This window comes from Mus caroli, unplaced genomic scaffold (assembly GCF_978045245.1).
Source record: "Mus caroli unplaced genomic scaffold, Mus_caroli_1 scaffold_20, whole genome shotgun sequence".
Taxonomy (NCBI): domain Eukaryota; kingdom Metazoa; phylum Chordata; class Mammalia; order Rodentia; family Muridae; genus Mus; species Mus caroli.
Window position 1 is genome coordinate 41,757,321 of NW_028227275.1, and position 72,089 is coordinate 41,829,409.

The window sequence follows — 72,089 nt, forward strand, 5'->3', positions numbered from 1 at the left end:
TTCTTGTACCCACAAATGTGCATATCTTTCTTCCTTCATCATTGGTGTCACACAAATTTGAAGAGCTGGTTACACTGTATGACAAACACAGCATATTAGCAAGAGCATGCTGAATGTGGAGGCTATTGCTATCACTTGTCAATATTCTTTCTTTTGATTTATTTATTTATTTATTATATGCAAGTATAGTGTAACTGTCCTTAGAAGCACCAGAAGAGGGCATCAGATCTCATTACAGATGGTTGTGAGCCACCATGTAGTTGCTGGGATTTGAAATCAGGACCTCTGGAAGAGCAGTCAGTGCTCTTAACCGCTGATCCATCTCTCCAGACCTGTCTATATTCTTTCATTGTTAAAAATGGATTTTAGACATTTGCTATTCTCTTCCTGCCATGTGACTTCTGTACTCACTTAAGGATTCCCTTAGCTTCATGAATGTAAGCAACTGGTATACATGTATCTATGGCCACAATCCATTATTAACTGTCCTTAAGTATGCATGTGCTCTGCTTCCAGAACTTTCCACATTTCCAGACATTCATTCGTTCATCCCCTTTGTTTCCCCAAATTTGGTCACTTTATTCTTGCAAGTATTTCTATAATCAGAAGAAAATCTTCTAGATCATTACCACCATCCTATAAACCCATCGTGAGCTGGCTTTAATTCACCAATAGTTCCTGCTAACTTCTCTAAAGAAAATCATCATCTTTAGTTTATCATGTGTAATGTAGAAACTTTCCTAAAGAAATTACCTAAACACTGGAAACTAGCATTCACAATATAGTCACTGAAACACGCCTTAGTCAGACTGTTTATATTGTGGCCACAGACGCACACTGTTAGAAACACAGTACATTTACCTCACTAAAAACAATACAACCTTTAACACGCTTAATTGTGAATCAGTATAGCAACATATTTTTTAAAAATACAACTTATACTGACTTTTAATAAGGAAGACTAAATTTATGAGTGCATTGTTATTTCAATAGTGAAATACATCATTCAGTAAAAGGCAAAGCGAAAAGAGATTATAAAGAATTTACTTGGTTTAATTCTTGCCTGTTGGATTATTGTTGATATCTTCCCCTGTTTGCCAAACTCTCTGTAATGTTATGATGTCATATTTACATTAAAAACCCTTCTTTTAATAAAGCAGATACTAGTTTTATAAGCTGTAGTATCTCAGTGAGTCTGCCAATGTCTTACAGCATTTCTCACATTTAAAAGAGATGCTGACAGACTCGGTTTCTTTAGTCTCAAGATGGCCAGGGGGTAAATAAGCTCTTTATATTCCAGTTTTTACTTGATAGAGCATATGATTATTGTGTTTGCAGAACTCATTATTAGTCTTTGGAGTATTCCACAAGTGAATTAAACTGACTATATACATACATATATATATATATATATATATATATATATATATATTCATACATACATATATATATATATATATATATTCATTCTTAGTTATGTATTCAGAAAGCAATTATGTAGCCAAATTCCATTATTAACATATCCAACAAGGTTAATATGATATCCAAGTTCAAAGTCTTGTATCTTGAGTTAAAAAACAAAGAAACTTTCTGAGAGATCAGGACTTATTTATTCTGCTCTCATTGTCACAAAGAGGTTATAACATGTTTATTCATTAATTAGTGTCAGAGAAAAATTTAAATAAAAGTAAATTGAATTTATCATTGCAATTAGGTCTTTTTAAATGTTTATATGTAAAGTTAGAGTTGCAATCTTCTGTTCAATCAAGGACTTAAGAAAGGTCATAACGATAGACTATGTAGTGCATTGTGCTCATTAAAATTAGTACACACACACACAAGGCAGCCTCTTGTGACATATACCATTGCTTTGCACTACATAAGTTTTCTATATGCTTACTTTTTTATACTTTGCATTTTTTCCTCTTGACATTTAATAAAATTAATTTTCTTCCTGCCCTTTCTTCACTCCAAACCCTCCCATATACCTCTCCATGTTCTCTCTCAAATCCATGGCCTATTTTATTCAGTAATTGTTATATAACTGTTTATATATTCCTAAGTATAAGCTGCTCAGTCTACAAAATGTGATTTGGGTATATGTTTTTAGGAATGACCATCTTGTATGAAGAAACAATGGAAGTATTCTGCCCTGGTGAGGAATCCCGCTCTCAGCATTCATTATTTGCTTGTTCCTCCATGTGCAGCATTGAGGTGTACTTTTCCACTTTACATTGCCATGTCTATTGATGTTGTCCTTGATCAGATCATGTTTAGTCAGTCATGCTGTTGAGACTTTATGGCTGTAGCTTCTGACATTACCCTGAGACATACTCTCACAGCAAACTCTTTGATAATCTACTCTTACAATCTTCCTATCACTTCTTCTGAAATGTTTCCTGACCCTTAAGTGTGAGAGTACTTTGTAGTTGTATTCATTGGGACTGGAATCCATAGCTGTGTATTTTGATTGGTTGTTGTTCTTTGTGGGATATAAAATCATGCCAGGAAGTTTGGGAAGCTAGAGCAGTTTGAGACCTGGAGACTTGGTGGGCATATACATGAGGCTTAGGTGACGCCCAGCTCTCTGCCAGACTCCTGATTTAGAACAGGTGCCAGGCTTCTCACATAAAAGATATATGACATGTGGTCACATAGGCTCAAAACAGAATTCTCCATGAGGTACATAGAAGCCTTGGGGGTGTAGCCAATAAGCTATCCTTCCCAGACATTCCTCCCTGCTAAAGGTTTTTAATCTCAGGCCTATCCTGAGAAGTGGGATATGGTTTTATGCATCTATTTTCCACCATGACAACAAACTGTTTAGAACCATGGACTGCCTCTTTTCATTGAGATCTGCTGTAGGAAGCAATGGTGAAGGCCTTCGCCTACAGAGTCACAGTCTAGTGTTCCATAGAAGGCCTCTCTATACTCCCAGCCACAACTGCCACTAAGCTTGTCCACATCCAGCCAAGGAGTATCACACCTGCTTAGAGAAGCCATAAATCCCCTTTTTCCCTGTCCCTAGCCCATGGATCCCTGACTCCATTCTCTGTTCTCCTGTGACTGCCAACAGCGTCTGGATGTCCAAAAGCCTGAGAAATCACCAGCCCTATCCTTGTCTCAGGCCTGGGGACCCCTTAACCAGCTCTGGCTTTCCCATGTCTCAGACTGCACTTTCCCACCCCAGTAGCTGTGCCTCAGTGCTTTTGTAAAGCCCAGCACCCATCTGGAGCAGTGTAAGATAAGCACAGTCAAACTCCCTCAAGCAGCTGTGCCCAGTGGCAGAGCAGAAATGGACCCACAACTCAACAGTTCTCTGCACTGTTTTACATCTGTTGCAAAGAGAGGTTTACTTGACAAGATATAAGACAACACTTATCTGCAGGTATAAGGACAACTGTTTAGATTGGTATTAGGGATTACGTTAGTTTAGTAAAATAATAGTTGTCAGTTCTCCAATATCCATCCTTAGCACTCAGTAGTTAGCTAGGTTTTCTGTACCACGCACACATGGTTTACTTCTTATTGAATAGATCTTAAATCCAACTTGAGAACCATTGGCTACCACCAAGGTATGTGTGCTCACTATAGCACCATTGGGTTATCATGCCATTCTGATCATTGATGTGGCCCATAAGCATCATAACATTGACTTATTTTTTTCCCCTCCGAGTTTCATTTTATCTATTTTCTAAGAATGATTAGAGTATTGGACAAGTTTCCTTTTAGAGGTTCATATTCCATATAAATATTATTTACTTTTCTATATTTAAATATAAGAAGGAGGGAAGAAGCAAAAAGTGCTTACTATGATCAAAAATCCTGGTACAAATGTAGAATGACTTCTATGGGGGTGGGGCTAACCAACCACTCTCTGATTGCATTTGGGACTCATTCCACAGGCAGAAACCCATGGTAAAGCAAGCTCAGCCAAGAGCCTGTGTGTGTGTGTGTGAGGGGGATGTTGTGAGAAAGAGACAGAGACACAGAGAGATGGAGACACAGAGACAGAGACACAGAAAGAGAGAGTTTAGAAAAAACATCTACTGTGGATTGTCTCTAACAGGAAAGTAATAGACTGGGTGAAAAGAAAATTAAAATCTGTTGTAAGGGTGTAAGAGACTTACAAGGTAGAACCTGCTGGCTGTCAGGAAGCTTGTCTTGTCTCTTGAGTTGTATATCTCTATCACAGCAGACTAGATGAAAAAGTTCGCGTATCCCAAAGGAGACAATTATGCTCTGATCAGCAGCACTCAGATCACTTTTGTACAAGGATTTGAAGGTTCTGAGGAAACTTCCTGGTTCTGCTAAAACTTCAACCTAGAAACAGATTCTACTACACCCCTCCCAAGCCAACCCTTATATAAAGGCATCTGATATGCATAGGCAGAATAATGTGCCACACTCTGTATTCTTTTCCAAGTCTTCAGGAATACAAGTAGAGAAACTACACCAATCACAAAAATGCTTAAACAATGCAAAATGCATATGAAATATCCCTGTGACATTTTACCTTCATTTCATTGTTTTTGTAAATTGCTAAATGACAGACCTGTTTATTGAAAAAGATAAAGGTCATAAGGAAAAAAATGTTACAGCCCTCTAAACACATTTGCTTATAAAAATATATTTGTCCTACATTGTATGGAAAGTATATGGAATGCTTTATCCTGGTTGTCTGTGAGCCTACTGTAAGATGTGGGCATAGATATTCTTCCCCTTACTGTCATCATATCAGTTGTTTACATATAAGGATCAGAAAAATTGGTCACTTCCCTAATGTCACACACAAGGGCAGAAAATTTGATCCAAGGTGTGGCCAGGTAGATACTTGATATTTCATCAGAACTAGTGCTCTCCCAAAGATTTCTGGGTTATCATAACCATGTGTAGAAGAACTTCCAGCCGCAAGTTCCATACTGCAGCCACACTGAGAACTTGTTTGAAAAGAATGAAGTTAATCGAAAGACAAAAAATCAGAAGAAAGGCAGACAGAAAGGATATCTCAGAGAAGCTGGAAACAGAATATACTGAGGTATTTTCTTTAATGTTATTGAGACAGACAGACAGAGAAATATGGTCATATTTATCTCCCTTCCCCAACTCTTCCCAGATCTACCATCAGTTTCTCTAATCTAATGCTAAATCAAAATGTTATTCCAAATTTCCTCACAGATCAATGATATTGCTGGATGACTCTTTTCAATCACTAGTGTCCCGGGTCTTCTACAAAAACATGCAGCATTCAATGGCATCTTTCAACAAAAGGGAGTGATCCTGATACAAAAACAATACTGAAATATTTACTATAGTTTGAGACTCTGTGTACCAAGGGGAGCATTAGCACGGGGTGCCTTCACAGCACAGCTGCTGGGTCATTTCAGAAAATATGGGTCTGACAGATGGAGAGAAACTAGAATGAAACCTGCAGGTATTTCTTGTTCTTTCTCAAGTCATGTTTATTTTAATTAAATTAGGGAAAAAGAGAGTCTCATTTCTTAGAGGGGGACAATCTTAAAGGACTTTCATCTCCCTGCCATTCCCCCCTGGAGAATTCTGAATGGGAGCAGGGTGGGGAGAATGCCTCTGGCATTTTGAGATTGGAATGAATAGCTTTCAAAGGGAGTGATATATTTCTCTTCATAGACATGTTTAATAGATGATGCTCCATAGGCTGTTAAGGTAAAGAGTCCTCAATTTCGATGTGAAACATATAACCAAATTGGATATCAGACTAATTACAGTCAGTCAGTTCTCACCAGGAAGGCTTGCATTTGTACCTGGCACATCATAACTGTTATTTTATAAAGGAATTTTTTTGTAGAAAGATATGCATTTGTAGGCACATTGACCCACTTGTGAAAATGAATATATAAGCACCCACTTCTTCCAATGTCAGGAAACTTAATTTCAAGAATCCAAAATTCATTTAGTGCCTTCTAGTTTTAGCTCCGATGAAGCTAAGTAAATATGCTAATAATTCAATGTCTCCTTCCATTCTATCCAGGAAGAGTCGCTGACAAAGAATTGCCTGCATTCCCACAGTCTCATGTTTCTTCAACAGTCCTAGCTAATAATCATTTATACAACTGGGTATCAGGAACTACTCAAACTGCTTTAAAACTTGTCCACTTTACAAGTTCTAAAAAACTACCAGAGCAGAGAGATTTAGGTAGTATTCCACACCTCACAACAAGGGACAACTTAAATCAGTGTAGGGAGAAAAGCCTTTAATTTTCACCATAGCATCCTGTAATTCTATTATTGCTGTGAGCATCTTCTCTGGGTCATTGGTGTCCAGACCTGGGACACTTGCACTGAAGCTTCAGCATCGCCCTCTGCTGGCTGGTTTAAATGTTATGGGTAGAGCATGTCAAGCTCCAATTTTCTTTTTATTTTTTAATTTTTAATATTTTTTATTACGTATTTTCCTCAATTACATTTCCAATGCTATCCCAAAAGTCCCCCATAACCCCCCCCACTTCCCTTCCCACCCATTCCCATTCTTTTGGCCCTGGCATTCCCCTGTATTGGGGCATATAAAGTTTGCAAGTCCAATGGGCCTCTCTTTCCAGTGATGGCCAACTAGGCCATCTTTCGATACATATGCAGCTAGAGACAAGAGCTCCGGGGTACTGGTTAGTTCATCATGTTGTTCCCCCTATAGGGTTGCATATCCCTTTAACTCCTTGGGTACTTTCTCTAGCTTCTCCATTGGGAGCCCTGTGATCCATCCAATAGCTGACTGTGAGCATCCACTTCTGTGTTTGCTAGGCCCCTGCATAGTCTCACAAGAGACAGCTATATCTGGGTCCTTTCAGCAAAATCTTGCTAGTGTATGCAATGGTGTCACGTTTGGAAGCTGATTATGGGATGGATCTCTGGATATGGCAGTCTCTAGATGGTTATTCCTTTCATCACAGCTCCAAACTTTGTCTCTGTAACTCCTTCCATGGGTTTTTTGTTCCCACTTCTAAGAAGGGGCACAGTGTCCACACTTTGGTCTTCATTCTTCTTGAGTTTCATGCGTTTAGCAAATTGTATCTTATATCTTGGGTATCCTAAGTTTTGGGCTAATATCCACTTATCAGTGAATACATATTGTGTGAGTTCTTTTGTGATTGTGTTACTTCACTCAAGATGATGCCCTCCAGGTCCATCCATTTGGCTAGGAATTTCATAAATTCATTCTTTTTAATAGCTGAGTAGTACTCCATTGTGTAAATGTACCATAATTTCTGTATCCATTCCTCTGTTGAGGGACATCTGGGTTCTTTCCAGCTTCTGGCTATTATAAATAGGGCTGCTATGAGCATAGTGGAGCATGTGTCCTTTTTACCGGTTGGGACATCTTCTGGATATATGCCCAGGAGAGGTATTGCTGGATCCTCTGGTAGTACTATGTCCAATTTTCTGAGGAACCGCCAGATTGATTTCCAGAGTGGTTGTACAAGCTTGCAATCCCACCAACAATGGAGGAGTGTTCCTCTTTCTCCACATCCTCGCCAGCATCTGCTGTCACCTGAATTTTTGATCTTAGCCATTCTGACTGGTGTGAGGTGGAATCTCAGGGTTGTTTTGATTTGCATTTCCCTGATGATTAAGGATGTTGAACATTTTTTCAGGTGCTTCTCTGCCATTCGGTATTCCTCAGGTGAGAATTCTTTGTTCAGTTCTGAGCCCCATTTTTTAATGGGGTTATTTGATTTTCTGGAGTCCACCTTCTTGTGTTCTTTATATATATTGGATATTAGTCCCTTATCTGATTCAGGATATGTAAAGATCCTTTCCCAATCTGTTGGTGGTTTTTTTTGTCTTATTGATGGTGTCTTTTGCCTTGCAGAAGCTTTGTAGTTTCATGAGGTCCCACTTGTCAATTCTCAATCTTACAGCACAAGCCATTGCTGTTCTATTCAAGAATTTTTCCCCTGTGCCCATATCTTCAAGGCTTTTCCCCACTTTCTCCTCTAACACCCTTCTCAATAGTCACAAATAATATAAAATATCTTGGCGTGACTCTAACTAAGGAAGTGAAAGATCTGTATAATAAAAACTTCAAGTCTCTGAAGAAAGAAATTATAGAAGATCTCAGAAGATGGAAAGATCTCCCATGCTCATGGATTGGCAGGATCAACATTGTAAAAATGGCTATCTTGCCAAAAGCAATCTACAGATTCAATGCAATCCCCATCAAAATTCCAACTCAATTCTTTAACGAATTAGAAAGTGCAATCTGCAAATTCATCTGGAATAACAAAAAACCTAGGATAGCAAAAACTCTTCTCAAGGATAAAAGAACCTCTGGTGGAATCACCATGCAGGACCTAAAGCTTTACTACAGAGCAATTGTGATAAAAACTGCATGGTACTGGTATAGTGACAGACAAATAGACCAATGGAATAGAATTGAAGACCCAGAAATGAACCCACACACCTATGGTCACTTGATCTTCGACAAGGGAGCTAAAAACATCCAGTGGAAGAAAGACAGCATTTTCAACAAATGGTGCTGGCACAACTGGTTGTCATCATGTAGAAGAATGCGAATCGATCCATTCCTATCTCCTTGTGCGAAGGTCAAGTCTAAGTGGATCAAGGAACTTCACATAAAACCAGAGACACTCAAGTTCCAATTTTCATTCCCTAGACTTCCCCTTCACTAAGCTTTCAAACCATAAGTGTGTCTATAAATTTATATCTGTTTGGGATCATCATTATTCATTAGCTAATGAATCTGATGTTGAGGAAAATATAGATTTCTGATTCTTGAGAAGTGGCAGGTAGAAGGATCACGTCTCACTGCATTTTCCTTAGAATATCTGTACCCGGAAGGAAATAGAAAGTCTTAGACATAGAGGCAGCCAGTGCTGAAACAGCTTTTTTCCTAAAGAGACTCCAAAAATAAAACTGTGTGCGACTATGGAAGTTGCAATTCATCCTAACTTCCATTATCTCCACTCTTGAATGTGAAAGCATGTTTATAAAAATTACACAATTTTAAAAGGGAATTTGTGGAGATATGTCACTTCTACAGGGTGGGAAATAATAAATAATATCACCCCTCCCCCGCCAAGTACTTCCAAGTACTAGCCAACTAGAAATGGATATTTAAGAAGTGCATTGACTTTTTATGTTATGTAGATACTGCTCATTAGTGAGAGTCATGGTTGGGCAAGCTCTGTCTGTGATATCTCCATTTTCCAGGTGAGAAATGCTTCACCAACCCGGAAGTGCTGTTTACACATTCCATCAACACTGGGAAGTTGTTTTGGATTTAGCAGAGTTGGTCTGTTTATCAACACATCTTTAGAGTGTGAATTGTCCCCAGTGTGGAAGAGAGTAAAAGAAAAGTCAACTGACAAAAGCAGTATTTGGCCTGAAAGCACAGATGCTAGAATTCTGCTCTCCTGGCAGAGACAGTCAGCTAGCTCCTGTAGGATGAGCCCTGTGTCTTTCTGTAGACAGGTGTCTCCTGAAAACTGACACGAAGAGTGTCAAAACAAAACTACAATAACAGGTTTAATCAGGCATACCAAAACACACAGAAAGCAGCTTCAGCTTTAAAAAAAGAATAGAGGCTTCAATGCAAACACAAAGTGATGACTTCAGCAAAATGTGTTCAATATTGTCCTTCACGCATCACAGAAATGACAAAATATTTCATAACTCCTAACAGGATGATGCTTTCAACATCTGGGAGCCAAGGAAACATCTTTTGGGGAACAAAATAAGGTATGTAGCATTATTGATGAGAGTGTTTCGGTTCTCAAGTATGGTACTGAGCCTGAAAGTCCAAAAGAGTATTTTGAATGTGGACAGTGGCTGAAGGCCAGCTGAAATTATCTTGAACACTTTGGATCTGAATAAGCAAATGATTTGTGTGGGGGAAAAAGAAATTCAATGTAGTTACAATAAAACACTTGGATGGTCTAGGTTTTGCTATGAATGCACAGGTTGATTCAAGCTTGGGAAGAAGGGACAGATTGACCTTCAGGCAGGCAGCCATGCCTGGCACTTCAAGGAAGATGAAAGGGACTGGAATTAGCACATTAAATGGGACAAGCTGGTGTGTAGAAGACATTAGAGCTAGAGCGGAAGCAATTGGAGGATGCTCCTTTGAACAACACCTCCAGAAAAACAAGGCCAAGCATATGTAGAAGTTAGGTAAAATGTGACCTCAAAGCAACCTTCAGCCAAACCTTAGGACGTTCTGTCAGAAGCAAGAGGACAGACCATTGTGAATCCCTCCTTCTTGCCCCTACCTACATCCACACCTGGCACTGGTCCTCAGCTTAACAGATAGGTCAGCTTTCTTCAGTGGGACATGGAACTCTCCCAATCCAGGACATTATAACGGATCTACCATAAACTGGGCATACAAGCATTCAAGTGTTCCTTGCTTGCTACTCAATAGCATAAATAATTGGGAGGTTGGTTTGTTTTTGTAACCAGACCATATTCTTGTTTATGAAACAATATAGGCAGAATCATTCTAAGAATATAAATGAAACATATTATATCTTTGGGTTCTGATTTTTATTTTTGTTAGTTTGCTTAAAAAACAATCTATGATTTTTTTTTCTTTATTACTTCCTTCCACAGATGAGAAAATACTAAACTATAGTTTGTGATCAAACTTTCAGGGTGATACATAAAGTAAAACAAGAAATGTTTTATTTTATTAACCTTGCAGCTTTTTGATGACAACTAATATAGGAACACTGGTCAGCTTTGACGTCTTGAGGGGGAATAAGATAAATCTGAATTTTCCCTGTCTACTTCCAAGACACATAAAATAAAAATCTATACATTAGCTAAATCTGAAAAATAAAAAATACAGTAGTTAAAACAGGACTATTTCCTTTCAGTTCACTGCAGGATCCTTCTGAAGTCCATTGTAAATATGTTAATCCATTTACACAACTGTTAGTAAAAAGAAAAAATAAATAAATAACATGATTTAACCCAATAATTTTCTTAACTAATTAATCCAGTACTGAACAGAGTATTTGGGGAAACTCTTTGAAATCATGCTGGTTTTAAATTTAAAAAACAATCTCAACTTTCCTTCCCTTCTTTGGTCTCCAAGCTCTAAATATTATGAGAAATTCGGCACATGTGGTGTGTACCAAGACGAAGGATTGCGCATTGATGCACCAGGCTGCAGCCAAAAAAGAACAGTGGGACGAGGCAGAGATGACATGTTTTGCTCCAATGGCTTCAATTAAAGTTAGACCATGTGCTCAGAGGCTCAGCGACTTTGCTCCTTGTTAAAATATGTCCTTCTTTTGACATCAGTATTTTATTTCTGTGCAGAAGTAGTATACTGAAATTTGATGCATCTCATTGGCAACATTCCGTTCCACAGTAAACGTGATGTTAGAAAAGGTTTGCTGTGTGTGGAAGCTGGAAGGCCGCCGCATAGGCCACTCCAGCAGCTTTGCAATTGTGCTGGCACCTCGCCAGTTTCCCTGCTAAATACATAATTAAATCTCACGGTCGACATGGTGTGATTCATTCCCATAAAGTGTGAAAACAAACAACTGTGCATGCGCTGTCCCCAATTTCAAATTCAAAACAAAAATATCCTGGAATCTTCTATTTCCCTGAAGTTCCAAATGTAATTAGATTGGTTTTAAAGACAAGTAGTCTTCCAGCTTCCATGTGTTAAATCCAATCTGTCAGTTAGGAATGGGGGAGGTGGGGCAAATGACTGTGAAATGTAACATCTTGATTTCCTCTCTTTATAATCAAGTGTTCAAATTGACTTTTTTTCCCCCTAGAATTATCAAAATGTCATTGCTCTCTCGTGCAGAGCCTTGTATATTTACCACTTTACAGCCAAGAGCAAATGTTCACAGGAAAGTAATCAGACACTCTGAGTGATGTTGACTAATGCAGAGCTACAGCCGGCAACCATGGGTGCAAGGGTGTAGCGGAACAGACTGGGCTCAACTCCATGGCCTGAAGTCATATGGTGCTTGAACAAGATGCCCAGTGCCTCTGCATAAGCCACTACAGACCTCTTCTGTACGGTAATTCTTCCATCCTTTCAATCTAAAGAGCTTGGCATACAACAATATTCTTCCACCTGCATCCTGGAGGAAAGTCAATATTGAGGGGAAAAGTAACATTTTTTCAATATGAAATGAATAAAATTATATTTGCCATGTATTTCAACTGGTAAAGTTCAGAATAAAGCAGAAAATGATTCTGGAAGAGAGTCACAGTTTTGCAAATTTCCTTTTATTAAATATCATATATCTTATAGTACAAGTCTAGTGCTAATACTCAGAGATACCAAAATATACAGTTTAGCTAATGTGTGAATGTAAACTTATGGAGGTTACATATATTATGTGCATGGATGTCATAAATATGACATATAAACAACTCTCTGTAGTGAGCAATTTTCCATTGCATTATCTACTAATGTTTACTTATAATTTTAGGCAACTATGTTTATTTTCTTGTACAAGTATACCTGTCTTACACACCCTCTGCCTTCTCTACACATTAGCCACACTAGAGGACAGATTTCTCAAACATAGCTTCTACATTCTGCCTCCATAATTCTAATTCTGCTTCTTCAACTGTGAATTCTTTTCCCCCAAACTGTCAAAACACCTCCCAGAAATTTCACAGCCCAACTCAAATACCACTGACACCTAAATATTTGTCTCCCCTTAACCTTGCATATTTTGTTTGTTCCACTCTAGTACCATTAATGTAAATTGTGATGTTCTAGAACACTTCCTTATATTTTTTCCTCTTTCAGCCTATGAATTGTAAAGTTGATTAAAAAGAATAATGCCTTACCTGTTTTTAATAAAATTCACAGCTAAGAACAGGAATTTTAAGACAATCCCTGATCTTACACAATATGTTGATTGGAAGAAGAAATAACTTTTTAAAAATTCAGAAGAGGTGCTAGACCTGGTGATGCACATGGGAGCACAAAGCAAGGCATTTGTGGGTTTGAGATGGACCTGGGCTCCATGAGGTTCTGTGTGTGAGTGTGTGTGTGTGTGTGTGTGTGTGTGTGTGTGTGTGTGTGAGAGAGAGAGAGAGAGAGAGAGAGAGAAGGAAACAAGAATGTTAAAAAATATCTATAATCCATGTATCTTCTTTACACCTTGTGTGACCAAATAATGTACAGATAATTTGACGTGGAGAAAGTATACTCTACTGTATGATACACTACATTGACACTTGTCTGCATACTGTATACATTACACGATATCTCATTATGTAAACCTGGATAATTCTTTACTGTTAAATACTGATTCTCATGAGTCCACCTTTTGGTCTATTCTCTGTTTTATTTATAATTAAATTTGCAGTTTGCTTAATAGATATAGTTATTTTCAACCTATTCTACCCTCACATTTATTAAGTTATTATATTGTCCTGCTCTTTCCATGTTCAGTCAATTCGTCTCAGGATTAATCCTTAAACTTGCTCCTCTTGCCTGTGGCATTGCAGCCACTAATACCGTAGCTAGTCCACTCATGACTATTGTTACCTAAATAATAATTGCCTCCCTTACCTTCTATTGTAATTCACCTGAGTTAAAGCATGTTCCCACCTTATTATCTTTCACATAGTCACTGAACAAATTTCTCAGTAAGGTCTGAAAATCACTTTTCCTATGTTTACCCCACTTTTCAATGGCTGTGTCACTATCTTGTTATTTAACTCTCCTTGTGTCTCTCTCCCTGAATTGCACATTATAAATCTCATAAAGGTAAAAATTTGTGTCTGTTTTCTTATGTTGTTGTTTAGTCGATACATAACTGGCATATAACTGGTACTTTGATATATTTGTGGCATACAATGGATGCTGTTATGAATGTACTTTAGCTAAATCTCCTACCTTCAAGGTTATTTAGAAAAAAATTGCCTTTATTCCACTTTGACTATATGTAATTATAAGTTACCATGACTGATCAGTTTAGGGTTAGCATTCTATCTCCAAAACATATGCATCCTTCGCTACCTGGGCTGCTTACTCAGCTCTTGCATCACTAACTTGACCACAAAGACCCTTCTGCTTCTTCTAGTCAGCCACATTTGCCCCAAACCTAAGTCTGTTGCACTTAAATAATTACCTACCTACACAGACACTAGTAAGTCAGTGCATCATGAATCTGAAAATAAGGTTTTTATCAATGAAAACACCATTGGACATTTTAATGAGACTCACTAAAGGCAAGTCAAGTAAAAGGACTTTAATTTTATAACAAGAAAATACTTAAAAATAAATATAACTTTATTCTCTATAAAATAAAATGTAATTATTAAGCATATAATACAGATATAATCTCTGTAAAAAAAATAAGAACTTTTATGGTAAGTATATACTAACTAAATTCCCTACTGAAGGATGTATATGTATATTTTAAATTTATAAGAAAATATTCAAGTTCCATATGTGCACATAACTTAAATTTAAATTAACTTTATCATTAAATAGATTCATCACCAGAGGTGATATGAGAGATATAAACTTTAAGCTTCTCAATTTTCATATCAATAAAATGAAGAAAATACTAGTTGTGTTACCTACAGAAAATATATTGTAAGAAGAAAATAAAGTTTCATATCAGGAAGTTCCCTGAAAAGCTATTACACATGTAAGCTGGTGTCATAATTAAATGGATCTAAGAAGAAGCTGAAAGTAATAAAAGACACCTTTACTCCTTCATTCCCCTTAGACATGTTCTTTTCTGGAATTATCAGGGCATTTTCACATAAGACTATTCTAAACTTGAAAATTCAAATGCATCAGGCATTCCAAGCAGAACTGGAGCAAATTCAAATGAATATCAGATTTCCATTTAAATCCAATTCTCTCCATATCTCCTTCCTCTCTTTCAAATCTCAGAACACTCATTCCTCTTATAGCTGAGCTCCTGTCTCAAGAGTCAAGGAGCTCACTCAGGTCAAGTCCTACCTGGGGCACAAGATATCACCAGGGAGCCCAGCTGTGCCTGCATACCAAGAAAATGCCACCCAGAGCCTGAGTGTCTCCTGAGCAGGATCTTCACGTGCTAGCAGAATGCCACAAAGCGACCTTCAATGACTATGAGAGTGCTGCTCTCAGGAGCCCCAGCGATCCAGCCTTTGCACTCCATCACCTCAGCCTGGGCAAATGGCACCCAGACCCTTGGTTGCTCTCCAGTGGTCAGGCTGTTGTTCTTTTATCCATTTTGTAAGAAGTGTGAAAAAGAACTGCAAGAGGTATCAGGTTTAGCTAGGTATGTACAACTTTGAGATCATACTGGAGGATTCAGTGGGCAGGGCATGAGGTGTGTGTTTAAACTTTACTAATGACCATCTTCTGATTGTGTTCACAATTAAGAAATTCTTAGGACTTCCATTCCCTCATTCCAAAAATAAAAGATAAAAAATAATATAAAATATAACTACTTCAGAGGGGAAAGTTCAAAGACGTTTTTTGATAATTAAAAGTAAATAACTTAAAGTACCAATTTGTCAGGACTTACAAAATTGAAAAATGATGTTGTCATTACTATAATTTACCTACATGTAAAAGAAGTCAACACATGCCCTCATTACTAACCCGGTAGCTATGCTCAATTAATGACCACTGGTAAAGGAAAATTTCGTTTTCTCTAGGGAAGTTGCACTTGTGTAAACAAACGAGTTTTAAGGGTAAACTACTTTTACTGCATGCTCAACAGTAAATGGCCAACAGAAAACAACAGGTAAAGGTGGATGAACTTGGCATTGCACATTTAGTATGACTACGTTCTGTTTCTTTGTCTTTCAAGTCAGAAGAGCAAGCTGTTCACATCATTTGAGGAACGCCTCTGTGTTTTCCTTAGCCACACTGTCCTATGTTGGAATCCATGGTCAGAGCCATTCTACACACCACAAAGTAAGCTCAGTGCAACTGCCATAAAGATGTGTCTATTTTTAATTATCTCCAAATGTCAATACCATGCTGGTAAAATACAGAAAAAAACATTATTAATGATACTTAGCAGTTATAATAATTATATATACTATCTTTATATATTTTCTGTTTTTATTATATTTTTGTTTCACTTTTTTAATTGTAATTATTTTAAAATTTATGATTATGGTTATGATTTCGCTTCCTTTACTCCTCCCAACTCAGCTCCACATCACCTCCTATCTGAATCTACGCCCCATTCTGTCTCTCATTAAAAAACAAACAGGAATCTAAGAGATAATAATGAAATAAAAACTAATAAGATTGGGAACAAATCTGAATAGGACAAAACAAACAGACAGAGGTTAAGAGCCCAGTAAGTGGCAAAAGAAACAGATATAGATGTAGAGATCCATTTGTGCACACACGAAAGAATCCCATTAAAACACAAAATCAAAAGCAGTAACAGAGATGCAAAGAACTCATAGGGTAAAGAAAAATTTTTAAAAAATCAAAAAAGGTGAGATTTTTAAAAAAAGACAGGAGAGAGGGAGGGAGGGAAGGAGAGGAGAGAGAGAGAAAGAAAGAGAGAGAGAGAGAGAGAGAGAGAGAGAGAGAGAGAGAGAGAGAGAGAGAGAGAGAGAGAGAGAGAGAGAGAGAGAAAGAGAGAGAAAGAGAGAGAGAGAGCAGTTTACCCTTAGGAGAAGCTTGTTTCCACGGTGCAAATTCCTTAGAGAAAACTAAATTTTCATTTAAAAATGAAAACAATGAAGAGCATGAGCAAGTGTCCATGGAGGGGTGAAAAGTCCTTTCAGTAGATGAGCAAGAGTGATGTAGCTGGATCTTGAGGTAGTTCAGTTCCCACTTCCCTGAAAAATCACCATAATTTCCACAGTGGCTACACAAGTTTACAGTTACCCCATCAATTAACGAGTGTTCTCCATATTTCACATCCTCAGCACCATGAACTGTCATTTGTTTTATTGATCTTAGCTATTCTGATGGTTAAAATATGGAATCTCAAAGTATTTGAATTTGCATTTCCATGGTGGCTAAGGATATAGGACATTTCAAGTATTTCTCAGACATTTGAGTTTCTTTGTATTTTGAGAATTTTGTATTTATATCTATATCCCACTTTTGATTGGATTATTTGTTTTCTTGATATCCCATTTTTGAGTTACTCATACATTTTGGATATTAGTTCTCTATCAGATGTGCTGCTGATAAAAATCTTTTTCCATTCTGTAGCCTGCCACTTTGTCTGAATTATGGTGTCCTTTGACCTACAGAAGATTTTGAGTTTCATGAGGTACCATTTATTAATTATTGATTGTAGTGCTTGCACTATTGGTGTTCTATTCAGAAAGTAGTCTCCTATATCAATGAGTTCAATGGTATAGGCCACCTTCTGTTCTATTTGATTCAGTATGTCTGGTTTTATGTTGGGATCTTTGATCCATTTGTAGTTGAGTTTTGTGGAAGATAAGAATGGATTCACTTGGATTCTTCCACATGCACACTGCTAGCTTGAGCAGAATCATATGTTGAAGATGATTTCTGTGGGTCTGTGCCTTTTAGTTAATTGATTATCTTAAATAAAAAAAAACTCTTTGTATCATTATTTCTTTGAATTTTTTTCTTTTTCATTACTATATAACTAACTTCAGGCCTGAGTTTAACTACTTCTTGTCAACTGCTCTTTTTTCGTTTGATTTCTTCCTTTTGTTCTAGTGCTCTAAAGGATACTGTTAAGTTACTAATAATCTTTTTTTCTTTTTTTTAAGGTGGTAGTACTATGAACTTACCTCTTAGAATTTCTTGTGTTCCACACACAATATGGGGGTCTGGTGTCTGCAGATGGGATGGATCCCTAGGTGGGGCTGTCTTTGGATGACCTTTTCTTCAGTCTCTTGTCCATTTTTTGTCCCTGTCTTCCCTTTGGATAGGAACATTTCTGGGCTAAAAATTTTGAGATGGGTGGGTGGCCTCATCCCTCAACTGGGGCCATGTCTATCTACTGGAAGTGGTCTATACAGGTTGTACCTCCACTTAGTTGGGTATTTCAGCTAAAGTCATCGACATTGGCTCCTGGGAGCCTCTTGCTTCCCTGGGTATGGCACTTTCTAGACACTACCCCCAGTTCCCCATACCCCAATGCTACATGTTTCTATTCAATTTTCTGATCCTCTGTACTTTTCTCTTGTCCTTTCCAATACCTAATTCTGTCTCCCTTTCCCCTTCCCCATCCTCTCTCCCTTCCAAGTCCCTCCTTTCCTCTTCCTCCTGTAATTATTTTATTCTCCATTCTATGTTGGATTGAAACATCTATACTTTGGTCCTCCTTCTTTTTAAGCTCCATATGGTTTGTGGATTTTATCATGGGTATTCTGAGCTTTTGAGTTACATCCACTTATCAGTGAACAAATACCATGTAAATTCTTTTGTGTCTGGGTTACCTCACTCAGGATGTTATTTTCTAGTTCCATCCATTTGCCTGCAAATTTCATGAAGTCATTGTTTTTACTAGCTGAGTGAGGTAGGGAGTGGATGAGTGGGGGGAGAAGTACCCTCAAAGAGAAAAAGGTGGGAGAATTGGAATGGGATGGGGAGTTGTGGAGGGGTAATCAGGAAGGGGGATATCATTTGAAATGTAAATGAATAAAATGATTAATAAAAAATTTGTTCCATAGGAGAGATATGTTTTCATTTTTATTAAAAGTTTTAAATTTTTAAATTTATTTCTTAATTCCTGTATTGACCTTCTAAAATGTAGTAGTGAGTTTCTCAGTCTCCCTGAATTTGTAAGGTTTCTATTATTTGTGTTGTTGATGATGGCCAGCTTTTTATTATTATTGCATTTTTTCCCTAAAGTCCAGTCATTGCCCCCTCCTGGTCCACCCTTTTACAGTTCTTCCCATTCCTTCTCCTCCCTGTCTTCAAGAGGATTTCCCTTCCCTGTCCGTTCCCCACTCCCTGGGATCTCAAGTCTTCTCCCACTGAAGCCAGACCAGGCAGTCCTCTGCTGTATATGCGTCAGGGGCCTTGGACTGGCTCCTGTATGCTCCCTGGTTGATGGCTCAGTGTCTGCGAGATCTCAGAGGTCCAGGTTAGTTGAGATTCAACCACATGGTATCCAGACTTCACTCCAATTGTTGTTGGGTGTAAGTATATGCATCTGTCTCAGTCAGCTGCTTGATGGGCCTCTCCGGAGACAGCCATGCAAAGCTCCTGACTGTAAGCACACTATAGCACCAGTAATAGTGTCAGGTCTCAGAGACACTCCTTGAACTGGATCCCAAGTTGTGCCAGTGACTGGACCATCTTTCTCTTGATCTCTTCTCCATTTTTGTCCCTGCATTTCTGTTAGACAGGAACAATTCTGGGTCTGAGTTTTTAATTGTGGGGTAACAATCCAGGTTGCATATTTCCATTCATCTGCTGTCTTTCAGGGCTTCTCTCCTGTCTCCTCCCCCATACCCGATTATGTTTTCCTTTCCCTTCCACTCGCCCACACAAGTCCCTCCCTCTCTCTGCCTCCTGTGATTGATTTCTTCTCCCTCTTAAATAGGATTGAGGCATCCTCACTTGGGATCATTTGCTTATTATCCTTCTTTAGTTCTGTGTATTGTATCCTGGGTATTATCCACTTATTAGTGAATATATACCATGCATGTCCTTTTGGATCTGAGTTACCTCACTCAAGATGATATTTTCTAATTCCATCCATTTGTTTGTAAAACTCATAATGTCCATTTCCTTAATAGCTGAGTAGTATTCCATTGTACAAATGAATTATTTTCTGTATCCATTCTTCCCTTGTGGGACATCTGGGTTTTTTCCAGCTTTTGGCTATCACAGATAAATCTACTATGAACATAGTGGAGCATATGCACCTTTGGTGTGGTGGCGCATCTTTTGGGTATGTGCCCAAGATTGGTATAGCTGGGTCTTCAGGTAGACCTATTTCCAATTTTTAGAGGAACCTCCAGATTGATTTCCAGAATGGTTGTACCAGTTTGCAATCCCATCAGCAATGGAAGAGTGTTCCTCTGTTTCCACAACCTTGCCAATATTTGCTATTACCTATTTTTTTTTATCTTAGCCATTAATGCTGGCCTGAGAGGATGCAGAAAGTTACATTAATTTTCTTGTATCTGTTGAGATTTGCTTTGTGTCTAAGCATATAGACAATTTTTGGGAAAGTTCCAGGAGATGCTAGAAGAAGATACATGCTTTTGTGTTTGGATGAAATGTTCTATTAATATCCATTATGTCCATTTGGTTTATGATATCAGTTAGCTTCAACATTTCTCTGGCTTGCTTTTGTCTGGTTGGTATTTCTAATAGGATGAGTTGCGTATTGAAGTCACTATGCGTATTGACTCTCATATCAATGTATGAGAGTCAATGTGTGATTTGAACTATAGGAGTATTTCTTTTAGAAACTTGATTGTCCTTGTGTTTTGTTCATAGACATTAAAAATTACACTGTCATGGTGGGTTTTTTTCTTTGATGAGTATGTAGTGTCCCTCCTTATCGTTTCTGATTAGTTTTGTTTTAAAGTTATAATGGCTCCACTGGCTTTATTTTTAGGCCCATCGGTGTGGAATATGTTTTTCCATCCTTTGCCCAGAGGCAACATTATCCCTGATGTTAAAGTGTGTTTCTAGGAAGATGAATGACGGAGAAATAGGATGGATCCTTTTCCTTCATGCATTCTGTCAGTCTGTTTTCTTTTTTCTTCAGGTTGAAGTTTTTCTTCTAGTACCTTCTGTAGCATTTGTAGATAGATTCTCCTTAAATTTGGTTTTATCATGGGACTACCTATTCTATTTGAGACAGTTATAATCACTGGGTGCTAAAAGCTTATAATCCACCATCATCCTATAATCTACATCATTACAGTGTCAACAGGAACCTTGTATGGGTATCTGTAAAATACAATTCTTCTTTCTGAAATACTTGACTGAATTTTGTTATTATCCTCTTGTATGTGCTTTATTCTCTCTTTGTATATGTGCATATCCTTACAGGATAATTGTACTCTATGAATAAATTGTATATGCATGTTTCTACTCATATCCTTCTATCACCTATTTTTATTAATTTTGTTCTGGAATAATTTAATGTATGCATATAATCTAATCTGATTACTCTCTCTCCTCCCATCTCTGCCAATGCCTAGTCTACCACTCCCTTACAAGTTCCTTCCAAAGAATAATGTTTTATGATTCTTTAAGCTTAACCAGGCCTATCTGTGTGACAATTAGAATGGTAATACCAATTAGAGACCAGGGAATCATCAGTGAACACACATGAAGTCAGTGACTCCCATCTCCATGCTGGAAACTACAGCTCTTGGTTTTGTTCAGATAATTACATCGTCTCTATTGTATTCATTTTCACTGCTACCTATTATTAGGTTACCTTAACCTGAATGCAATGATCTAGTGACATGTTTCTGAGCACTTAAATGTTGACTTTTTATGTGACAAGCAATGGTTTACTAATCATTCTAACATAGGTAATTAAATCAAGATATTACAAAGATATTTATAAGATTGTCATTGCTAAGTCTCTAGCATGCACCTACTAAACATTTTTAGGATTAGACTTGGGGAAACCACCAAGATGGTCAATTCAATCCAGAAAATTCAAGCAAAACAGAACAGAAATGATATATAGGCTTGAACAATATTAAAAAAACAAAACAAAAATATGATGCATGTGTCAGACTTTAGCAAAAGCAAGGAGCCATTGTTGGGATGACCTTCAAGCAAAAGGATAGGAAGCATTTCTGGGTGAACTGAGCAAACATTGATGAGAGAGCTATCTGGTGGTATCCATAGTTTAATGGAAAAAATACTATGAGTAAAAATAAGAGGCACAAGGAATTTTTACCATGAATGAATTCTTCCTCCTATCAGACACACTCACTGGAACCCAAAGACAGAGGAGCCCTTTGTGTGAGGTCAGCAACACAGAGCTAGAAGTAAGACAAAGGATGAGAAAGTGCTTAAGACTGTTTCTTAAAGGGTAGCTGGAAAGTACTGTGCTCACAGGTAGAGAGAAATGGGTTCATGAACTTATTCTATTATTTTATTCTCCTGCCAGTAAGAATATGAAAGCTCTACATCATCTTTGGTGCATAAGGTGCATACCCTTGGTTTTAACAATCTGATTGTTTTGGCATGGCATTCTATTTAAACATAAGCAAGTCTTGTTATTGTTATAGGTGAACATACATTCTTATATTTTTAATAATATATATAATTCTTATATAAAAATGGTGATTTTATCTTCTGTGACTTTTTTCCTTATCTTTCCACTATTATTTTTAAATCTGCTATCCTTAGATGTCTTCTTGTTCTCTATGCCAATCTGAATAAACAGTAGTACATTTCTTATTTTGATGCATGTATCTTCTTCACTGTGGTTGTTTCCTTGCGTGGTTTTACAACTTCCATTTATTGTCCTATATTGGTGATATCTATCACACAATGTAAGCACTACCCATCAATTAAATTAAATATGATGGATGACACATTTCACCCTATGTCCCAAGTCAAGTATAAAAATGTTAGGTCCAGAATGTTCTTTTATCATATCTATATTGTCATGACATGACTTTTTTCTACTAAGGAAATCTAGTCTAGTAAAAGTAAGAAATGGAAAATGGGGGTGGGAAGATGAAGAAGAATATAAAAGGAGAAGCAAGGAACAGAGGGAGGGAGAGAGGAAGGGAGGGAGGAAGGAAAGAAGGAAAGAAGGGAAGAAGGAAGGAGATATGGGTGGAGGGTGGAGAGAGAAGGAGGGATGGAGGGAGGGGCAGAGGAAGGGAAGGGAAGAGGAAGACATCTATTGATGCAGAAGGCCTGTGTCTTTGACACCAACCCGCCCACCCTATTTACATTCCTATAGTAAGTGAACAAATAATGAAACTAAAATCACTAATACATAGAAGAGTTAAAGAGGGAAGTGAAAAGGCACAAACAGTAGTGTAAATTATTTAGTTGCTTTAATCTTGATCCAGTTTGTCCACCAAATCTTCAGAATATTAAAAACAGCTGTGAAATGAGTAAAGAAAATGTTTAAAGATAAACTGTCTTGCTTATCAATTTGAACCAACTGAAATAAATAACTAATCAGGCTTAAGAAGACATTGATCATAAAAGCCTCTGATCTAATATTGACTGACATTAAAAGATAACAGTCCCTAAACTTGTTCTTCTTCAAATACTAAAAATTTTACTAATGGTGAATGAGTCAGTTCACTAAGAAAAATTGTAATGGTCCATAAAGTTCATATGTAAGTCGGTGACTTGTTATTTTCAAATATACAGTACTTTTTAATTAGTCTAAAAAGCATGTTCATTTTCTCAAAGTGAAAGCTTTATAACCGAAAAAAAAATGTGTCATGTTTCAGTTTTTAAAAGAGCTATTTGCCAAGTCCTTGAAAGTATTGCCACATTATGTATTTAAAATATCTGTGCTATAATTAAAAGTATGTAGTGTAATATTTCATCAGGAAATCCAGCAATATAGCTGTGATAAAAACAAAAGACACAAAAATAATACAACAGATGCTGAAATATCCTTAGAAGAAAATTTCAATATTACTGGATTCAGAAAAATATAGAAAATTAGTGACTTATTCCTATATGTTAATAAATGAGAAATATCAAATCAAATAAAAAATGGGAGAAAACCAAAATAAATATATGGATCTTTGATAAAGTAAACAAAATGTAGAAATCACTCAACAAAAGTTATCATAAGAAATTTAACATCTATTACACCAAGAATATAAAATAAAGCTTTTAAAGCCAAAATTAAACACAGCGTTACTACTAGAGAACGTTGCAGGCTGTAAGATTGCAACAAGCTTTTGTCATGCTGCGCTCAGAGAGGTGAGAGGTATAGCATCCTGAACAACGACGCTGCTCATCCACGCAGAAGCAAAGAGAGGTGCATGAGCAAGATAGACCACTGTGGACCACATTCTGACCTGAAGATTTCAAGTAATCCAAGTGATCTCCCTTCAGAATTTTATCAGACATGCATAGAAGAAATGGGAGAGAAGGAACCACATACCAACGTGTTTCTTGAAAACAGAACCTTTCTGATACAAAAGTCAAAAAGATATTAGAAAAGAAAATGATCCCTAAAGAAGATACGGATTGACCCTAAACTTCTTAAGTAAATACTAGAAAAATCACATTTAAAAAGTATAATTTAAATGGAAACAAGAAGTTAATTTTTGGAGATTTGACTTTCTCAAAATTCTTGTTAATCTTGAACTATAAGACTGGTTTTAAAAGGAGGAGCCGAAGTAATGGCACAGCAGTTAAGTGTGTTTACAGACATGTAAGAGCCCAAGGTAGCTTCCCAGTACCCTTGTTGCATAGATCACAATGGCCTGTAACTGCATCTCTGGATGAATCTGACACATCTGTCCTTCACAGCCACACAGATAGATGTACATACTCACACAAATATGCACACTTAATTAAAAATAAGATAAAACTTTTCTTAAAATTGAAAACGCTATGCATGATATTTGTACATGAAAAGAGGAAAACGTGTAATAAATGTAAAAAAAAATCACTTGACAAAATTCACATTCCATTTATGATTTTTTAAAAAGCAAACTAAAGCATTGGACTGAGGTAGAGGACCTCTATGGAAGAGTTAGGGGCTATGGAAGACTAAAGGAGTAAATGGTGATGGCAACCCCATAGGAAGACCAACAATGTCAACTAATCTGGACCCCTGGGAGCTCCCTCAGAGTAAGCCACCAACCAGAAAGCATACTTGGGCTGCTCTGAGGCCCAGGGCACTTAGGCAGCAGAAGACTGCCTCTTGAGAGGATGCACTTAATCCTGTCCCAGGGAGAGGGATACTCAGGGTGGGGGGGCATCCTCTCAGGGGCAAAGGGAGGGGGGATGGGACATAGAACTCTGCAAGGAAGGACTGAGAAGAGGCAACATTTGAGATGTAAATAAATAAAATAATCAATTAATAATAATAAATTAAATTTTAAAAAATTAAAAAGCAAACTAAGTGAAGCAAACTAAGCATAGGAAAATTCTTCAACTACATACAAGTCATCGCCTACATAAAATCTATACATCGCCTACATAAAATCTATACATCGCCTACATAAAATCTATACATCGCCTACATAAAATCTATAGTCAGAGTTGCATTTCCTCATCAAATGTAGGAAGTTTGTTCATGTGATTTGGGAGAGCATGGAAGGGCTTTCTCACAACCTCTACTCAGTTATACATGAAGTTAATATGAAGGAAATGAAATGTATGGTCTAAAAATATACAGGAAGAAGAAAAGTGTCTCTATTTAAAGACAGTGAAAATGTAAAATGTGATGAAGGACCTATTTCCAAACTTCAATAGCTATTAAGTAAACTTAGCAAATTATGATATAAAGTTTATGGTAAGAATTATTTCTACTTCTATGTATTAGCAACAATGAATTAGACAATAAGACAATTAGACAATATTATAACTATAGTTATAATATTGATGATTGTAGAACAAATATATAATGCTCCAAAGCAAAAGACATGTGGGATTTATGCAATTAAAACTATAACATACTACTGAGAGAAAACTTTAAAGTGTAACAACATAAAAATATATTCACAGATTGAGAAGGCTCAGTATGTTAGAATGTGAATTGTCACCAAATCTTTCTAAACATTCAGTGGAATCCCGTGCAAAATATCAGCAGAAAACCTTCTGTCGAATTGATCAGCTTACTCTGAAATTCACTGGGAAGTACAAGGATCTAGACCAATCTGTGTCTGACCCATCTTGGAGAGAAGTGTGGTATTATGGTATTGGAGTTGTGCCTTTGAGACTTACCCAGTATAAATCAATGGAGTGTAATGTCAGCAAGGTAGCACACATATCCCAGTGAAATGTAAGAAGTATGATAATAAGCATACATGAGTACTCTGGTGTCTATGAGAGTCCAAAGCATCTCAAAGGGAGTAAAAACATTAAAAAATAAATGTGCTTGATTACCCATTTATCTGTATAGCCGCAGCCTCACTACGTTATGCACAAACGTTCACAGCACAACATAGATCTAAATATAAAGCCAATGTACAGTGTTTCAAAAAAATATATACAGAATGGTATGTGAAGATTTCATAACAATAAAAGTAGAACACATCTCCCAAAGGAAACATTTTTTCTTTAAATTATTTCTTTTATAATTTATTAAAAGTTTATGGTAAAGAATTTGAAAACAAATAAAATAAAATCACACAATGTATAGATTTTAACCAGACACCAAAACTTTATATATATATATATATATATATATATATATATATATATATATATAATAGCTATTGTGGAACAGTGAAGCTTCACATTGGACTTTATAGTTTTATTTACACACTTATATACCACCAACACACACACAAACACACACACAAATCCATGATAGAGTTTAAACTGAAAAAACATCTTTCTGTCATCCATCAGGGCACAAGTTATAAAAAGGTATAAATCATAATATTGAACTTACCAAACCTTGAAGCATTTCTCATTAAAATTAGATATGTTACATATTAGTTATATAACATATATTAATTACATATCATATTAGTTTTTAAAATAAGAAATGTGCATTGCTAGCATCAATATAAAACTGTAGTCATCACTTTTCACCTAATCTTATTTGCTTTTCTTTCAATTGTGTTTTTCAAATAGGCAAGTAATGCTAAGAAATAAGTTAAAAATGTCAGAATAAATGACTTCAAAGAATCTTGAAATTAATGTGATATATGTCAGACACTGAGACATATAGAGTTATTATAGTTGAGTTACTGAGTTGGCTCTGAAACTTTGGCTGCCTAACTACAATGAAAGAAACAAAATGAATGATATGATCCCTAATATCTAGCTTTAAAACTTCAGGAGAACCACGGGTTTTCTAACATTGAATCTTGCCAGATGAAGAAAAAAAAAGACAAACACATCAAAGAAAGGAGACCCTTGTGGCTTATAAGCAACTTAGCAGTGAGCTAGTAGAGTCTTGCTCTTAACTTCTAAGACAAGTGAACTCATTAATATCCCAATAGGGAAAGGACAAAAAGCAAGCACAAACTGACTATAAAAAAACAACAACAAAAACAAAACAAACAAATAAAACAAACAAAACAAAAGAGGAAACAAAGAGTTCCAGGACCACACAGGGAATGCACAGCAACCTCACCTCCTCAAGACTCTGCCCAAGAATGCAGCAAAGGAACCTATGCATATTCTGGCTCAAGGGCCAAAGTTAAGAGCAAAAGAAATCCTACTTTTGTAGGAACAATACTATAATATAACTATATAACACAAATATGATGTATATAATAATGAATATATAATTAATGATAAGTTTATAAAATAGTAACTATGTTTAAGAATGCAGTTCAGAGAGAAGAGAGTCTCTTTATTTAGACAGGAATCAAGAACATTGGAAAGGAAAATCTCTCAATGTTTGGTATATGTATGTCTGGCAAATAGCCAACGCATACAGGCTTATCTATGGTGCAAAGCAGCGACTGACTATCCACAGTAGCTAGACATCATCAATTATTTCTTTTAATCTTGTAAGAGTTGGCATATCCACATTCTCTAAAGTACTTGTTCTCGTTTAAATTCAGTAATCTGCATTCATAGTGAGTACTAGATGAATCTCGATTAATAGAAGGTAAGACCACACATTAGATCAACTTAGGTCAAGGGTCACCTACCACCAATATACTGATGTCGGAATCCAGTCTTACAGCAAACTTAAACTGAACACTAGACTGCAGAGGTATTGTAACTTCAGGAATTTATGATTAAAGTAGGTACGTGTACTGGCTGGTTTTGTGTGTCAACTTGACAGAGGCTGGAGTTATCACAGAGAAAGGAGCTTCAGTTGAGGAAATGCTAAACTTGAAGAATAATCCAGTGACTTTTAAATTATGGTTTCATATTTTCCAGTAAGTGCAAATTTTCTTTTTTTTTAATTTATTTTTTTACACTCCAGATTTTATGCTTCCTGTCCACCCTCCGACTGCTCCACATCCTTTGCCTCCTCCCCACTCCCACCCATCTTCATAGAGAACGAAGACCCCAAAATATTCACGTTTCTCATTGAGCTTTCAAATATGTACTTTAAAAAAAATCTTTGCTGTTAAAAAGAAAAGAGAAATGACACCTATTCACTTTTATCTCACAGCTTAAATATCCTAACATCTAATTTTAAACAAATGTATCAATGTGGCAATTATTTGGCATGAAATATGACTTATATGCTGGACTTGCATCTATTACTCAACTTGCAGTCATAAGTATTAGGTGATTTGATTAGCAAACATGAAAAATATACTGCAGAGACAGATGATTAAGTGCTCTGCTTTCCATCCTGAATGTATAAAATAATTTGACAACAATGAGCACAATAAGAATAAAGCATTTATCAGAAGAAGGGAATGTAATGTGTATTTCACCGTCCATGAACATCAAATTATCATTGACAGAAGGAGTTTCCTTATGTTATGATTTTCTTCTACCACAGAGACTCTATATCTGTGTCCTATGTCTTATAAATAATAACTGCCAATTTGAAGAAGCTGAGGGAGTTGCTTGTGGTGGGCATTCCCTCAACAATTATAGATTTTTAGCATTCCTCTGTTGCTGTTTAAGTCCTAAGTTAACAATCACTAGAAATTATACCTTAGGTAGAAGATAAATCATTTTAGTACAAATTGAAGTAATAAATTGTTTTTTGGTGTAAAATTTTTTGATCTGACAATAGATTTATATAAAATTCAAATAATAGATATGAATGTTAATAAAAATGTGCTTTCTTTAGATACATTGTGCCAATGATTCATATGTATATCCAGTTATTCTAAAACTATGCTTTAAAGATGCAATTAATTCTAATGAAGACTTTCATCCTACATTGATGCCTAATCTCTATTCAGGGTGGATTAGTCAGTATTTAAATTTATCACAAGATCAAGAGTGATTAGTGGCCTGTCATAGAAAAGAATCTCATGAAACTCATGGTTCTTTATCACAGACAATATTGAGGGTGAGTGTGAAGCACTGGAGATGTTATTCTGCAGTGAAGTCTCCCATATGACGACTGTTCCTAAGGTGTGCAATCTGGGGCTACTCCGAAGGACCACAACCTACTTGTGGGAAGAGTTCTTCCCTGAGACACATACAACAGCGTTAGAATGATTTGCCACTTTCTGGTTATTTGAATTCTTGTTTGAAGTTCAGCTTCACAAAGTGTGAAGTGTGAATACAGGCCTGCCTTGCATACAAGATTTTCCAAAAGGGAAAAAAAAAATCTTTTGAAAACAAAAGCTGAAAGACTTGGTGCTAAACTTCAGTTTCACTGACATGAATACACCAGAGGTATAGTTTAATAAGGAAAATTGCCATTTTCCTATGATTGTGTTTGTGTGCTCTCAGGACAGATCTAAAAATGAATTAGCTTTGAGTGTACATATTGCAAAACTCAGAGATACCAGAATAATCAAAGTAATAATGATATCCTAATGCCTTGCTTGCCTGGAACTCAGCTCTGCTTCTGGGAATATAATTGATAGATGTATTGAAGTAGCTCAGATTTGCTTTGTCAGGCAATGTAGTAGAAAGTCAAAGTGACCTCTAAAATATTTGTTTTCTCTTCAGAAACACAAATGGAAAAATCTCACATAGCCTGTCATTACATTATAGTTATGCTCAAGGAATTTAAGTTCAAAGAATTTAATTTTTAAGTGCATTTTTCTCTACAAGACACAAAATAACAATATAGCACTTGTATTAAACTATCCACTGCTCTGACAAAATGTTCATGTTCTTTACAAAACATTAACAGTGATGATTTCAAACATAAGAGCTTGCCTAGAAGGCCTCTCCTTGGTTCTTTGGAAATAGTGAAGTTCTAAATTGTAGGTTGTCCAAATACCAATCTTCCTCTTTGCAAGTGAATCCTCTAATTTTAGCAGAAAATTATTCCCCTCTCCAGACTATGATTTTATATTTTCATTAATGTACTTGTTCAATATTTTTCTATTCTCTTGTGCTATATACTTCAACATAAGGATTTTAACATATCTTACCAGTTTAAAAATATGTATTAGTAATTTCTATTTATATGTTATATGTGCATGGATATGTGAATTTATGTGCACCGTGTGTGTGAATGTGCACAGAGTGGTCAAAGGACATCAAGTCCCCTAGGACTGGATTAATAGGCAATGTGGGCAGCCTGATATGGGTGATAGAAACAAAATTAAAATCCTCTGTAAGAGCAGTAACTGTTCTTGATAGATGCTGGGCAGTCTCCCAGATTCTACCTTACCATATTATTTATTTATTCATTTTTACATCCTGGTGACACATCCCCTACCCTCTTCTCCTCCCAGTCCAACTCTAATAAATCCCTTGCCTCATAAACCCCTTTACTTCTCCTCAGAGAAGAGGAACCCCCTTTCATATCACCCTGCCCTGCTGGGGACATCAAGTCTCAGCAGGAGTAAGCACATTCTCTCCCACTGGGGCCCAACTAGGCAGTCCAGCTAGGGAAAGGTTTTCCCATTGTGGGCAACAAAGTCAGAGATAGCCCCTGCTCCAATTGTTAGGAAACTCATATGAAACCAAGCTTCAGATCTGCTACAAATGTGTAGTGGGCCTAGATCCAGCCCCTGAATGCTCTTTGGTTGGTGGTTCAGTCTCTGTGAGGTCCCGTGAGCCCTTGTTAGTTGACTCTATAGGTCTTGTGGTGTCTTTCACTCCCCCAGCTTGCTCAATTCTATCCCCAAATTTTGCACAGTTCTCCCAGAGCTTAGCCTGATTTTCGGCTGTGGGTCTCTTCATCTATTTTCATCAGTTGCTGGATGAAGCTTCTCGGGAACAGTTAGGCTAGGCTCCTGTCTGCAAGCATAGCAGAGGATCATTAATAGTGTCAGGGATTGGCTCTCTCTCTCATGGGATGGGTCTCAAGTTGAGCCAGTCATTGGTTGGTCATTCCCAAGATCTCTGTTCCATCTTTATCTACACAATGCTATGTGTAGATATTGAGCATCTTGTAGGCAAGACAAATTTTGGATTGAAGACATTGTGAGTGGGTTGATGTGCCCCTCCCTCCACTGGAAATCCTCCCTGGTTATAGCAAATGACTGCTTCAGTCTCCATATTCACAGCTACTAGGAGTCTCAGCTAGGGCCACCCTTGTAGATTCCAGGAAGCTTCCCCTGTCTCAGGTCTCCAGCTAGTCCCAGAGACGCCACCTACTGGTTTCCATTCTCTCTCTCAGCCCTCTTGGAACCCTCTTCATATCTGATCCTCATCCCTGGTTCCTCCTCCTCTCATTTTTATGGGAAAGTGAGCAACCTTGAACTTCTACTTTGCAGCTATTTTGAAGCATAATTACTTGTATGATGTAGAATAAGCCATATATTTTAGATGTGTTTTACAGCTCCAACAAATTTGTTCTTGTCATTTGCATTCATGATTTCAAATGAAAAAATCCTCTTATGGGGGCTTCTCCTTATCTGAGGACCATTACTTCTATTTTTCTTTAGTGTTTATTCTGTAGCAGATGATTCACCCATATAGAGCTTGGGTATTAGCACCATTTTGTACAAGATGATGCTATGTGTAGACATGTGCTCTGTAACTTGCAGGATATTTAATCACTTAGCTCCCACTGGATTCAAGTGGCATGGACCCAGCTGTAATAATCAAAAATATTTTCAGTCCTTGACAAATGCTGCGGGATACAGTTATTGCTACCATGGCTTTATGAGTGTGCTCCAAAATTTACTCATTTAAAGGAAGCTCTGAAGATCAGTAAGATTAAAAAAGTATTAGTCCACATTTAAGATGAAAATATTAATGCTCAAGAGTTTCTGAGGATCTATTAACTAATTTTATAAGCAAAATTCAATAAGGGAATTACTGAGCTGGAACTATTGCAAACAAAAATAAATTAATAATTGGTAGTTTCTAATTCCAATTAAAGAACCAGACAGAAGAACAGGACAGAAAAAGAAAATAGACAATAGGCCTAGGATAACTATGAGACATCCATGTCTTGTTCCACCATCCAACAGCATGTAGTCCTCAAGAATACTTAGAACATTTGTTAAAATGAACCACATGCTATACTTCAAAACAAATCTAGTGCATTTAAAAAAAGAATAATGAAAGATCATATGACCACATAGTAGTTAAATTGATATAAAAAATGACAACAGAAAAAAATTGAGAATGTAATAAATAAATGGAAATTGAATGCTGCACACAAATAGCTATTAAAAGATCATTAAGAGGCCAGGTGGTGGTGGTGCATGCCTTTAATCCCAGCACTTGGGAGGCAGAGGCAGGCAGATTTTGAGTTCGAGTCTAGCCTGGTCTACAGAGTGAGTTCCCAGACAGCCAGGGCTATACAGAGAAATCCTCTCTCAACCCACCCCCCAAATTGTAGTTGCAGTAGAGGTTAGAAAGAAATCTCTGGATGTGTCTATGTTGAAAAAGGAAACATGTCTCAATTTCTATACCTAAAATAATGGAAGAAACAGATAAAAAAACCGAGAAAAAAATCAGAAAGCTAAAACAAACAAACAAACAAACAAACAGGGCTTTTAATAAAATTAAAATTTATTAAACTTTTTGCTAGATTCACACATATAAATACTTGACAGAAATACATGGAATTTAAATAACTACAATGGTAGCTAATTATCATCACATGATTTCTGTTGATTTGTTATTTTATTGTTGATGGTTATGTTATCTGCTTGGATTGGGAATGTTGAGATTGGTGAGTGAGTCAGACCTCAGAGTGTACCTGTAAGGATGCTTCATGGACTCCAGTAAGTAGCTTCTCTCAGGAATCTGGGCAATAGGATGCAAAGGTTTGCTATCACATTACTCTGATCTTATAGAAATAAAGTAGATTATGAATGAATTACAAAAATATTTGTATGGGAATTAATTACAGAACTTAGACAATATGGAATAATTCTTAGAAAAGAAGAAATTATTAAAAATAATGTATGAAAAAATAGCCTCTGAAGAAACTCATGATAAATAAAGAGAACAGTTTTAATAAGCTATAGCACAGCAAACACAGACGATATATTTCAAAAACCTACTTTGAAAATTAATACAAATTCTACACAAACTTTCAGACTGCTCTTTTAGAGCATAATGGCACCAAAGGCAAGGTTATGATGAGAAAATGCAATAGATGAAGAACTCTGAGTGTGCATGTAAAAATCCTCCATGTAACGTTACCAAACTGAATCCAGAAAAATAGGAATGTAATTATAAATCAGGACAAGGTAATATTGGTCGTTTTTCTTCAAAGTTATGTTAATATTCAAAAGTTAGTTAATGCTGTAAGTCACACCACTTATAGAAAAGGAAAAATCAGGTACTGATATTAGTACCTGCAAACAGAGCAAAAAGAAGCAGAAGATACTATCTCATGATGAAAATGTTTGGCAAGCTAAGCATAGGAAGGATCTGTCACATGAAGAATGAACTTCTTCAAAAATGTGCAATGAGAGCTGTGCTTCATGGTGAAAGACTGTGTGTTTTCCCCTAGGGCTAGAAACAATTCAAAAATACATTTGGCATTTGTCGAAAAAATGCCCTTAGGAAAGCAGTGCTGTGTTCAGCAAACATACACAAATAGACACAAATAAGTACTGAACTTACATATGAACGATGTGAAATGCTGTTTGAAAAATTAAGTAAGATCTACATAAGCAGGTAACTATCACATGCCTTCACATTAGAAGGCAACAATGTTAGGATGTTGGTGTTCTCCAACTGATTTACAAATGTAAAAGAATCCGTGTCTGAATACCATATGACAGCTTTATAAAAACCAGCAAGCTAATGTTCAAGGTCATGTAATGGTGATGGATCACACATACCAAAGAAATACTGAAGCACACTTCCAATTTTACAAAAATTCAGTACAAAGCAATGATGATCAAAGGTATAGTACTGGTAAACTATGGATGGATAGATAGATAGATAGATAGATAGATAGATAGATAGATAGATAGATAGATAGATAGATGATAGATAGATAGATAAACTTAGATAGATTAGATTGATTACACATATACATACACACACAAATATTACACTTTGTTCATCTTCATCAGGATTACCTCACAGTGGCTAGGTTAAACATTTTAAACACCATTGATAAAGGTGTTATTAAAAACATACAAACTATTGTATGTAATCTTGGGCCTCTTTACTTCTTTGCCATCTTTCAACAGCCACGTTTTTTTCTAAAAAAAAGTTTACAGAGAAAAAGAACATGTTGCATGAAATATATTCCTATGTTGAGATAATAGTTTTTTCATTAATTTATGCATTTATTCATTTAAACATCTCAATTGCAGCCTTCCTCCTCTCTCTTCTCCAGTCCCACCCTCCCATCTCCCTTTGCCCATTCTCCCTTCCCACCCCCTCCAGTACCTACCCAACTCATCCTGACATATCATCCCACTGAGGCTAGACAAGGCAGCCCAGCTAGGGGAAATTGGTCCAAAGGAAGGTAACAGAGCCCAAGTCACTCTGACAAGAGACAACCACCACTCCATTGCTTAAGTGACTACTGACCATGCTTCTGTTGTGGGGGCTATGGGAGGTGGTACCTTAGGCAGGGACTGGGGTTCCAGGAGCATGAGGGACTGCCTACCATGTCATGTAGGTAACTTATGACCATCAGGGTTCAGACCTCAGCTCGACTGGAGACCAGCCTGCAATTCCCCACAGACTACCTAGTTGTGAGATTTGCTTAGACCTATGGTGACTGGAGGACCCATGGTGGAGCAGTAATCAATGGGGGCTTCCCCTTCTCCAAGGAGAAATGGAAGGGGGCATGTGTAGGAGGGACTTGTAGGGTGGGACTGGGAGGATTGGAGGGATGTGGGCAGGGACTGCGATCAGGATGTAAAGTGAATTAATTAAAAAAAAAGTAAAACCAAGTTTTTTAAAAAAGACAGCGTGGAGGATAACACCATCCCTCGAATCCTTGTGCTCACATATAACATTTATGTAAGCAAGTGTTGTGTCAAGACAAATGAGATTTGTGCCCCATCCTCCAAGGTCGTCACTGCTGATCAAACCCTAGGGGAGAGACTCGTGAATCTTCTAAGTTTCAAGAACTTCTGAAAGCTTTTTAAGAGTTGTTCTCTCCTTGTGCTGTCAGTTTCCTGAGACTTAAGGATGCCGCCTGAGGATGGAACATCTCAATGTGGAGGAAATGTTTGGTTATAAGTGAATTAATTTTTTTTCTCTCAAAAGTGAAAGTTATTTGTTATTTTTGTCTCAATTATTCGAAGATTGTGTGAAGCTGAACTTGTATTTTTAATTCTTTACACACAAAAAAATGGATGGACAGACAGATAGATGACAGGGATATAGTATAAAAGAAGAAAGGCAGACTCTGTTAGATCTCTGCCTCCCTATTCTGCAGAGACAAAAGGATGGACAATCTAGAGACTGCAATATCCAGGGATCCATCCCATAATCAGCTTCCAAATGCTGACACCATTACATACACTAGCAAGATTTTGCTGAAAGGACCCAGATATAGCTGTCTCTTGTGAGACTAAGCCGGGGCCTAGTAAACACAGAAGTGGATGCTCAGAGTCAGCTATTGGATGGATCACAGGGCCCCCAATGGAGGCGCTAGAGAAAGTATCCAAGGAGCTAAAGAGATCTGCAACCACCTAAAGAGGTGGAACAACATTATGAACTAACCAGTACCTCAGAGCTCTTGACTCTAGCTGCATATGTATCAAAAGATGGCCTAGTAGGCCATCACTGGAAAGAGAGGCCCATTGGACACATAAACTTTATATTTCCCAGTACAGGGGAACAACAGGGCCAAAAAGTGGGAGTGGGTGGGTAGGGGAGTGGGGGGGGAGGGCATGGGAACTTTTGGGATAGCATTGGAAATGTAAATGAGTAAAATACCTAATAAAAATATTAAAAAAATAAATAAATACTTTTGATGACATTTAGACCAACCTTTTACCCAAAACTCTTTTTTCAGTGTTTCATATTCTGTAATTATTATCTTTATACATTTGTACTTATAAATTAATGAATATGCCCCTCTGATTTCATTTCATGTTGTATGTATGTATATGCTTAGTGCTGACCACTTAGGAATGAATCTCACCTACCAGAGGATTTTGTCTCTAGAAAACACTGATTCTTCCTCTCCCAGGAGCCAAAGCTTGTAGCTCTTCATGTAGGGTGGGTCCTTTGAAGACGAATAGGTCAACTGGTGGTCTCATAATTTTATGGCTTGTTTAGAGAATCATATTGTTGAGAGCTCATGGGTGAAGCTTCTATATCATGCATAGAAGATACAATTTTTCATTAATGTACTAATCGTCAGGTTCATAAAATCTTTCTCCCTCTATCTCACAATGTTCCTGGAGAATTAGGTGTAGAGATTGTGCCCCAGATGGATTAAGCAACCCTCATAAGGTCATCTAATTCGCAACCTTAATTCCATTTACAGCAACAATCACCTCTTCTCATGTGAAGTAAAGCCTGCACCAATTCTGGGTAAGTAGAGAGACATTTTCAGAGAATATTTTGCATATCATAGCTGGCAAATGACAAAAGGTCTATATCTGATGGAGGCAAAGAGAATACAGAATAGTGGGAAAAGCATCTAAGAAGTCAATAGTAATCGACTTGTGTTAGTGCTGTAGGAGAGAAAGCAACAATGAGCATCAATGAGCTTTCTGAGGTCAGTGAAATAGAGGACATTCAAACTGTGTGCAAGTGACAGATTCAGAAGAAGTGTGTGTGTGTGTGTGTGTGTGTGTGTGTGTGTGTACAGATTTCTCAAAGCTTTTCTGTGGGAAAATAGGGAAAATCATCTGAAAAGTAGGTAGGTATGATGTCTTTGGGTATTTAGGAAGAATTTTTAAAAAATGGGTAAATGGGACCCTGCATTTTAGACCCTGGAAAGATGATCTTATAATGTCTGTGGCTCACTTAAGCAAATGACAAAGGTGTACTGTCCATTCTCCATGTGCTTTTGTAATTGTCACAGGCAAAAGGAGGAACCTCTGGAGTGAAGAACATGCACACTCAGGTTGACTGAGGGGTTCAAGCATACGTACACATAGGTTCACCTTTACATTTCAAAGCTTAACTACAAATTTGACTTAGTGAAAATCTTGGTGAAGATACTTTCATGTAAAAATCTGAATCAAAGTCTGAGAACTGTTGGGGATCCTGGAGACAGAGAAGAGATGATGTATACCTGAATGTCAGGCATAGAGAAGCCAATTTTGTTAGGATTCTAAAGAGGCTCAATCAGGCAGGCCAGGGTTAAAGCAATCATCTTGCTCCTGGTTTGAGCAAGCAGGCTCCCTTTGCAGATGCATCCTCTTAGTTTGCATAAATTACTTCAGCTTGGTTATATAGTAACACCTTGGCTCCACAGCTGGCTTTGCTGCTGCTGGAAGATGTTATGGATTAAGCTGTCTTTGACCAGGTATTAATAAAGCTCTCCTCAGTACCCCACAAGTGATTAATGGGGTGAGAAGATAAAATGACCCACCTGCACCAGCAGCCCACAAATGGAATTAATGAGAGAGAGATAGAGACAGAGACAGACAGAGAGACAGAGACTGAGTATTTCCTTCAATCCTGCAGCTGCTTTGGCGTACTCTTCAAGGCAGATCAGCTCCCTGTTTTGGCATAGATCTTAATGATGTTATTGGCAAATAAGTTTGTGCCTTCTCATTACTGTACCAGCAACAACCAATTTAAAAGAAATTATTTATCCTTGAAATAATTTTCACATACACCAAGAAAATTTACCTGACTGTAGAACTCCAATCTTTAGAAAGATAAAAGCCATATTCTCAGCTACTCCATCGTTATGCAAAATAAATCCACATCATTGCTTCTTTAAAGGGAGACACTGGATGCAGAACATTGACAGAACATACTAGGAATAGATATTAAGATTTTGTTTAAATTTTTCATGGATTTTTATTTCCCAAGAAGAGAGTGAGTGCTCATGGCATGAGTCAGAACAGAAGCATAGCTCAAACAGAAATAATGTTCTCATGTTTCATGTTGCACATTATATGGATAAGAAGTCTGTGCACACGGATAGCACACATATTCCCTCATACTATATGTTGATTCAGACTGTCTCCCTTTCACTCTAATACACAGGCTCCATTCTAATTTTGTTTCTGTTGTGATAAACATCATGACCAAAATCAACTTGAGAAAAATCATCCTAATAATATACAGTCCATCACTGATGGACTGCAAGGCAAGGAAGTCAAGACTGAAGCCATCAGAGAAACATTGCTTACTGCTTATTGTGTATTATGGCCTACTTCTGTTCACCTAGCTTTCGTGTACAATACAGAACCAGGGGAGGTACTGCCCATACAGGATAGCTCCTCTTCCTTCAATTACTAATCAAGAAAATGTCCCCTAACACTTACCAACAAATATACATGTAACTATTTTTTTCTATATGGTGTGTGTGTGTGTGTTTGTGTGTGTGTGTGTGTGTGTGTGAGAGAGAGAGAGAGAGAGAGAGAGAGAGAGAGAGAGAGAGAGAGAGAGAGAGAACTTTAGAAATCATAAAATGTACAGATTTCCAAAAGAGAGCTTACTTTATCTGGGCACCTCGGTATACATATCTCCAGATAACCAACATCTTAGTTACATTATTAAAACTTGTATTTTACTATGATTGGGGAAGATTGAAGCCTGTGTTATATTATAATGTTGAAGGGCTAGGGAAAATATTTAGTATGAGCAAAGCATAAAAATTTATTTTGGACCAATGTGGTTTTCTTCAGTCAATACAAACTTAATAATATCTAAGGTGATGTGACAGAACTCAAGTTAAGATAGATGAATTGTAAATATTTTCTTGAAACCCAACACCTTTGGCAAAGGTTCAACAGAGAACTTTCTCCTAATTGGTTACTTTAAACTTAATAATACAGTCAGCTCAATTTTTATGATTTGGAAGGGATGTATAAGATTCAAGGAAGCTAAAGCACATATTGCAATTATATAATAAAAGAAATGGATGGATCCTCAGTTATATTTTATTCTTATTTTGTCAGTATATCACATCTTTTCTTTTATTGAAAATACATGCTTCTCTTATACAATACGTCCTGACCACAATTTCCCCCCTCCAGTCCTCCCAGCTATTCCCGCAGCTGCCCTCTCCTCAGATCCACCCCTTCCATTTCTTACTCAGAATTCTGCCCTTTACTGAATGCACATTAGAGAAAACATTTTTTCAGAATACCATTCCTACAAAGTATATTAAATTGCTTCTATTCTAATCCCAAAACAATATTCAAAGTTTTCAATTTAGAAACTGTACATGTGCTCATGCACATGAATGTGTATATGTGTGTATGAGTGTGTGTGTGTGTGTGTCTGTGTGTGTGTGTCTGTGTGTGTGTGTTTATGTGTGTAAAATGTGGTATTTGACAGGTATTTATCTTTGTGTTAAAAATAGCACCTGCAGAGATGTTACTACACGTTTGCTTAAATAAACTGATAAACTAATGTTAAAAAAATAATTGATAGTATCACTGCAAGGTTACAAAGATCCAGGGTGGATTTCTGAAATTAGTATTAGTATTAGTACTACCTACAAACCTGCAAGCACGCAGATTTATTTATGAGTCTGTATATGATAAAGATTGATTTCCTTAAGAGATGAATAATAATATCCTGCAGTAGAATAATTGTAACATATGCTATGAAGATGTTATCTAATATTGTATATATTAAAATAGTCAAAACAGATGTTAACATCCTCAAAGCACAGTGGGATTTGGGTAACTGAGTATCACCATGAAAAAAAAAAAAAAAAAAAAAGAAACAACAACAACAAAAAAAAAAACATGGAAAGGCTGTCTAGTTACCCACACAAAGAAAATAAAGACTGGTCTACTGTTGCCACTTAAAATGGTAAGCATGTATCCCACTCACTTTTTTACCATCTTCTGAAAGAATGAAAGTTAATTCTTAAACGTCTAGGGTGGTAGGACAGGATTAACAAAATACTTCATACCCCTGGATATTCAGGCAGTCACTATTAGCTCAAGTTAAACTATTGTTTTCTTTGTTGCTCTATGAATTTACCAATACTCAGGCATACCTTGATATAGCTCAGCTGTATTGGAATATTGTACAAAAATGGGATACAAAACTCATGGCTGCTATTGCTATGGAAGAGGAATTACAGGTATATAGTTCCCTGTTGTCTTACCTACTTTGTGTGGAAAACCAGAGAAATCACTGCTCATATGAAGAAAGATGTGCCACTAAGCAAATGATGCGCATATATATATATATATATATATATATATATATATATATATATGTCTTTTAATATAAAAACATATATATATATATATATATGTCTTTTAATATAAAAACATCATTGCTTTGAATTCAGAACACAGAACTGGATTCTGGACTTTGCAGTCTGTATTTGGTGTTATTTAACCTTTCTTCTACACAATAGTTTAAAAGGAAGAAAGGGAAACATTAGTAACTAAAACAAAAAGTGTTAGCTGGACAGTGGTGGTGTACATCTTTAATTCCAGCACTAGAGAGGCAGAGGCAGGTGGATATCCGAGTTTGAGGCCATTTGGTCTACAGAGTGAGCTCCAGGACAGCCAGTGTTGCTCAGAGAAACCACTTCTTTGAAAGAAAGAAAGAAAGAAAGAAAGAAAGAAAGAAAGAAAGAAAGAAAGAAAGAAAGAAAGAAAGAAAGAAAGAAAGAAAGAAAGAAAGAAAGAAAGAAAAAGAAGGAAGGAAGGAAGGAAAGAAGGAAAGAAAGAAGGAAGGAAGGAAGGAAGAAAAGAAGTGTTATATTTCAAATAATCAAACAATAGAGTTATTGAGTTACCTCTTGTGTAGTTGAAGTTACCATGTGCTTGAGGCACAGGAAGTAGAGAAATGAAGCTGGTACTCACTTGGAAGTTTCAGTCCTGTGGGTTACCTTTCATATTCTGAAAGATTCTGTGCATGCTACCAAGGGAGAAAAAATAATAAGTAACCTCACCCAGCTGAGAAGACTTTGACCTACCCTAATGACTGGCCTGACAAGAATGCCTACAGATACTATGGAGGCATGGATACCATGGGACTGATCAGTGAGTTTCTGGTTGGGTTCAATGCCTATTATACAAGATAAAACTTAATACAGTTATGAAGCCAATGACCTGAAACTAGGCACATCATAGGTTCTAGAGAAGACCCAACTCATTCTACTAAATAGACATAGTATTAAACTAATTATTAATGACTTGTTATCATGCCCATAAGTTAATGCATCATTTATTCCTCCTCAGCTAAATTTTTATGTGCAGTTTTTATGTTAGGTTTAATATCGCTATGATGAAATGTAACTAAAGTAACTTGACCAAAAGTAACTTGAGGAAAAACGGTTTATTTGGTTTATGGTTCCCATATCACTGTTCAGGACAGATACCCAAGCAACATAGGCATCTGCTGAGAGGAGATGATGCAGAGGCCATGAGGGATGCCACTTACTGACTTATTCAGTCTGCTTTCTTATAAAACCCAGGTCTACCAGCCCAGAGGTTGCATCACACAATAGGCTGAGCCCTCTCCCATTTTTACTAATTAGGAAAAGGATCTATACTCACATGAGCAAATAAGAAACAAAGTGTGGAGTGGAGACTGAAGGAAAGGCTATCCAGAGACTGCCACACCTCGGGATCCATCCCATATACAGTCACCAAACCCAGACACTATTATGGATGCCAAGAAGTGCTTGCTAAAAGGAGCCTGATATAGCTGTCTCCTGAGAGGCTCTGTAAGAGTTTGACAAATACAGAGGCAGGTGCTTGCAGCCAACCTTTGGACTGAGCACGGGTTCCCCAATGGAGGAGTTAGAGAAAGGACTGAAAGAGCTGAAGGGGGTTGCAATGCCATAGAAAGAACAACAATATCAACCAACCAGACCACTGTCCTGCCTCCCCACCCCTGACCAGAGCTCCCAGGGACTAAACCACCAACCAAAGAGTACACATGGAGGGACCCATGGATCCAGCCACATATGTAGCAGAGGATGACCTTGTAGTTCATCAATAGGAGGAGAGTCCCTTGGTTCTGTGAAGGTTCAATGCCCAGTATAAGGGAATGTGAGGGCAGGGAGGCAGGAGTGAGTGGATAGCTGGAGAACACCCTAATAGAAGCAAGGAGGAGGGGGTAACATTTGAAATGTAAATAAAGTATTCAATTAAAAAATATTCAAACTGAAAAAGAAAAAAGTTCTACAGCTGGATCTTACAGAGGCATTTTTTTCTCTCAATTGAAGTTCCCTACTTTGAGATATCTAATTTGTGTCAAATTGACATAAAATTAGCTAGAATACAACAGACAATGAATTATACACAGACCCATAACTAGCCAAGGTAGAGTGAACAAGAGACTAAGGAATGTTCAACCCTATATTGGAAACCTTTATTATACTCCATCTTACTTTTCTATAACTATGATAAACACCATGACCAAAAGCAACCTAGGAAAGAAAGTATTAGTTTAATCTTAAAATTCTTTGTCTCTGTAACTCCTTCCATGGATATTTTGTTCACCTGTCTAAAAAGGACTAAAGTATCAACACTTTGGTCTTCCTTCTTCGTGAGTTTCATGTGTTTTGTGAATTGTATCTTCAGTATTCCAAGCTTCTGGGCTAATATCTACCTATCAGTGAGTGCATATCATGTATGTTATTTTGTGACTGGCTTACCTCACTCAGGATGATATCATCCAGATCCATTCTTTTGTCTAACAATTTCATAAATTCATTGTTTTTAATAGCTAAGTAGTACTCCATTGTGTAAATGAACCACATTTTCTGTATCCATTCCTCTCTTGAAGCACATCTGGATTCTTTCCAGCTCTGGCTATTATAAATAAGGCTGCTATGTACATAGTAGAGCATGTATCCTTATTACATGTTGGAGCATCTTCTGGGTATATGCCCAGCGGTGGTATAGCTGGATCCTCAGGTAGTACTATGTCCCAGACATTATTGTGGATGTCAACAAGTGTTTGATATAGCTCTCTCCTGAGAGATGCTGCTAGTGCCTGACAAATACAGAAGTGGATGCTCACAGTCATCCATTGGACTGAGCACAGGGTCCCCAATGGAGGATCTAGATAAAGGACACAAGGAGCTGAAGGGGTTTACAGCCCCATAGGAGGAGCAAAAATATGAACCAACCAGTACCCCCCAAGAGTTCCCAGGGACTAGACCACCAACCAAAGGGTACACATGGAGGGACCCATGTCTCCAGCTGCATATGTAGCAGAGGATGGCCTTATGGGACAACAATGAGAGGAGAGGCCTTTGGCATTATGAAGTCTTAATGCCCCAGTGTAGGGGAATGATGACAGGACAGGGAAGCAGGAATGGGTGGGTTAGTGAACAAGGAGAGGGGGAATGCGAAGGGGGGGGGTTCAGAGGGGATATGAGGAAAGGGAATAAAATTCTCTTTATCTTCTTTTATGTACCTCACTTTAGTTCTATCTCTCAAATTCATGGCCTCTTTTTCAGCCATGTTGATGAGACTTCTGAGCTACAAAAGTCAAAGATCTCAGAGGAGAACCTAAAACCACCACCTCACTAAACCAGCATATTCCGTATTTATCCTTGTACTCACAGATAAGTGTAAATCTCACCTCATCAAAGAAACTTCTTTGTACAACTGACAGAAACCACAACAAAGCAAACCACAAACAAGAGATAATGGGGTGTCCATCTTCATTGGATTAGCTTCAACTCAACTCCTGCATCTAATATTTGGGGATTATTATGAAAGAGTAGGTGGAGAGATTTAAAGAGCCAGAATGACAGACTGCTTTCTTATAAAAGTCACGATAACATACCTGAGGTATCACTGCTCTCTGAGGAACTGGCCCACAAACAGTAATCATCATTCAACAAAATGTCCACCAGTCTTGTCTAGAGGCAATCTGATAAAGGCATTTTCTCAACTGAAGTTCTTCTTCCCAGATAACTCTGGCTGTGTCAAATTGACAACAACAATAGTAATCGTAATAACATAATAATTCAACCCACCAGAACACACCCATTCTCCTAAGACTCAGAGATTATTGAGGGGAAAAAAAGGGAATGAAGAACTGTGAAAGCCAAAAGTAGTAGACCATTGCCATGAAACAGTGTGTTCCAGATAAGATAGGCTTACTGCACACACAGAAGCTGTGACCATATAACAATAACTACCAGACAAAATCCCATCATGGAAGTAGGAAGCCATCAGATTGTGCCTTAGCTGAGCAGCCACTGGCCATTGATGGACACTGGGATAGGGAGAGTCAGTTTACTTCAGAGATGTGGCCGTGAAAGTCAACCTATGTTCTGATCCATAGATAGTTCTACACCAGTGCACAATTGTGCTCAGTGGATTTAAATAAAGCAAAGAACACATAAGATTGAAAGGGAAGAGTGTTAGGGAAAATAGGAGAAACATTGGAACAGAAGGAAAGGCAGGGAGATTTGACCAAAATGCATATTATGAATGTATAAAATTTATATATATATATATATATATATATATATATATATATATATATATATATACACACATGTATATGTATGTGTGTGTGTACTCATGCAAGCATTTCTACTGGTTTTATTTAGTAATTATAAAAACTATCAGTAATAAAATTATCTTAATCTCATCATGTCAATAATATTGATAGGTTATGAAAAATAGGAGAAGCAATTAGTGAAACAAGTAAACTCTATGCTAATACTCTGAAAAATAGAGCTATTATCATAACCCATCTTTGTTGCCCTCATCTCCCATTTTCTATGAGTTATACATTTTAGAGGTTTCATGCTCACACTTTGAGAATCTTCTCAAGTGAAAACCCCGAAGCTATGAAGATAGAGAAACTAAGTTCAATAAATAAGAGAAAGCACACAGGGTATTCTTGTGTTCATTCCTCCCATTCACCTCTTGTTCTTGATCCATGATGGGGTTGCTTTAGTAAGCTTAGCAGCACTAACTTCAGAGCTGACAATTGCTCTACAAGCACTGCTTTTGCAATGGTTGCAGAAGGCAAACATGCACATTCTAAGAGGAAGCTATCACTTCCCTAAAACTTAATCCAACCAGTAATTTCTCTATCTAGGTTCTCCTGAGAACTCAAGAGATGAAGGGAACGTATGAGCTTTCTTCTATCAAGCCACCCCTGCAGTTCTATACAGCTAGAGATCCTCACACTTCCATTCACTTATCTGATGAGAGGAATAAACCAGAGGTAGACATTCACAATATGCCCTGAACTTTTCTTTATTAAGCCAAACATCTTGAAGAGTCAACAAGTTTGGCTTATAGAAGGCATTAACCTTGAAATATGATAATGAATGTTTCTTTCTTAAGGAAGGAGGATATAAAGAATAGTTGACACAAAGAAACATTTGAGGTTTCTTTCCAAAAGATTACAAAGCTTAGTGTTCTTTGTGTAGCTCTCTACAGAATTGCAGAATGAACCTGAAGGACCAAGCAGAGATTTGAAATCCTCATAGTATAGATGAGAGAGCAAGATTAACAGGTACATAATACGAAGTATCAAACTTCTCAAGCCCATGATTTTAATTTTTTTCCAATGTAAGATTATAAATTTACATGATTGGAACTCTCTAGTACTACTGCAAAAGAATAACCACAACTAGCTGATTCGAGTTGATCTAGGACGAAGAGTTGTCAAGGAGAATAAAGAATGTGGCAAAGTGGGAAGATGTTGTATAGTTAACAGAACTGAGTCTCAGACTGTAAGGAATAAGTGCCCGCAAGGGATGCTTTTATAGGGATACACACAGTGGAAATTTTGCAATGTGAAACAATTTTACTAATGGTCCAACTGAGTGTCACTGTTTATAAAAATTATAGTTTATCTTGTGCAGCCGATCCAACAACTCTTATTCTAGTAGAAAGGCTCAAGGGTAAATCATAGGTGCTGAGGACCAGAAAAAGTTGAGGCTTAAGAGGATTGGCTATGTTTTCCTCCACTCTTGCTGCTTTACCATTTCCATTAGACCACACACCCATAAGCCTGAGTGCAACAGCTCTAAATCCCCATTGGCAGTCGAATTCCTGATGGATTTGGACAATGAAAAGTTAGAGCGGGAAACCTGAAATTTAGTTAGAGAAAGAAAATACTTTTTAAATTTTTAATCAATTTGTTTTATGTATATGGGCATTTTGCCAGCATGTATATCTGTGGGCTATACTACATGTATGCCTGGTACACGAGGAGGCCAGAAGAGGGTGTCAGGCTTCCTGGCATTATCAAAAGTTGTGAGCTGTCATGTGGGTGCTGAGCACTGAACTTCGGGAAGAACAGCCAGTGCTTCAGCCCTGTTTTAGTCAGTGTTCATTGGTAGTAAATAAATGGTGACTAAAAACCAATAATTTTAACAATAATTTTGGCCTCAAACTACCAGTAGCCATCTCACTAGTTCTGGGGTCTAACCTCTGGCACTAGTCCAAGCTACTGTGGCAGCAGCCTAGGGAAATGGGAAGTTTCTAGATTTTAAAAAGAAAACAAAAATTGCTTTTTAGCGCTCCCCTGTTCCCTCTATACATTGCTTTTAAGATATTCTAAAAATCTTCAAATAATGCCAGAATTTAAAAGATGTATTTTTGAGAGTGATTGTAGAGTGTTAGCCCCCAATGGGACATCTGTATCATTCCTCTCTCCTTCTATGCTGAGATACAGGTGATGGCAAACAGACTGTAAGACTCTGAGGTTGGGAACAATTAGTGGGAAAGAACGTTTTCTGGGCTCTTTTGAACCCATAGTTGCTCTGCTTACCTATACAAGGTCAAGTTTGTCAACATTATACTATGGATGAGGGAGAAACACTCAATACCCTATTCCCAGCTGAAGAATTGTTGGCATATGATGACAACTTAGTGAGGAAGAGTCATTTTCTTCAGGAGTCATCTCCTCTGTTAGGTGGTCCATGCTGCAGTGGGTGACCCCACACACATGTGAATATAGTCAGCACTAATGACATACAATAAATTATACACTTTTAAGAAGAGGAGGAGAAGAAGGTGAAGTTGAGAAGAAAATATGTTGGGAAGGGGAATTCAGAAAGAGTAGGGGTGGCAAAATATGGGTCAGATGTCATAAAAATATTTATGTAGTTCTCAACAAAATAAATAGAAAATAGTATATCAAGAATTTTCTCTGCTTAAAATATATTAAACACTCTGATTTTCTAGTTACACACTTACTGAAAATAAAAATAAATGTTTATTCAGTAAAGTGCTTGATGTCTGAGTATGAAGAGCTGACTGAACCCCCAGAACCCATATAAATGCTGAACATGATAGTGTACACTTGCAATCCCAGCACTGAGAAGCAGAGGCCAGAGGATTCTTGGATCCCAACGTACAGTTAAATCATACCTCCAAGTCAGTGAGACACAGACCCAAGAAGCAAGGTAGAAAGCATCTAAGAAATGACACCCAAGCTTGACCTCAGACCACTACATGCTACACACTTCAGGGAATTATGGTGACCTGGAGGAAGGATGAATGGAAATTGTGACCTTTTTATGCAAATGCAAGATGTACATAGTATTCAGAGAAAGAAGAATTCATGTATAACATATTTGAGAACCGATAGGAATATATATGAATGTATAAACCCTCTGATTTATTAGTTACACACTTCCTGAAAATAAAAATAAATATGATATACATATAGTGTGTAAAACCCCAATATATATATTACAATACATATATATATATATATATTTATATGTAACATATATACATTATATTTGTGTGTCCATGAATTTACAAAGTCAGGTAGGCATCCTTCTGTAACTATTAGATAATTTTACAATTTCCTGAGATCTTGCAAATTTAAATTTAATGAAAAAATGAGAGACATTCAAAATATTATACTTCTTGATTTTCAAATCACATCGATGAATCAAATTCTGAAATAATAAATCATCCAAAATGTTTAAGTAATAAAACTGTTTAACTTCACTCTGTTCAAACATATCTTATTCTGTATTATATTAGTCTATAAGTGTAGTTTTATCTAGTTCTTCTTCCGTCTTTGTTCCTGTTCTTATAACACCTAGTAGCATCCCGTTTAACACCCCTTGGAACAAGCATTCTGCAGAATGCACTTTGGGAAACGATACTGGGAGGGAAGCTGCCCATCTGGTCAATCTATTCTGGACTTTCAAATCTCAACTGCAGTTGGCAGAGCAGCACACTTTGACCAGATAGCTATATATAAAAATGTTCTGGAAACTTTGACGGCAACAAAAAGATTAGTGGGACTGATTAAATCAACACCGAAACAAATGATCTCTATTTTAATAGTTAATTAACATCTACAAATGCATGTGTGTGCATACATACGTTAGTTCACCCTCTATTTCATGTTCATTTACTGGTTTTCACCCCATAAATTTCTAAGTGTGCTCTTATTCTGTACCAACAAGGTCAAGATTGATGTTGGACATATAAAGACAAATATGACAGATCCACTGCCATTAAAGAGTTCAGCTCAGGAAATGGAACACAAAACAGTAAGAGAGGGAGTGAAGGCACTGCAACAATTACAAGGGCAACAGCAATACAGAGCCAGATGTCTATCACAGCCTGGCATGTGTGTGTCCAGGGGTGGAAAGTAAAGAGCAGCAGAAGAAAAGAAAATGCGAAATTTCAAGACTGTTTGGGGTCAGGCAAAAGATAAATCAAGATACAGGGGGAAAAAAATCACCTCGAGTAGCTGTTGTGTTAGTCATGTCAGGACAGGGATGCAACAAAGCAGTCAGAAGACTATAGAGGAGAGACAGTGAGATGTAGGGAGTGGGCATTCTGTACATCCTGTACCTTTAATGGAGGACACAGCCCTACTCAGATAAAAGCTGTATGCAAGAACTTCAGGTCTTAGAAACAGGTGCTCACAACCTGTATACTCCTGGTGCAACATACACCAGGAGGGATTCTTCTGGAGTTTTCAGCTGAACAAAACAGACTCAGTGTCTCCAACTCAGATAAATATATATATATATATATATATATATATAAACCTTCAAAAGCTGAGGGGTTTGTGAGAAAGAAGAAAGACCTTTACCAATAAATCTCAAGAGTGTGATTGTTCTCTTGTATTGGATTCCTATCATTTTTATCACTTAGGGCCCAGGTGTTTTTGATGGCAGTCAAGGGCCCCTACCATGCCTTATACAAGCAAAGGGGAAACTTCCTATTAGAGAAGCAGTGGTGGACATTCAAGGTTATCAAAATTGACTTTTGTGAAAATCTAATGATGATTTTCAGTTTAAATGTAGTGATACGTAGACACTAGCACCACCTTCCTTTGCTGAATAGGCTTACTGAGTCCAGACTCTCTTTTAGAATTGAGTCTTTATAAGCTAATTTGTTTCTCAAACACCAGGCGCAAGCACCTAAAGTATTTGCTTGGTATACTCAATTTCTAATAGAGAAAGTTATTCACTGGTATAATAAATAAATAACTTATGAAGTCAACTTGACAAATTCTTTGTAATTTGCACTATTATAAGAGGAATACTCAAAGTTACAAAGACTTCTCAAGTCAAGGATTGAAGGAGCTAGAGAAAGGACCCAAGGAGCGGAAGGACCTTGCAGCCCCATAGGAGGAACAACAATATGAACTAACCAGTACCCCCAGAGCTCGCTGGGACTAAACCACCAATCAAAGAAAACACATGGAGGGACTCATGGCTCTAGCTGCATATGTAGCAGAGGTTGGCCTAGTCAGTCATCAAGGGAGGAGAGGCCCTTGGTCCTGTGAAGGCTCTATGCCCCAGTATAGGGGAATGCCAGGGCCAGGAAGAAGGAGTGGGTGGGTTGGTGAGCAGGAGGAGGGGGGAAGGGATAGGGGATTTTCAGAGGGCATACTAGGAAAGGGGATAACATTTGAAATGTAAATAAAGAAAATATCGGATAAAAAAAATTTAAAAAGAAAAGTGATTGGCTTTAATATGGTAGTAATTGACCATTATAATCTGAGTGTTAGCTGTAATTCATAGTGTGTGAACTACAAATGCAAATACTGTGTGACTTCTGGAAGGATCTCTAGGACTACTGAAATCAAGGTTTTTATTAGTCATAAGCACTGCTGAATGCCGCAGAGCTGAGTCTTCTACTCAGGGTCATGGACAGTACACATTAAAACTGTTTCAGTTCCACGGTGGACTCTAACAGGCTGCCTTGTATGCTCTCCAGAGATGTCATACTGTTGAGCGACAGTTCACTTCTCAGTACAAAGCAATCAGACTTCCTAATCCCACTCCTCTTTTGCACAGATATTACCATTTCAATGTGTGGCTTTCCATTTTTCTGAGGTTTTTTTTTCCCCCTCTTTTTCACCCACCCCCTTTCTTAAATCAGGCAAAGAGACAAGTAACTGACTTCAGTTTTCAAAAATGTAACCCGCAAGTGCATAATTCTTCCTGTCAGATTTCCTTTTCTGTAAGCTGGTGAGTTTATTGTGGTAGCGCTCAAAAGGCTGAGCCTGAAAAGTCCTACAACATATGGCATACATTTAACATGGCTTGTGAATTAAAAATAACAGCCTGCCATCTGCCTCTGCAAGTTGATTTTATCAAAATCTAAATGAGAAGCTCAAAGACGTGAGTGTTGTCAATTAAAATAAGAAATACTCAAGTTCAATGCAGTGACCAATCCATGCATGTTTTTTTTTTTTTTGCATTGGACTACTTATCCACTCCCCTTCACTCCCACAAATTAAAAGAGAAGCCCACATTTCAATCTACAGAGCCATTGTGTAATCCTTAGTTCTCATTCTTCCCTATCTTCCAACAACAACAACAACCTCACATTTAGCTCTCAAAGTTACCTTTCTTCAGAAACATATTGTACATATTTCTTTGTGAAACTATTCTAGATTCTGGAAGCATTGATTGCAGCACACAGAACCTTCTCTCAGTGTCGATTTTTAAATTTATTTTCTTCTAGCCGTGAGAATCAATCAACTCACTGATGTTGGGAGAAAAGGTTTGATGACTTTCTGTCACTACACATTTTATAGCCTTTAAATGTTTGGAGAAATTTTCTAATATGTTACAGTCTGTATCACATTTCCACAGGTCAGTACAGTTGGATTATCATTTATTGAGCAATGATATCACAACTACCCTCCAAGAGGTAATGGTCAGATGAAATATTTAGAAATATTTAAAATGAAACTTTTAGAAAATGTGTTTCACAGATAAGAAAATAAGATTTTATCTCAGAAATTATTTAATGTGATGCCTGTCTGTGTATATCTAACTAGTCACATCATCTTCCTGACAATGGATGCATTAAGCATTATAAAAGACAGCATTCTCCTGTGAATTTTTGATACCTAATGTCAAAAGGCTTCACTGATATATATTTCATATTTTAGTATTGTATAATTGTATTTCGATTTTTCATATTTTGGTATTGTTTAACTATTTTGGGTACATAACAGCCAAAACCATGATGAAGTGCTAAGTATAACGAAGATAAACCAACACAGACAATATAAATTGAATACACGGTAATAGAAGTGAAATTCCCAAATTTTAAGCATAAATTGATTGAAATATAACTTGGAAATATTTATATAGATTTTACAGTTTCTTAATTTAAATTTATCAAACAGGTAAATCAAAAGACAATGAGGAGATTCCATTAGTCAGTTGTATTGGATACTGATATTGGTGAAAGAAATGGTACAGTGGGTGTTTTCAAAACAAGAAGAGGAAGACTTCCTGGCAGAGGCATCTCTAGAGCATAAGGCACAATTTTAAGGCCAACTAGCTATTCATGTGAACTCCAATATGAGCACTGTGTCACTTTCAGTTGCTGCAATAAGTTATCCCAAACCAGGTAGTTCACTACTGGAGAATGTATTTCTGGACTGTTCTGGACACTAGGAAGTAATCCCCCTGAATGTGCTGGTAGAACCATAGTTCTGGTGAAACTCTGAGACAATTCACCCTGGCCAGTCTTTGCCAACCCTGGCATTCACACCAGACCTCCTGGAAGCATGAATAAAAGCTGGCGTCTATTGGTACAAGGCTTATATACATTTTTATCAATTTCCTATTTCCCTTTAGAAACATTCTGAGATGCTATATTGTGAGTCTCCCGAAATCCAGAACTATTATATTTCTAACTCTTTAATTTAATAACATTTGCTGAAGCCCATTTTTCCAAGTAAGTCATATTTCAAAGTACTTGGACTGGAGTATAAACATATTGGTGGGGAGAGCACACAAAATAATTTGCCATAGGTACAAAGAATTGTCTGCTCTAGAATTATAAGTTCTAGAAATCTGTATTGCATAGTAGAAATTTTATTTTCCAAAAGATTTTTATCTAGAATTTTAAAGAAAAATACTAAGCCGATACATATTTCTTTCTGCATCAAATCACCTATATTGTAATATGTATATATATATATATATATATATATATATATATATATATATAACTATGATGATATGTATGTGACTATGTATGATACATGACATATGATATATTTGAGATACACAGCTATATACATATATGCAGATATATGCATATATGTAAATCAGAATGTTGAGTATGAAAGGACTCATTACTTAAAAGACAGTCTAGACTGATGATTGAAAAGAAGTGTCAAAGTGCCACACAGACTATGGAAAATAACCAATGCAATATTGCCCTATTTTTCTTAGTGTTAAAACTTAAAGAGCCCTCTGATTATAAATCTGCTCCTAACATTAACAGTAGAGAAATCAGAATGAATTAATATTCACTGATACCAAGTAAAAGAGACATTTTAATGATAAGACTAACAATGTACCTAACACACTGTACCCAAACCCAGAAAAGCATTCCGTAACTCATACCTTGTTTCAGGAAAGCTAATAGGTTCTATTATCCCTAATAAGGAAAAAGCCTTTGGAAAAATACTTGCTCCAAATCCCATTACTGCAATGCAAGAGAAGGGCCTAATCGATGAACCATGTACATTTTAAAAGTGAAAACTCACACCACAGGAATGCCCACATATCAAATAAAATCAATGAATGAAATCAATCTTCTTAATGATAGCCTGTAGTTATCAAGTGTAAATGCTACTCTGAAATCTCCCAATTACAAGCTAACACCCTGATTCTGGACATAAACAATTCACTGTAGTTACACACAAATCAACCTTGATTGCAGAGCTAAATGGAAACATAATTGAAGTTGGTTAAACATTTAGGCTCCCCATTTATCTTTCAAAAAATGGAAGCGAGCTAAAGGGATTTTTCTACCCATATTTAGCTCCCCTTTTCCCTAAAAACTATCAATAGCTGTTTTTAGCTATATATCACTTTTCATTCAAATGATTGCACCTAAGTGAAAACACAAAGTAGAATGTAGATAAATTAATAGTTTTGAGGTCATAGCAAGAGACCAAATTTACGTCCAAATTGTAAGTCTTCCACATCAGTTAAAAGGAAGAAAAGATTGTCCTTAACATAACCTGTGTCTTCTAGGAGCTCAAATGGGACATATTTGAGACTCTGTAACAGACGTAGGTCAGGGTTCTCTATTGCTAGGAGCCACAAGTCACACTTGGGATCACTATGAAATAGATATCTGTACTGAATTTGGGTTGAGGTTGTCACCAGTGCATCCTCTTTCATGAATTTCTTTTCTTATTTTTCTCGGCAATATTTCCTGTATAGTGCAGTGATATCAATACTTTACTTCTTGTTGTAGAGTCATAGCTGAGATTTTTCTTTGTTGCCAATGTTATCAACATAAAGAGATATGCTAATAGCATTCTTGTAGGTTCAATATCTTATACAGAAGACTAAACAAATTGGACAAAAAATAAATAAATCCAGACAACATAGTACTCTCTCCTCACAGCTTTATAGTGGAGGATCTATCAGACCATGAGGCACTGCATGATGGTTTGACTGTGAAGATTCTCCCATAGGTTTATACATTTGAGAAACTTGTCTCCAGCTGCTGCTACTGTTTGGGAAAGCTATGTGATCTTAAGTATGTGGAAATTCAATCAACGAAATTCTGCAGCCTTATTCTCCTTGCCTGGGATGTCTTCCTCACCATAATGAACTGTATTAGTCTGAAACTATTAGTTACAATAACATTTATTCCATTAAGGTGATTTACCCCTATATTTTATAACTTTAATGAGAAAGTGACTAAGATATTGTGTTAATAAAAGGATTCATTGATAAAATCATTGTATTTTAAGCCACTTGATGTAGTGTTATTTTACCTAATAAAAACTTCCTTATTAAAAATATATTTCCTTTTTCTAATGTTGAGTTGTGTATTTACACAGGTACTCCTGACTACCAATTGACACCAGCCTTCATGACCTGAAGACAGCCTTACACATCACAAATAACCTTACCTACCCACCAAGACCAGCCATGTGAAAACTGTGCAGAGACACACACCCAACACAGACAGTTCCACAATGCCAATGACACCCAGGCCATGTAATCTTAGTACATTTCTGAGCCATGAATTTCCCACAGGTAGCACAGACATACATCAGACCCCAGCCCGACAATCCAAGTATTATGAAACTCCAAACACCCCCAGTCCCATGACTACAAAACAATGTCCCTGAGATCCCCCATACCCAAACTTGGTGTAGAGTTTACTTAAGACAGAAAAGAACTAACCTTCAAGTTAGTGCCTATGAGAATATTGTAGTGTAAAAGTAACTTTTATTTTCTAGATGTCATTTTCATCTCAGAAACTTACTGTGAAATAAGCTCACCCTTTCTGAACTCTGACTAGCTGGTTCAACTGAGCTGTTCTGACTCAAACACCTCTCCAAGCTGACTAACTCAATGTGGCTTCTCTCAGCTTCTTCCTGAATTGCTCTGCTTGGCCTCACTAACTTTGGCAATTTGTTCTAATCTTCTGGCTGTTTCTTATTCTCTAGCTTCAACTGCTTCTGCTGAACTACACTGAACTGCATGAAATCAAGAACAAACTCAACTCAACTGCTCTGCACTCACTGCACTGACTCCAAATGCACTGACTCAAGTCCCAACTGATTGACTTAACTTACTGTACTGCTGTGCTCCCATTAAATAGCTTTTCTTCTGAGAGTTGGACATATTCTATCTCTGAGTCATTCTGTCAAGTCTTTCTCGGATTTATCACTTTGTATGTGCCTCAGTTAGACACCATTGTTTAGGACTGTACTGAAGGAATCCAGACAGAATGATTGGAATTAAAGATGTGTACTAAGAGAGAATCTGCATTCCACCCAGCTCTCATAGAAGTAAAAGTTCTTTGGATGTGATCAGAGCAGCCATGTTGCATTTTCAATAAAATCTTCAAGAAAAATTTCTCAAACCAGAGAAAGAAATGCCCATCTGTGTACTAGAGGATTAAAGAACATGAAACACAGAGGGCCATAAAATATACAACTATCAACTTACTAAAGCTAATATATAAAAGCACTGAATCAATAAAGGCTATTAATAACTGCATGAGATAAAGTTCAGTCACCTATAAAGCCAAGATCCTCAGAACAACACCTGGAGTGTTAACAGAAACTTTTCAAGTCAGAAAGGTCTGGAAAGATATATTCTAAATTCTGAAAGACTGTAAATAGCAACCTCTATTATTACACCCAACAAAACTAGCCATTAAATTTAAGGAGAAATAAATCTTTCCTTGATAAAGATATATTAAGGGAACTCAGAGAATACAGAAGAACCTATTAGTGATAGGGTAAGGATAAAGATACCTAGGATGTTACAGGGACTAAACAAACAAGCCAGGAGAGTTGATTCTAAAATGTCTTTTTAAAAAATCAACAAAGCAACAGAAGTTAGTGAAATGTTTTTAATAATAACTATTAATATTTTAAATTATTAAAGTCTTCCAAAAATACAGAGACTAGGAGATTAGATAAGAAAACAGTTTCTGTCCTTCTTGGTACTACCAGTTGTGGATAGCCCTGGGCTAATTATATTTGATGTTAATTCCATTCTCCTGTGAGGAATTGTGAATAAGGAATTCATCAACACTCAGGTCATTTCCTGTAAACCTTCTCCCCACCTTAATGTATAAAATAAAGGCTAGAGCCAGTGATTGGGCAGAGAAAGAAGAGAAGGTGGAGCTGAAGGTTTTGGGAGAGAAAGGGAAATAGGACAATGGAGGACAGAGAAGGAGATAGAAGGAAAGCAGAGCAAAAGCACATGGTCTGGAGAAACCACAAGTTATAAAGGGTCTCATAGATGGGGAAGATGGTAGTGCACAGCTTGTATTCATATTAAATGAATTGTGTTTTCCTTGCCGGGCATATTTGAGTTGGAGATTTACTGTGACAACTACCTAAAGACACACTTCTTTATCAATGATAGACACTACCTTAGGATAAGGAAATAGAAAAAGGTATTCCAAGAAAATGGAACTAAGAAACAGCAGGCATAGAAACTGGCAAATACAATGTCTGAAAAAGTTGACTTCAAACAAGTTAAAAGAAGTAAAGAGGACCATCATGTACTCATTAATGGAATAATGTATAAAAAGGATACTAAAATTATAAACATAAATTCATCAAAAACAGATGCACCTATTATTATTAGATATAAAACCATAGATAGACTCCATCACTTTAACAACCCAACTCATTCATGAAAACATCATCCAGATGAAAACAAAATAGAGAAATATTAGAGTTAAATTATGCCATTAATCAAACTGATCTCACAGACATCTCAAGTTTTAATACATATTATAAAGCTGCTGTAATAAAAACGACAAGATGCTGGGGAAAGTAAAACAAATAAAAAAAACAAGCAAATAAAAAACCAGATACATTGATGAATGGGAGAGAATTGAGGAATTTGTGGTCTTTAAAGTATAAGTTCAACTCCTAGCTCCATTATTTTTCACAAATAGGCTAGATATGCATATATTGGAGATAAAACAGGAACTTAAATAGTTTTAAGACAGGTAGATACATGTAAAAGAATGAAGCTAGCCCTTCTTTCTCACTCTGCACAAAATAAGAAATAGATCAAAGATCTCAACTAAAGACCTAATACCTTTATGATACTTAAAACCAAAATTGAATAATGAGACCTGATGAAATTTAAAAGTTTCTACACAGAAAAAATACAGCATATATTAAAGGATAAGGCAGCCTACATAAACAGAAAAAATCTTTACCAGTTATACATCTGACAAAGAATCTCTAGAAAAATAAAAACAAAAAAATAATACTAATTACATAAACAACTTATTTTTTAATTGGAACATGAATCTTGATAGAAAGTTCTCAAAAGAAGGAAAACAAATGTCTAAACATTTTTTCAAAGATTAACATCTTTATCCATCAAGGAAAAACAACTTAAAACTACTTAGAAATTTTTTCATGTGCCAGTCAGAATGGTCAAGAATAAAAATAAAATGACAATAAATGTTAGCATGTATAGCGTCTGAGGTAAACACACACTCATTATTGGGGATGCTTATGATTTCAGTAGCTGAGTCCAGTATCATCTAAATGGGAGCATGGCAGTCTTCAGGAAGACATAGCACAGGAAGTGCTGAGAGTTCTACATCTTCATCCAAAGGAAGTCAGGAAGCAGACTGACTCACACGTGGCTAGGAGAAGGATATCAAAGCCCACTCCCAGAGTGACACGTCCTCCAAGAGGGCCACACCTACTCCAACAAGGCTACACATCCTAATAGTGCCACTCCCTAGGCCAAGCATTTACAAACTATCACATTCCATTTTCTGGCCCCCATAGGCTGGTTCAAACACAAGGCTGTATGGGGGCCATACATAGCCATAGCATAAAAAAAAATTACATTTAATCCAAAGTCCAAAGTTCCCATAGGCTTTAGCAGTCTCAACAGTGTTAAAAGTCCAAAGTTCAAAGTCCCTTCTGAGACTCATGCAATCACTTAATTGTAATCCCCAAAAGAAGTCAGGAAACCAGCTAGACAGACTTCAAATCCTGCATCTCCATGTCTAATGTTAAAACAGTCTTCAGATCTCCAAGATCATTTTCATTTTTGTTGACAACAACAAACTTCTTTCTTCTGGGCTGGTCCCATTCCCTGTTAGCAGCTTTCCTCAGCACATATTCCATGGCTCTGGCATCTTGAACATCTTGGGGTCTCCAAGACAACTTCAACTTTATAGCTTCTTGTTCCAATGTCATGGATCCATACATGGTCTTCTGGGCTCCTCCAAAGGCCTTGAGTCATATCTCCAGCTCTGCTCTCTATAGCACTATAGGCTCTGGTTGACTCCACTCCACTGCTGCTGCTGTTCTTGGTGATCATCCCATGGTACTGGTATATCCAATATACTGGGGTTTTCTGATGCAACTAGGCTTCACCAATAGACTCTCATAGGCTCTATTCATGGTGCCTAGCCTCAACTTCTTCGCATGATCCCTTCAGTCCTAGACCATTAACTGCATTTGAGGCTGCACCTTTACCACTGACCTTCCCTAGCCTCTGACAGTGCCAAGCCTCAGCTGCTCTCCATGACCCTTTCATACCTTCAAAACCAGTATCACCTGGTGCCTCTTACACATAACCAAATAGAGATGAAGCACAAGGTACAACCTTGGATATCTCTTAAACACAGTTTCTTTGAGCTTCCCAGAAGATTTCACCTCGTTGATACTGGTTTCTTCTTCTTCTTTTCTTCTTCCTCTTCTTCTTCTTCTTCCTCTTCTTCTTCTTCTTCTTCTTCTTCTTCTTCTTCTTCTTCTTATTCTTTTCTTCTCTTCTTCTTCTTTTCTTCTTTTCTTCTTCTTTTTCTTCTTCTTTTTCTTCTTCTTTTCTTCTCTTCTTTTCTTCTTCTTTTCTTCTCTTCTTCTTCTTGTTCTTCTTCTTTCTTCCTCCTCATCCTCCTCTTCTTCTTTTTCTTCTTCTTCTTCTTCTTTTGCTTCTTCTTTTTTTCTTCTTTTCTTCTCCTCTTCTTTTCTTCTTCTTCTCTTCTTCTCTTCTTCTTCTTCTTCCTCTTCCTCTTCCTCTTCCTCCTCCTCCTCCTCTTCTTCTTCCTCTTCCTCTTCTTCTTCCTCCTCCTCCTCCTCCTCCTCCTCCTCCTCCTCCTCCTCCTCCTCCTCCTCCTCCTCTTCTTCTTCTTCTTCTTCTTCTTCTTCTTCTTCTTCTTCTTCTTCTTCTTCTTCTTCTTCTTCTTTTTTGAGACAGGGTTTCTCTCTGTAGCTCTGGCTATCCTGGTACTTACTCTGTAGACCAGGCTGGCCTCAAACTCAGAAATTCACCTGCCTCTGCCTTCCAAGTGCTGGGATTAAAGGCCTGTGCCACCACTGCCAAGCTGCTGGTTTCTTCTTAATCACTACAAATTTCTTAGGTCTATTTAATGACTGTTCCTAAGATTTTCAAGGTCATTGTTCCTCAAGATCTGAATCAAAACCCCATGTCTTCCAGCCTCAAGATCTGGATCACAAGCATGCCTTCCATTTTTGGATTGTAGCTGGGTAAGATCTTCTCCTGAGATCACCACTCCCTTAATATCTTTATCTCCTGAATCATAGGGTTCATCTCCATATTATTTCCTGATGTCCCTTTAATATTACTTTAACCATACACCTTATATTTTTTCCTTTCTCAGCTTGCTATACTTGTTTAAAATGTTCTTCATGAGACGTAACCAAAGGACAAATTCTATTATGGGTATTTCTGAGACTTCCTTTGTCAATGCAATTCATCTGAGTCTCTTTAACTTTGTCTCAGGCAGATTCTTCAGACAAGGGCAAAAGGTAGTCACATTCTTCACCAAAATACCACAAAACATTCTCTAACCCACATACTGAAAATTTTCATTGAAACCTCTTGAGCCGGGTCCTCACGTTCAAATCCCTCTCAGTAAAAGTCTTCCATATCTCTACTACTATAGCCCATTAATCCTAATTTAAAGTATTCCTTTTCTTTCCAAATCAAAAGCCTCCAAATCCATATTCTTCCAAACAAAAGCATTGTCAGGTCTATCACAGCAATACCCCAGTCCCTGGTACCAACTACTGTTTTAGTTAGGGTTTTATTGCTGTAAACAGACACTATGACCAAAACAACTCTTATTAAAACAACATTTAATTGAGACTGGCTTACAGGTTGAGAAGTTCATCAGTCCATTATCAAGGCAGCGTCCAGACAGGCAAGGTACAAGCAGAGCTGAGAGTTCTACACCTTCCTCTGCAAGCGGCTAGAAGAATACTGGCCTCCAGGCAGTTAGTACAAGGGTCTTAAGCCCATACCCACAGTGACATACCTACTCCAAAAAGGCCACACCTCCTATTAGTGCCACTCCCTAGGCCAAGCATTTACAAACCATCACAGGGGTGGACTACATCCTGATGAACTAGACTTCAGTTTCAGTGTACTTTTATATACAAATATAACAAGGAAAGCAATGATCCAAGGAAGGTTGCTTGAGTTCAGAAAAACATGATAAAAAACATGTACGTATAGGGCAACAATTACGCATTAAATAGTAACAGAGGAGCCAGAACTTCCCAGAACTTTTTCAGGACAGACCAATTTAAACAAAACTTCCTGGCACATACTCTAGATTATATCTGAGCAAGCATGAAGGCAAGTCAGGAGGTAATATACAGATTCAGGATATATTGACCCCGTTGGGATTTATAGCTATAATATGACATCCAACAAGATTAAACATATCTTATAAATTGAATGTAAATGTTTGTCACAGGAGACATGAAATCATGTCTAAGAACAATCCAGGAAACAAAATGCCCTTGTGGTAAAAGGCACTCTGTCTTTTGTTCTATAGCCTCTTTAACAGTCCTCAAGGCATTGCTCATTATTGGTCATTGTTCTGACTGTGTTCTCACAAACTACTACTGAAAAGGCCAAATATAAACCTACTAATTTAGAAGCGTCCTAAAATATTGATAGATATAAAGCGTTTAAACAGCGTTACTCCACAACAATGAGACAATTCCTCTTTGAGGCACCATAGGTTACCAGATTAAAATCTCAGTGACAGGAATGGATTGCCTACTTTTGCCAGTGGTGTCCCAAAGAACCCCAAACATCATAAGCTATTGACATTTGCTCTTGGTTATAATCCAGAACTCAGTGGTAAGACCCTATTGCCAAAGACACAAAATTACTGAGTAAAAGAATATAAGAAACAAACCATGCCTCTGCACCTGGAGGCATCATGGGTAGCTTTCACAATATTGGAATATACTAGGAGAACAGTAGTCATCAGTCTTACTCAGATGTGAATCATATGTGCTACAGTAATGACCTGCTTGATTCGGAAAGATATGCTCACTGAAGCAGTAGTGGCATGAGTGTTATAGGAGTAACCACCTAGTTTCTGATTGGATTTAAGGCCTACTCCCCCAAATAGAACTCATGTCTTTCATTGTTGACAGGGTCAAGGGCCTGAGGTGAGGGTATATAGTAGGCCTTAGGAAAGGGCTTACTATTATTGTTCTTCTAAGAACATATAGTATTAACCAACTCTTGGTGACATATTATATATCCAGAGATAAATGCATCTCCAGCCCCTCAGAGAAGATTCAGTTTGCAAGGTGATAAATAATACAGAATCTCATAACTGGACAAGATACAGAGAATACGAGACTGGAGTGTTAAGGACTAAATGGCCTAAGTGGGATGCATATATCACATCCATCCTCCAAGGGTGAGTAGATAAATACAGAAAGTAAGAAAGATTTTAAGAGACAAAGGCAGCAGAATGTTCTATTGGCAACTAGAGCAAGTTTTGCTTATTAGTCCATAGAAGTTGTGACAGCATGCATAAGTTCTGCAGAAGATCGAGCAGAGAAGACCCTAGAATGAAAGTGGGCAGAAGACATGAAGCCCTACCCTATTGTAACATAGCGATTTGGAAAGAGAGATGGAGTTCTCTTTCAGAATATTGTGCCTGGGAGGCTATCCATGCTCCAGAAGATGGTCCTACATCCATACATATACTGGAAGCACAAGCAATTCGGTAGGTTTAAAAGAATTATGAAGAGAATTATGAAACTGGGAAGAAATAATGGTGAGTGGTATAGGGGAGGACCTTGGGGGAGGTAATACAGGGTAGATGAAATCAAAACGTTATACATTGTGGATATAATTCTCCAAAATTATTTTGAAAAAGAAACTTAATTTCTTCCCTTTGGTTTTAAGTACCCAGAAATTTGTTCATTCATAAATTTTTATATCATTTAAGGAAATTTATGTGGGTATAAAACATGGTTTGAACCATAATAAGAATTCATACTCCACCTTCTCATGGGTCCCATTGACTTCTCAATATAAAACTGAGATATGACCGGGCAGTGGTGGCGCACACCTTTAGTCCCAGCACTTGGGAGGCAGAGATAAGCAGATTTCTGAGTTCAAGGCCATCCTGGTCTACAGAGTGAGTTCCAGGACAGCCAGGGCTGTGTCCAAAACAAAACCAAACAAAACAAAAACACCCTGAGATATGAAGAGGAAATATGTAACAAGAAGAATAGATGTGTTTCAGAAAAGTTCTCTTTCTTGAGAAATAAAGGCTGACAAATACTTAAAGACTGTAGCTAGCTGTTTTGAACCCAGTGTTTCCCAAGAATACTCTGCTTGGCCCTTGACCTTATCTTTCCTAAGGGAAGATCCTTGAGAAGTAAATGCATCATGGGGCACCTCCAGCTGTGAACATATTTGCTCCCCCTATGGTGTCTCCTGCCTCCAAAATTGGCAAATTTGAAAATGCTTCTTTTTGGCAGTGGTTATCTAGTCAGATCAAATTTTTGCCCAGGATAAGAAAAGATATGAAAAAAAAAAAAAGCACAAGAATTTCACATGGGAGATAGAAAATCATGCCAGAGTCCAAGAGCAAATAAAGCTTGTATTACAGTCAGCATGGCCAACAGCAAGAATGGAAGGCTGATCTCAGAGAAGCAGACCTCAAACTGAACCAGCAATGACAACAGATCTAAAAGAGTCAGAAAACATGGCTGTAAGCCTGAGGAAGCTTGCAGTTTTCTACCAGCAGAGCTAATGAGTAAAGGAATAAACGTCTAACTAAATGACTAAACTAGGAAAAAGGGTATTTCCAAAGTATTTCTATAAATTCACATTTTAATGAATAGGTTTAAAGTTGTAGACCACATAAGAAATACTGTTTTAACTTGTGTGTTGTTGCAAATATTATACAGTGTTTTTAAACATATTTTAAACATATACTTAAAACATATGTGTGTATGTTTTAAGAAAACTTTATTTATAACAACACATTAAGAAGCACTTGGGAGGCAGAGGCAGGCGGATTTCTGAGTTCGAGGCCAGCCTGGTCTACAAAGTGAGTTCCAGGACAGCCAGGACTATACAGAGAAACCCTGTCTTGAAAAACCAAAAAAAAAAAAAAAAAAAAAAAAAAAAAAAAAAAAAAAACACATTAAGAGACAAATTATTGCCCACCTAGCAATAATTTCCTACTACCCTAACTAAAATAATAATTTACTTTATAAAATGTATATCTAGAAATTTTCTGTACTAATTTCAAAGGTCAGTTTCCTGTTTCTTAAAAATTGTAAGCATTGCCATGTATAAGCTTAATGTTATCTTTTATTATCTAATAAATACAATGTATATAATATATAGTATTTAAATATAGCAATCACTACATCAGCTAAAGCATAACTTTCATTCAAAATTTGGTTTTCATATATGTCATATACAACCACAATTTTCCCATCAGGAAAATATAAATATTTTAACTTTTATTAATTATATTCTTGAAGCCACGATTTTGTACAAAATATTAATTTTAAAGTTCTGACTCCAGATAAAGTACTTCAGCTTTTGGCGAAACAATACAACCATGAAATCTGTTTTTACAATATGAAGTAAAAAAAAGAAAGAAAGAAAGAAAGAAAGAAAGAAAGAAAGAAAGAAAGAAAGAAAGAAAGAAAGAAAGAAAAATCCTGCTTGTGATCATCAGAAGCATGCTCAGGAGAGCAGCAGTTACAGCAAAGATTAAGAGGAGATGAACTAGCACAGAGGTGAGTGGAAATGTCCCAGGAGCTACTCTCGTGCTCAAGGCATGTCTATATTTTTGGAAGAGGTGAAAGTCTGAGAGTCTGAGAAACAGAACATTGCTAAGAGGCAGAAAGCCCAGAAGAGCAATTGAAATTCTCACAGGGCTGAGCAGGTGGCATTACTTCAGGGCTTTCACTGGAGTTAGGATGTGGATACATAAAAGATTCAAAAGGGAAGCAAGGAATGAGAAAGGAAGCTCACAGTGTGCATTGTTTCACTGGAGTATCCCCTGATTCTTTAACTGCTTAAAGAAGGAAGTTAAGAAGCCAAACAGGCTAGATTTGGAAACCCAAAGATAATTTTCAACTGTTTCAGAGTGGTGGAAGGGGGCAGGGGGGAAGCAGATAAAATTACATTCAAGAATAAAGGTCACTTCAACACACTACCACATATTGAGGGCTCAAAAGGACCACTTCTATAGAGTGGGAACATGCCAGAGCTAAAGCCAAATTCTAAAAGCTACAGTTTAGCCTCTATTCTGCTGAAATCCTACATATACGTTGATCCTACTCCAGCTTCCAGTGACAGGACAGGACTTCTTTAATGAGAGATTTCACCATCCTTAGCTGGTATAATTCCCACAAACTGTTGATTAATAAGAAACCGGGGTGCAGTGCAAGGTGAAAAAGAAGAAAACAACAATAGGAAATCTAGTCAGTTCAAGTGTCTCAGTTATGAAAAATGCAACTTAAGTATGACTGACACATTTAAGGACATAAACAATATTCAAATAATCACCAGAACTATATGCTATGAAAATGAATCAGATGGCAGGTTTATTGTTAGCTTTTTGAGGGTGCTCCCCTCTGATTTGTAGAGTAGGTAGAGCTATACGCAATGCCACCAATGGGGAATGAGTCTTCACTCCTTCTGACATCCTCCCCAGCAGTTGATGTTCTAAACATCCTATACCTTAGATACTTGTTCAGCAATGTTCACTGCTGTTCTACTCACAACAGCTATAAAATGCAAAAAAGTGCTTGAACTATCAAATAGCTAGTGAAAAACGTTGGACATATACATTAAATACTGTTCAGGTATAAAAATAAAAAAGATGACATCATGAACTTTGCGAATTAATGGGTGGAACTATAGAGTATAACACTGAGAGAAGTAACCACGACACAGAAAGATGAATCTTGCATTATTTTCATCCGTATTTCCTAGCTCCAATTTTTTTAGATTGAGTATCTAACATGGAATAAATGCAGAACCAGGAGTGTAAAATGGGACCATGGGATATAGCAGGTGAAATAAAAATAGAACACCAGGGAACAAGTCACTTAGAGGGGTGAAAGGGAAAATGGAAGGATGCGTGATAAATAAAGCAGAAGGGAGAAGGGTAAAGTAACAGCAAGGATGTCTGAAAGTCATAAACATTAAAATCATATTATTATCTATCTACCTAAAGATACTTTGAATACATTGAACTCTACATACATATATAATTTTATTGAATTCTTTTCCCAACTGGGCTGACGATGCTTCTCCCAAGAGTGAGAGAATAACAAAACCCCAACACCAAGCATGAAAAGTTGCCTTTTGAATTCTTGGCCATGCAAAAGTCTTATAAAATATTATAGGATACAAGTACTGCCCTTGATTGCCTCCCAGAAGTTAAAAATAAATGAATCCCTATTGCTGAAGACTGTGTGCCTAGAACATCGGGCCAAGGAGATATGAGATTGTTATTATTATTATTGTTGTTGTTGTTGTTATAGTCTCCTCCCTGAGAATTAACGTTCATGGTACAAAAAGATACTATACATGCTTCTAAAGGAGAGTCCTTGGAGTCTATAGTCCTACCCAGTTATTGTCAATCAAAACTCAAAGAACAAATGGCCATATTGTACTGGGTCCCAATTAATACATCTACAGCATAACTACTGCACTTAAGACTGAATCATACATAGCAAAAAATAAACACAACCACCACAACAAAAACAGGCAGAAAGGTTATAAAAGCTAAAGGAACAGGAAGTTTGTTATGAGATTACATGTTCTAGAAATATCAGAGAAGCTCTTCCCATGATGCCTTATCTACATGGATGCCTAACCAAGACCTGAACAAGGATGACACCTACTGAAATGGTAGCATGAATGGATAAAATCTTGTTAGGCCTCAACCCTCAACTGAAAAAAAAATTGCAGGTAACTAAGAAATGTTGAAAGTGGAAGGAATAGTCTTCCCAAGGAATAGTCTCAAATTGGCTGCAAATATCAAATGAACAGTCCTAAAATCATATATATGTATATATACAAGTAAACTGAGCAGATTGAATTTGTATATTTAGAAAGATATATACATGTGTGTTTGACAATGTTTAAAGAAAAAGAAGCCATGAATCTGAGAGAGAGCAAGGGATTGAGCATGGAAAGACTGAAGTGAGAAAAACAAAGAGGAAAATGATGTAATTATCTAATAATTTAAACAAATAGAATATATTTTATATAATAACAAAACCTAACAAACTCAAAGATACAATGCTATAAGCTAGACACAATAGTGGAAAATATTATTTTAGAAGTATAAAGCTGAGTTGATGGCATATTTCTGGAATCCCAGCACTTGGAGGCTGAGGCAGGAAAATTGTGAGTATAAAACCAGTCTGATCTACATAATCAGATTGTTCGTCAAAAGTCAGGGAATGAATAGAACACATAAAATAGAGTAAAATGGTCTCCAATGAAGTAATTGGAAGCATGGCAAATAGTGAGAAAGAATAAAAGCAGAAGCAATGTTTGAAGAAATAACAAACCAGAATAGATTAAATGATTAGGAACTGAGGCTCAGATTCAACAAACAGAATTTAAAGCAGAGTATGTGACAACTCATATCCAGAAGCAATATAGTAAAACTGAAAACCATGTACATGGAAAAGCATTGTTCAACATAAAAGGACACACTGTGTGGTTGTTTAAATAGGCTTGGCTCCCATAGCCTCATGTGTTTGAATATTTGGGCTATGGTGAATGGCACTATTAGGAGATATGTCCTTGTTGGAGTAGATTAAGCCTTGTTAAAGGAAGTATGTCACTGTGTAGGTGGGCTTTGAAGTCTCCTATGCTCAGGCTTTACCCACTGCAGGTGGTAGTCTCCTCCTAGCTGTTGGTAGAACAGAGTCTCTGTCTCCTGACTGTGAATCTAGCACTATGGCTACCTGCACACTGCCTTATTTCCTGCCATGATAATTGACTGAACCTCTCAAACTCTAAGCCAGGCTCCATTTAAATGTCTTCCTTTATAAGAGGTGCCTGGGTCATGTTGTCTCTTTGCATCAATAAAACATTAACTCAGACACACTGTCTTGTGGAAACAAGAAAATCTGAGTGCTGAAACTATGAAAGTAAATACAGAAAAGATCTTTTCGGTATGGATAGAAAATAGGCGTAAGCCTGGAGATCTATACTATAGCACACATACACACACACACACACACACACACACACCATAAAGGATGATAGATATGTAAATTTGTTTGGCTGTAATAAGTGCACATTGTAAAGCATAATGCCATTTTATATATCTGAAATAAGAACTAAAACATAAAATTTTAATTGGTAAACTTATAGCACACCAAAATAAACCTACAAATTAAAGTTACAAATTTGACATAGAAAAGGGGGAAATTTATGTATTAACCAAGCCATCAAACTGGCCTAAGTCAATTAGTACACAGAACATAAAAATTTTTGTCTTAGTTAAAGTTTCTACTGCTGCAATGAAACACATGATCAAAAACCAAGTTGGGGGGAACAGGATTTGTTTGACTAATACTTTTCATATTACTATTCGTCATCAAAGGAAGTCAGGACAGGAATTCAAACAGGGAAGGAAACTGGAGGCAGAAGCTTATGCAGAAGGAATGGAGGGGCTTCTGCTTACTTGCTTGCTTTCCTATAGAGCCCAGGGATGAAACCACTGTCAAAGGGCTGTTCCTTTCCCATCGATCATTAACTAAGAAAATGTTCTATAGCCTGTTCATATAGAAGCATTTTGTCAATTGAGGTTCACTCCTTCCAGATAACTAGCTTGTGTTGACATAAAACTAAACAGCACAATCAGCACAAATTGACCTACTTGGCACTGTATTAAATGCTTCATTCACCTAACATCTTATTTTTATGAACCAGATACTACTATATTTAAACCATAAAAGAAGTAAAAGCAATCTATAAAGGAACAAAATCACATATACTGACTTAAGAACTTTCTCAGCAGTTAAAAGCACATAGTGCCCAGGCAGGGGACCTGAGTTCAGTTCCCAGCACTCAAAACAGAGGGCTCACAGTTACCTAGGACTTTAGCTCCAAGAAATTTTCTGCCCTTGTCTAGCCTCCACAGACACAGACATTCAAGGCAGACATACATAGGCAAACATGAAAATATACAATTAAAATTAAGCCCTTCCGGTCAGCACCAGCACCAGGTCATCTTGGGCACGGAGTCTGCAGACACCCCCAAGGTCCCATAAAGGACTCTCCACACGATCTTAGGACTACTGCTGAGTGGAACACAACTTCTGTCCCAATCCAATCACGCAGGACCTGAGACAGCATTAGGACAGCTGAGAGGGTAAAACTTACAGAGGGGAAAGTGGAGAAAAGCCTCGAAGATATGGGCACAGGGGAAAAATTCCTGAATAGAACAGCAATGGCTTGTGCTCTAAGATCAAGAATCGACAAATGGGACCTCATAAAATTGCAAAGCTTCTGTAAGGAAAAAGACACCATCAATAAGACAAAAAGGACACCAATAGATTGGGAAAGGATCTTTACCTATCCTAAATCAGATAGGGGACTAATATCCAATATATACAAAAAGCTAAAGAAGCTGGACCCCAGGAAATCAAATAACCCCATTAAAAAAAATGGGACTCAGAGCTAAACAAAGAATTCTCACCTGAGGAATACCGAATGGCAGAGAAGCACCTGAAAAAATGTTCAACATCCTTAATCATCAGGGAAATGCAAATCAAAGCAACCCTGAGATTTCACCTCACACCAGTCAGAATGGCTAAGATCAAAAACTCAAGTGACAGCAGATGCTGACGAGGATGTGGAGAAAGAGGAACACTCCTCCATTGTTGGTGGGATTACAAGCTTGTACAACCACTCTGGAAATCAGTCTGGCGGTTCCTCAGAAAATTGGACATAGTACTACCAGAGGATCCAGCAATACCTCTCCTGGGCATATATCCAGAAGATATTCCAACTGGTAAGAAGGACACATGCTCCACTATATAGCAGCCTTATTTATAATAGCCAGAAGCTGGAAAGAACCCAGATGTCACTCAACAGTGGAATGGATACAGAAAATGTGGTGCAATTACACAATGGAGTACTACTTAGCTATTAAAAAGAATGAATTTATGAAATTTCTAGGCAAATGGATGGACCTGGAGGGCATCATCCTGAGTGAGGTAACCCAATCACAAAAGAACTTACATGATATGTACTCACTGATAAGTGGATATTAGCCCAGAAACTTAGAATACCCAAGATACAAGATACATTCTGCAAAACACATGAAACTCAAGAAGAACGAAGACCAAAATGTGGACAGTTGCCCCTTCTTAGAATTGGGAATAAAATACCCATGGAAGGAGTTACAGAGACAAAGTTTGGAGCTGAGACGAAAGGATGGACCATCTAGAGACTGAGATACCCAGGGAGCCACCCGATAATCAGCATCCCAATGCTGACACCATGGCAGACACTAGCAAGATTTTGCTGAAAGGACCCTGATATAGCTGTCTCTTGTGAGGCTATGCTGGGGCCTGGCAAACACAGAAGTGGATGCTCACAGTCAGCTATTGGATGGATCACAGGGCCCCCAATGGAGGAGCTAGAGAAAGTACCCAAAGAGCTAAAGGGGTCTACAACCTATAGATGGTACAACAATATGAACTAACCAGTACCCCGGGAGCTCATGTCTCTAGCTGCATATGTATCAGAAGATGGCCTAGTCTGCCATCATTGGAAAGAGAGGCCTATTGGTCGTACAAACTTTATATGCCTCAGTACAGGGGAACGCCAGGGCCAAGAAGTGGGAGTGGGGGGGGGGGTGTAGTGGAGTGGGGGGGAGGATTTGGGGGGACTTTGGTATAGCATTGAAAATGTAAATGAAGAAAATACCTCATTTTAAAAAAGTTAACTTAAAAATAAAAAAAAAACTAATCTCATAAAAATATTACATGTGATGTATGTTCTTACTAAAGGAGAACTAGGTTTCAAATGATGAGAAAAATAAGTAGAAAATATTCACATACTTAAAAAAAAGCAGTATATCAAAGAGAATATGAGAACAAAAATTAGAATCTATTTTGAATGGTAATGAAAATACAATGTTCATAATTTACTGTATGTAACGGTAGAATGGATGAGAATGTGGTTGAATGTGGGGGATGAGATAGGACTAATCATTAGGTAGGAAAAGGCGTAAACCTTAATTAGACAAGTTTCAATTACCAAAGTTAGCCGAGTAATTGTCAATGAAACCTAAAGTTCTGGAAATGTAACTTTTATTTCCTCAAGTGGAGTGATGAGGTCAGAGCCATAATCGAGGTGTGTTATTACACACCTTGGTCTGAGCCCAGAGCACTTCCTTTTCAGTTCTACCAATCTCTAGGTTGAGATCTGGATGCTCCTAGCCTCCATTCATTCTAATCTTTCAATCTTTCTGATTAAACTGCCTTCTAATCTTCTGGCTCCTTCTTATTCTCTGTGAAGTTCTGTCTTCACTTGTGACCTGTCTCTGTTAAACTGTCTCAGTAAAACTGCCTCTTCTCTCTTTCTGCACTGCTTTCTTAAATTGCCCTTCTCTCCTGTCTGATCTCATGATAGTTGGATGTATGCTGTCCTGACTGATTCTGTCAAATCTCTCTCTGATTCATCACTTTGCCTGCCTCTCAATTAGATATCATTTTCAATCATGGCTGCTTCCTTCTAAAAAATAAGCTTACCTTCACTATTCAGAATTATTGTGGATGCCAACAAGTGCTTGCTGACAGGAGCCTGATATAGCTATCTCCAGGCTCTGCCATTGCCTGAAAAATACAGAAGTAGATGCTCAAAGCCATCCATTGGACAGAGCACAGGGTCCCCAGTGGAGGAGCTAGAAAAGGACCAAAGGAGCTGAAGGAGCTTGCAGCCCTATAGGAGGAACAACAATATGAACCAACCAGTATCCCCAGAACTTCCAGGGACTAAACCACCAACCAAAGAGTGCATATGGAGGGACCCATGACTCCAGCTGTATGTGTAGCAGAAGATGGCCTTGTTGGACATCAATGGGAGGAGATGCCCTTGGTCCTGAGAAGGCTCAATGCCCCAGTGTAGGGGACTGCCAGGACAGGAAAGCAGGAGTGGGTGGGTTGTTGAGCAGGAGAAGGGGGGATGGGATAGGGGGTTTTCAGAGGGAAAACCAGCAAAGTGGATAACATTTGAAATGTAAATAAAAAATATCTAATAAAACATATGAAGTAAATTAAAATAAATGTTTTTCACATGTTATAATTGATTTACCTATCTGATTGATTAAACTAGTGAAATTTTTAAAAAGGTGTATACTAAGTATATATCTTTATCCCAGTCAGCTCATACTATATGAAATCCAGAGCATGTTTGCATTCTGGTCAGAACACACAGAACTAGAAAATTTTTGAATGTGATCATTTGAAAGAGCAGCCATGTTGCAGGATTCAAATTCATGTACAAAATCAGAATAATAAAACAGTAAATGTCTACAACAAAGATAGAATACAACAAAGCTAAAAATGTTGTTTTCTGAATGAAGAAATCCAAAATCTGAATAAAGAAATCCAAAGTTACCATTATCAAAATCAAGGTGTCTACAAATACTCGTAAGTGTAGTTGTCACAC